Consider the following 72089-nt stretch of genomic DNA (forward strand, 5'->3'; position numbering starts at 1 on the left):
TCAATGCAGAATTTTATTTACCCAATGGGAATTTTCAGAAATTGGTACTTTAAAAGTTTTTCTGAAGAAGAGTTTGAATATATTGTTTCAACATTTTATATATTGTGAAAACCAGAATAAATTGATACACTTTGTTCCTTGGTTTTTTAAAACATTTATTATAGATTATATTTCTATTCTTGAAAGGAATTATAAACTTTCTTCAGGACAGATTCAAAAATCTGTTTATCCTCCTCAACAATCTTTTATAATAGAAAAGAATAATAAAATTTTAAATTTTACTGCTTTTTCAAAATTATTTGAGAATGATATGTTACAAATTACTGTTAAACATATTAATCAGATAATAGAAAAACAGAATTATACAAATTTATATCTCACGATTATAGGAGAAGAAATAAATTCTCTTAAAGATCGTATTGATAAAATTATTTTAGCTATTAATAAAATTAAACCTGATGTTCATATAGAAGAACCAGAAAATAATATTGTTTCTGTTGCTACCTCATCCATTCAATCCCCTCCTGATATTAAGGATTTTAAATTTAAATCTTCTGTTTCTGATATAGAAAAATTATTAGAAGAAAAATTTAGAAATCTTAATTTAAATACTCTTAATGAAGAGTTTGAAGAATTAGATAAGATTAATAATCATTCTGAAAATGAAATTAATAAAATTAAATGGGCTGATAGACCTACTACATCCAAATATTACTATAATAAACCTACTCCCATGGATGTTCTCATTGAAGAAAATGAATATATTTATTCTAATAGTTATAATGGGAAAAATATTTATGAATGGAATATTGATGGTTATAGTGATAGGCAAATTTATAATACTGCTCACAGAATGCTAATGTATAGTACTGTGTGTAAATCATCAGGTAATACTGATAAGAATATTGCTAAAATGATAACAGCAGGATTTACTGGCCAACTTAAAGGATGGTGGGATAATTATCTAAATTATTCTCAAAAAGATGAAATCTTTAATTCCATAAAAATGGAAAATAATATTCAATTAGAAAATGTAGTGTATACATTAATATTGACTATGATTGAACATTTCACTGGAAAATTCACTGATAATAGTGAACAAATTAGAACTTTATTAAGTAATCTAAAATGTAAAACACTTACTGATTTTAGATGGTATAAAGATACTTTCTTATCTCGTATTTATGAGATTCCAGACTGTAATAATAGTCTGTGGAAAGCTAAATTCATAGATGGCTTACCTTTCTTATTTGCTGAAAGGGTTAGAAAAGTTTTAAGAAAGGATGATATAAATATCTTCTATGATAATTATACTTATGGTAATTTAATTAATACTTGTATTCAAGAGGGTTTAGCTCTCTGTAATGAATTAAAATTAAATAATCAAATTAAAAGACAGAATTTACTTGAGAAAAAACAGTTAGGTAAATTTTGTGATCAATTTGGTATGGACTTACCTCATAAAGGTAAGAAGAAAATTAAAGATAAGGATGAAAAGATTTATAAGAAAAGACATTTGTCTGAAAGACAAAAAGAAAGAAAAAAGAAAAGAAAAGAAATTCGTGAATCAGCTAAAGCTGATAGGAAAAAAGATAAATATAAAAATAAATTAATAATTTGTAGAAAATGTAAAAAGCCAGGACATTATGCTAATCAATGTTGGGCTAAAAACAAAATTAATAATTTAGATATAGATGATAATCTAAAAGAAACATTATTTAAAATAATAATGGATTCTAATAATAATTCTTATCTGTGGCTTGGAATCAAAGAGGAATCTGATACGTGGCATTGTTTTACCAAACTTTTCCTTAGTGGCTTTCGCACACATGGAGGTTATTGGTTTCCAGCCTATATACCATTTTCAACTCAAATTGAGCTAAGAAAAGGAGAAATTTAAACTCCAGAATGATAATAAATATAAGATTCTTGTTTGGAATTTTACGAAACATAAAAGGATTTACGAAAGATATACCAGAGAAATTAAACAACAGAGGATTTATCGAGGGCCCAAAGAATCATAAATTCATAAAAAATCACCCATAAACGCCTTAAACGCCATTTCTCGGCTAAGCAGGCTGAAGGGCTACAACATGAATTTATTTTCCCGGATAAACTCGAACCTTGTGTTAATCATTTCCTGGTTCATCTTCTTACCTTATGTTCTAACCAAAGACTCTTATATTACATTAAATTCCAGAAATTTAAATAAATCTTTTATTATATCAATCTGATTCCAAGTTACAAATAAATATAGATCATGTCATAGTAAGGAAAATAATTTAGCACGAATACTTTAGCCTGTCATTCAGGCTAATCACTGAAATATTTAAATTAAAAACAAAAATAAAAACAAAAAATAAAAACAATAAACTTACAAGGTTGTAAGCAGAACTTCAAACTTTTATTGATTTACTTCAGAAGGGTTTTGTACAAGAGAGAGTAGAGAGGGGAGCAAACTCGACCGTGTCCTTCCTAAGAACACAGAAATAGCCTATATATAGATAGAAGAGCCGGACATCAAACCCCGGATTCCATCTCAAAATAAAAATAGTAAATGCTTTATTAAAGCAAAAGTAACATGGTTACAAAATTCAAAAAGTAAATAGTGATATGCCACCCACTTTTTGTCATGATATGCCATGATGATGTGTTATTCCACCAATTCTTGAATAGTGAGATTCCACTTTCAACGATTCTAATCATCTTTGGTATTATCTTTGAGAGATTTCTTCAAACTTTCAAATATATCCTCAATTTGAGATAATTGAGGAATATCCTCATCTGGATCCTGTGCATCATGCATCTTCATTAGATGTATGAATTGATTATTACTGGAATTTGAAGCCATTGATTTGTCTGATTCAATTGATTTGTCTGATTTTGAATCGGAGCATCCCATATTCTTATAAAGATCTTTTTTCATTTCATCAATGTAGATTTCTACCATCTTCTCTTTAGAATAGATATCTGAATATTTTTGAGTCAAAATTTTAAATGGACTCATTGCATCTTTCTCTTTTTGTTGTTGATTCAACAAATCTTTCTGATATGAAGAAATTTTTTCTTCCATTTGAAGTAAGGTGTCATGACCATAAAGTTTTCCAGATACTGGATCTTCTCGTAACATTTTATCCCAAAATTTTGTAGAGCTAGTTCTCCATAGACAAGGGATACCTTCATCTGTATAACCAAATTCTGGCTGCCATTTCCAGATCCATGGAATACCAAATTCCATAAAGAATAGACATAAAGTCTTTCCATCAATCCAATGTTCAGAAAAACTTTTTGTAATAATTGGTGCAACATTCAACCAAGTATCGAATGGTTTTATAAAAACCTCTGGCAAAATCTTTGCTGATGGACCAAAAATTTTCCACCAAATAAAAAACCAATTTGGAATAGGATAATGGAAAACATTTTCACAAATCTTAAGAAACCATGTATGTTTCCTTTTTTCATTTTCATATAATAAAGTTTTATTAAAACTTTCAATATAATCCCAGAAATTGAATTTAAAACTGGTTTTATGATTTTCTGAGTAAAACTCTTTTTCCACCAATGGAGATATACCCCATTCTTCAATAGATATAATCTTTTTGATAATAAACTTAGAGAAGTTATAACTTCCTTTTTGTTGAGTATTACTGAAAAAGTGAGTAATATCAACACTTTTTGTGGATATGAGAAGATTCTCATAATATCCTCTTTGCTTATAAGCACCATATACATATGATGTATTGGTAAAATATCTTTCCATAATAATCCAAGGAGTTTTTTCCCATTGGATATCTTTTTCTTCTATAAGAAGAATTAATTCTTTATGTTTTGACTCTGTATAAAGAGCTGTATCATTATCATCTTCTTTGATGATATTAGCATATGATGCTGAAGACTGAGAATCAGAATTATTTTTCTGCTTTTGTTTCAAGAATTCTTGAAATTCATTGTATAACTCATTCTGCTCAGTATTACTGGCTGATGAACTTGATAAGTTTTGGGCTATTAGCCTCTGTTTTCCATGTTGTGCTATAATATTAGGGGGTTTTCCCCTACCACATCGCCCTCTATAAGAGGACTCTCCTCTGCCTCGAGAGTACATATCTGTAGATGAAAACATTAAGATAAATATTCTCGAGTTAAGAAATCTGGTAGATGATTATCTTCACCTTTTTTATAAATAATGTCAAAATCAAAAGGAGCTAAATGAGCCTGCCATCTAGCAAACATTTGCTTAGAAACATCATGTTTAAAATCTTTATTAAACATAAACTTTGCAGATTTGCAATCAGTTTTTATAATAAACTTTTGATTATATAAATCATCTTGAAATTTTAAAATACATCTAACAATAGCTAAGATTTCTTTTGCTACTGTGGAGTAATTTTTCTGAGCATTATTCCACTTCCCAGAATAAAATCTTATAAGATATTCTTGTTTTGTTTGAGGATCTTTTTGTTTTAAAATTCCTCCAAAACCTATATCCTGAGGCATCAGTTTCTACAATTTTATCCCATAAAGGATTTGCCAACATAAGACAAGGAAGATTTTTAACTTTATCTTTAATAATTTGAACAGCTTTAGTATGCTTATCTGTCCAAGGTAAAGGATTTTTCTTCAGTCTATCATATAAGATAGCAGAATCTTTAGTAAGATTTTGAATATAAGGAGAAATATAATTTAAACTCCCTAAAAATCTTTGTAACTGAGTTTTATCAGTTATTATATCTGGAAATTTTGAACCAAATTCAATACTTCTTTGGATAGGAATTATTTTCCCTTTTTCAATCATATGACCAAGAAAACGAATAAAATCATTTTAGATTTTGAAATAACTAATCCATTTTGAATAACAATATTTTTAAACATTTCTAAATGTTTAAAATGTGTTTCAATATCATTAGAAAATACTAAGATATCATCTATATAAACAATTATAAAATTGCTATAGTTATAAAAAATATCATTCATAATTTGTTGAAATTCTGAAGGGGCATTTTTAAGGCCAAATGGCATTACTGTCCATTCATAATGTCCTATTGGAACATTAAAAGCAGTTTTATATCTATCAGATTCTTGTATTTGAATCTGCCAAAATCCTGATTTTAAATCAAATTTGGAAAATATAATTGCATGAACTAATCTGTCTAATAAATCTTTTTTATTAGGAATAGGATGCCTAATCCATTTCAAAACCTTATTAAGAGGTTTATAATTTATTACTAATCTAGGAACTCCTCTTTCTTGCTCTGAATGTTTATTAACATAAAAAGCAGTACAAGACCAAGGAGATTGAGAAGGTTTTATTAAACCTTTGTCTAACAAAGAATGAATTTCATTCTTACATAATTCTAAATATTCAGAATTCATTTGACAAGGACGAGCCTTGGTTGGAATATTTTTTTCATCAAAATTCTCTTCATATGGAAGAGAGATAATATGCTTCTTACGATTCCAAAAAGCATTTGGTAAATCATTACATATTTCTAAAGAAAATTTATTATAAATAATTTTTATTTTTTCCTGTAATTTAGGATTCTGTAATTTTTCATCAATTGTAAGAAATTTTATTTCTTCTTTTAAAGAGTTTATTTGAAAGGTTTTTCTTTCAATCTGTTCTTGTAGTTCATTTAAGATTCTATGAACAGGTTTGGTTATAAACTGAAAAGTAATAGGATTACCTTGATAAGTTCCTATTATACCTGTTTCATCAACATATGTTAAAGGATAAATTTGATAAATAAAAGGAAGACCAAGTATTAGTTGGCTTGAAATATCTTTCGCTAATAAAAAACTGGTTTGAATACAGTTTTTATCTTTGCAAATATAAGCTTTAGGTAATTTATAATTTATTTCTAATGGTTCTCCTCCTGCATGAGAAAGAGAATGAGTAGTTTTATGAAAATATTTTGTAGGAATTAATCCTTCCTGTATTACATTTAAATCTGCACCACTATCTATCATAGCAATGAAATTCTTTTTATAAGAATTATCAATTAATAAAGTAATATTAGTATACCATTTTTGAGATATTATCATACTCAAAACAGATAAATGTTTCTGATTATTATCAGGAAATGAAATATCTTGAATATTTTCAAAACTTTCAGAAATAGAGTTGTTATGATTCTCAATAACTGAAATACGATAATTTAAACTATTATTATTATCCTGTAAAAATTTTATTTGTTGTTTAAGATTATCAATCTCTTTAACTAAATCCTGTATAGTAACTGGATTTTGTTGACTATATTTTTTCTGTAAAAGATTTTTAACTTCTTTCATAGAATAAGCTTGTTCTTGTTTAACAAGAATGTTATTATCATTATTGCTTGTTGAAGCAGTATTTTCCATTTGATCAATAATTGTAGATTTTAATATTGGATCCTTAATCATTTTAAGGAATTCTAAAATATTATTGTTAGTTAAAACATTAATATTTAAATCTTGAAATTGAGACATAAGTTTATAAAACTCATCATTTTTATTATTATTATCTTCTATAGGATTTATACAAGATTTTCCTTGTATACAATTATTGCATTCTTCTAAATCAGAAATATCTGATTCATTATCCAGAATTTCTTCTGAATTATAGGATTCTGAAGAATTCTCAGTTTCACTATCAGAATTATTATTAGAATCCATTATTATTTTAAATAATGTTTCTTTTAGATTATCATCTATATCTAAATTATTAATTTTGTTTTTAGCCCAACATTGATTAGCATAATGTCCTGGCTTTTTACATTTTCTACAAATTATTAATTTATTTTTATATTTATCTTTTTTCCTATCAGCTTTAGCTGATTCACGAATTTCTTTTCTTTTCTTTTTTCTTTCTTTTTGTCTTTCAGACAAATGTCTTTTCTTATAAATCTTTTCATCCTTATCTTTAATTTTCTTCTTACCTTTATGAGGTAAGTCCATACCAAATTGATCACAAAATTTACCTAACTGTTTTTTCTCAAGTAAATTCTGTCTTTTAATTTGATTATTTAATTTTAATTCATTACAGAGAGCTAAACCCTCTTGAATACAAGTATTAATTAAATTACCATAAGTATAATTATCATAGAAGATATTTATATCATCCTTTCTTAAAACTTTTCTAACCCTTTCAGCAAATAAGAAAGGTAAGCCATCTATGAATTTAGCTTTCCACAGACTATTATTACAGTCTGGAATCTCATAAATACGAGATAAGAAAGTATCTTTATACCATCTAAAATCAGTAAGTGTTTTACATTTTAGATTACTTAATAAAGTTCTAATTTGTTCACTATTATCAGTGAATTTTCCAGTGAAATATTCAATCATAGTCGATATTAATGTATACACTACATTTTCTAATTGAATATTATTTTCCATTTTTATGGAATTAAAGATTTCATCTTTTTGAGAATAATTTAGATAATTATCCCACCATCCTTTAAGTTGGCCAGTAAATCCTGCTGTTATCATTTTAGCAATATTCTTATCAGTATTACCTGATGATTTACACACAGTACTATACATTAGCATTCTGTGAGCAGTATTATAAATTTGCCTATCACTATAACCATCAATATTCCATTCATAAATATTTTTCCCATTATAACTATTAGAATAAATATATTCATTTTCTTCAATGAGAACATCCATGGGAGTAGGTTTATTATAGTAATATTTGGATGTAGTAGGTCTATCAGCCCATTTAATTTTATTAATTTCATTTTCAGAATGATTATTAGTCTTATCTAATTCTTCAAACTCTTCATTAAGAGTATTTAAATTAAGATTTCTAAATTTTTCTTCTAATAATTTTTCTATATCAGAAACAGAAGATTTAAATTTAAAATCCTTAATATCAGGAGGGGATTGAATGGATGAGGTAGCAACAGAAACAATATTATTTTCTGGTTCTTCTATATGAACATCAGGTTTAATTTTATTAATAGCTAAAATAATTTTATCAATACGATCTTTAAGAGAATTTATTTCTTCTCCTATAATCGTGAGATATAAATTTGTATAATTCTGTTTTTCTATTATCTGATTAATATGTTTAACAGTAATTTGTAACATATCATTCTCAAATAATTTTGAAAAAGCAGTAAAATTTAAAATTTTATTATTCTTTTCTATTATAAAAGATTGTTGAGGAGGATAAACAGATTTTTGAATCTGTCCTGAAGAAAGTTTATAATTCCTTTCAAGAATAGAAATATAATCTATAATAAATGTTTTAAAAAACCAAGGAACAAAGTGTATCAATTTATTCTGGTTTTCACAATATTTATAAAATGTTGAAACAATATATTCAAACTCTTCTTCAGAAAAACTTTTAAAGTACCAATTTCTGAAAGATTCCCATTTGGGTAAATAAAATTCTGCATTGATCTTTGCTCTAGCAGAAGATCCTTTAGTAAAATCAATCTTTGATTTACTATCCATTAAATACTAAAATTCATTTCTGAAACTGTATCAGTTTCTCTAACTTTTTGAAAGTTACTTTTATGAACAATATTATTTTGATTTATAATTAAATCATCTACTGTATTAGTAGATTCTAATTCTTCTCTAACTTGAGAAGTAGAAGCTCTAGAAGTTTGTGGTATATCAACCATATAATCTAGAGGAGAAATAAATGAATGACTAGATCTTGATCTAGCATAAACAGAAGAGGGTAATAATCTTCTTTGTTCATTATTAAACTGTATTTGAACAGATCCTTCATTAGTTTGTATGACTTGTTCTAAATCTCTATTTATTATAGGATTTCTAGGAACAGCTTGTTCAATTATCCAGTTTTCTGGAAATTCTATTTCTTCCTATTTTATAGATCTACGAGTTGTAATATTAGATCTATTAAAATTAGTTTCTATAAGAATAGTTTCATTTAATTTTTTATCTATTTTTTTACACATAGGATTCAGTGTAAATAATGGTTTATAATAAATACGATAACAGATACATATTACTTCTGTTCCAGGAGTATAATTATAACCATGAGTTTTAACATTTAATGTTAAAGCATCTAATATATTTGGATCAAACAAAGATAAAGATAAATTTGGATAAACATCAAAATATACTGGACCATGTGCCAGAATCATCTGTGGCTTGGAATCAAAGAGGAATCTGATACGTGGCATTGTTTTACCAAACTTTTCCTTAGTGGCTTTCGCACACATGGAGGTTATTGGTTTCCAGCCTATATACCATTTTCAACTCAAATTGAGCTAAGAAAAGGAGAAATTTAAACTCCAGAATGATAATAAATATAAGATTCTTGTTTGGAATTTTACGAAACATAAAAGGATTTACGAAAGATATACCAGAGAAATTAAACAACAGAGGATTTATCGAGGGCCCAAAGAATCATAAATTCATAAAAAATCACCCATAAACGCCTTAAACGCCATTTCTCGGCTAAGCAGGCTGAAGGGCTACAACATGAATTTAATCTTCCCGGATAAACTCGAACCTTGTGTTAATCATTTCCTGGTTCATCTTCTTACCTTATGTTCTAACCAAAGACTCTTATATTACATTAAATTCCAGAAATTTAAATAAATCTTTTATTATATCAATCTGATTCCAAGTTACAAATAAATATAGATCATGTCATAGTAAGGAAAATAATTTAGCACGAATACTTTAGCCTGTCATTCAGGCTAATTACTGAAATATTTAAATTAAAAACAAAAATAAAAACAAAAAATAAAAACAATAAACTTACAAGGTTGTAAGCAGAACTTCAAACTTTTATTGATTTACTTCAGAAGGGTTTTGTACAAGAGAGAGTAGAGAGGGGAGCAAACTCGACCGTGTCCTTCCAAGAACACAGAAATAGCCTATATATAGATAGAAGAGCCGGACATCAAACCCCGGATTCCATCTCAAAATAAAAATAGTAAATGCTTTATTAAAGCAAAAGTAACATGGTTACAAAATTCAAAAAGTAAATAGTGATATGCCACCCACTTTTTGTCATGATATGCCATGATGATGTGTTATTCCACCAATTCTTGAATAGTGAGATTCCACTTTCAACGATTCTAATCATCTTTGGTATTATCTTTGAGAGATTTCTTCAAACTTTCAAATATATCCTCAATTTGAGATAATTGAGGAATATCCTCATCTGGATCCTGTGCATCATGCATCTTCATTAGATGTATGAATTGATTATTACTGGAATTTGAAGCCATTGATTTGTCTGATTCAATTGATTTGTCTGATTTTGAATCGGAGCATCCCATATTCTTATAAAGATCTTTTTTCATTTCATCAATGTAGATTTCTACCATCTTCTCTTTAGAATAGATATCTGAATATTTTTGAGTCAAAATTTTAAATGGACTCATTGCATCTTTCTCTTTTTGTTGTTGATTCAACAAATCTTTCTGATATGAAGAAATTTTTTCTTCCATTTGAAGTAAGGTGTCATGACCATAAAGTTTTCCAGATACTGGATCTTCTCGTAACATTTTATCCCAAAATTTTGTAGAGCTAGTTCTCCATAGACAAGGGATACCTTCATCTGTATAACCAAATTCTGGCTGCCATTTCCAGATCCATGGAATACCAAATTCCATAAAGAATAGACATAAAGTCTTTCCATCAATCCAATGTTCAGAAAAACTTTTTGTAATAATTGGTGCAACATTCAACCAAGTATCGAATGGTTTTATAAAAACCTCTGGCAAAATCTTTGCTGATGGACCAAAAATTTTCCACCAAATAAAAAATCAATTTGGAATAGGATAATGGAAAACATTTTCACAAATCTTAAGAAACCATGTATGTTTCCTTTTTTCATTTTCATATAATAAAGTTTTATTAAAACTTTCAATATAATCCCAGAAATTGAATTTAAAACTGGTTTTATGATTTTCTGAGTAAAACTCTTTTTCCACCAATGGAGATATACCCCATTCTTCAATAGATATAATCTTTTTGATAATAAACTTAGAGAAGTTATAACTTCCTTTTTGTTGAGTATTACTGAAAAAGTGAGTAATATCAACACTTTTTGTGGATATGAGAAGATTCTCATAATATCCTCTTTGCTTATAAGCACCATATACATATGATGTATTGGTAAAATATCTTTCCATAATAATCCAAGAAGTTTTTTCCCATTGGATATCTTTTTCTTCTATAAGAAGAATTAATTCTTTATGTTTTGACTCTGTATAAAGAGCTGTATCATTATCATCTTCTTTGATGATATTAGCATATGATGCTGAAGACTGAGAATCAGAATTATTTTTCTGCTTTTGTTTCAAGAATTCTTGAAATTCATTGTATAACTCATTCTGCTCAGTATTACTGGCTGATGAACTTGATAAGTTTTGGGCTATTAGCCTCTGTTTTCCATGTTGTGCTATAATATTAGGGGGTTTTCCCCTACCACCTCGCCCTCTATAAGAGGACTCTCCTCTGCCTCGAGAGTACATATCTGTAGATGAAAACATTAAGATAAATATTCTCGAGTTAAGAAATCTGGTAGATGATTATCTTCACCTTTTTTATAAATAATGTCAAAATCAAAAGGAGCTAAATGAGCCTGCCATCTAGCAAACATTTGCTTAGAAACATCATGTTTAAAATCTTTATTAAACATAAACTTTGCAGATTTGCAATCAGTTTTTATAATAAACTTTTGATTATATAAATCATCTTGAAATTTTAAAATACATCTAACAATAGCTAAGATTTCTTTTGCTACTGTGGAGTAATTTTTCTGAGCATTATTCCACTTCCCAGAATAAAATCTTATAAGATATTCTTGTTTTGTTTGAGGATCTTTTTGTTTTAAAATTCCTCCAAAACCTATATCCGAGGCATCAGTTTCTACAATTTTATCCCATAAAGGATTTGCCAACATAAGACAAGGAAGATTTTTAACTTTATCTTTAATAATTTGAACAGCTTTAGTATGCTTATCTGTCCAAGGTAAAGGATTTTTCTTCAGTCTATCATATAAGATAGCAGAATCTTTAGTAAGATTTTGAATATAAGGAGAAATATAATTTAAACTCCCTAAAAATCTTTGTAACTGAGTTTTATCAGTTATTATATCTGGAAATTTTGAACCAAATTCAATACTTCTTTGGATAGGAATTATTTTCCCTTTTTCAATCATATGACCAAGAAAACGAATAAAATCATTTTAGATTTTGAAATAACTAATCCATTTTGAATAACAATATTTTTAAACATTTCTAAATGTTTAAAATGTGTTTCAATATCATTAGAAAATACTAAGATATCATCTATATAAACAATTATAAAATTGCTATAGTTATAAAAAATATCATTCATAATTTGTTGAAATTCTGAAGGGGCATTTTTAAGGCCAAATGGCATTACTGTCCATTCATAATGTCCTATTGGAACATTAAAAGCAGTTTTATATCTATCAGATTCTTGTATTTGAATCTGCCAAAATCCTGATTTTAAATCAAATTTGGAAAATATAATTGCATGAACTAATCTGTCTAATAAATCTTTTTTATTAGGAATAGGATGCCTAATCCATTTCAAAACCTTATTAAGAGGTTTATAATTTATTACTAATCTAGGAACTCCTCTTTCTTGCTCTGAATGTTTATTAACATAAAAAGCAGTACAAGACCAAGGAGATTGAGAAGGTTTTATTAAACCTTTGTCTAACAAAGAATGAATTTCATTCTTACATAATTCTAAATATTCAGAATTCATTTGACAAGGACGAGCCTTGGTTGGAATATTTTTTTCATCAAAATTCTCTTCATATGGAAGAGAGATAATATGCTTCTTACGATTCCAAAAAGCATTTGGTAAATCATTACATATTTCTAAAGAAAATTTATTATAAATAATTTTTATTTTTTCCTGTAATTTAGGATTCTGTAATTTTTCATCAATTGTAAGAAATTTTATTTCTTCTTTTAAAGAGTTTATTTGAAAGGTTTTTCTTTCAATCTGTTCTTGTAGTTCATTTAAGATTCTATGAACAGGTTTGGTTATAAACTGAAAAGTAATAGGATTACCTTGATAAGTTCCTATTATACCTGTTTCATCAACATATGTTAAAGGATAAATTTGATAAATAAAAGGAAGACCAAGTATTAGTTGGCTTGAAATATCTTTCGCTAATAAAAAACTGGTTTGAATACAGTTTTTATCTTTGCAAATATAAGCTTTAGGTAATTTATAATTTATTTCTAATGGTTCTCCTCCTGCATGAGAAAGAGAATGAGTAGTTTTATGAAAATATTTTGTAGGAATTAATCCTTCCTGTATTACATTTAAATCTGCACCACTATCTATCATAGCAATGAAATTCTTTTTATAAGAATTATCAATTAATAAAGTAATATTAGTATACCATTTTTGAGATATTATCATACTCAAAACAGATAAATGTTTCTGATTATTATCAGGAAATGAAATATCTTGAATATTTTCAAAACTTTCAGAAATAGAGTTGTTATGATTCTCAATAACTGAAATACGATAATTTAAACTATTATTATTATCCTGTAAAAATTTTATTTGTTGTTTAAGATTATCAATCTCTTTAACTAAATCCTGTATAGTAACTGGATTTTGTTGACTATATTTTTTCTGTAAAAGATTTTTAACTTCTTTCATAGAATAAGCTTGTTCTTGTTTAACAAGAATGTTATTATCATTATTGCTTGTTGAAGCAGTATTTTCCATTTGATCAATAATTGTAGATTTTAATATTGGATCCTTAATCATTTTAAGGAATTCTAAAATATTATTGTTAGTTAAAACATTAATATTTAAATCTTGAAATTGAGACATAAGTTTATAAAACTCATCATTTTTATTATTATCCTCTATAGGACTCATACAAGATTTTCCTTGTATACAATTATTGCATTCTTCTAAATCAGAAATATCTGATTCATTATCCAGAATTTCTTCTGAATTATAGGATTCTGAAGAATTCTCAGTTTCACTATCAGAATTATTATTAGAATCCATTATTATTTTAAATAATGTTTCTTTTAGATTATCATCTATATCTAAATTATTAATTTTGTTTTTAGCCCAACATTGATTAGCATAATGTCCTGGCTTTTTACATTTTCTACAAATTATTAATTTATTTTTATATTTATCTTTTTTCCTATCAGCTTTAGCTGATTCACGAATTTCTTTTCTTTTCTTTTTTCTTTCTTTTTGTCTTTCAGACAAATGTCTTTTCTTATAAATCTTTTCATCCTTATCTTTAATTTTCTTCTTACCTTTATGAGGTAAGTCCATACCAAATTGATCACAAAATTTACCTAACTGTTTTTTCTCAAGTAAATTCTGTCTTTTAATTTGATTATTTAATTTTAATTCATTACAGAGAGCTAAACCCTCTTGAATACAAGTATTAATTAAATTACCATAAGTATAATTATCATAGAAGATATTTATATCATCCTTTCTTAAAACTTTTCTAACCCTTTCAGCAAATAAGAAAGGTAAGCCATCTATGAATTTAGCTTTCCACAGACTATTATTACAGTCTGGAATCTCATAAATACGAGATAAGAAAGTATCTTTATACCATCTAAAATCAGTAAGTGTTTTACATTTTAGATTACTTAATAAAGTTCTAATTTGTTCACTATTATCAATGAATTTTCCAGTGAAATGTTCAATCATAGTCGATATTAATGTATACACTACATTTTCTAATTGAATATTATTTTCCATTTTTATGGAATTAAAGATTTCATCTTTTTGAGAATAATTTAGATAATTATCCCACCATCCTTTAAGTTGGCCAGTAAATCCTGCTGTTATCATTTTAGCAATATTCTTATCAGTATTACCTGATGATTTACACACAGTACTATACATTAGCATTCTGTGAGCAGTATTATAAATTTGCCTATCACTATAACCATCAATATTCCATTCATAAATATTTTTCCCATTATAACTATTAGAATAAATATATTCATTTTCTTCAATGAGAACATCCATGGGAGTAGGTTTATTATAGTAATATTTGGATGTAGTAGGTCTATCAGCCCATTTAATTTTATTAATTTCATTTTCAGAATGATTATTAGTCTTATCTAATTCTTCAAACTCTTCATTAAGAGTATTTAAATTAAGATTTCTAAATTTTTCTTCTAATAATTTTTCTATATCAGAAACAGAAGATTTAAATTTAAAATCCTTAATATCAGGAGGGGATTGAATGGATGAGGTAGCAACAGAAACAATATTATTTTCTGGTTCTTCTATATGAACATCAGGTTTAATTTTATTAATAGCTAAAATAATTTTATCAATACGATCTTTAAGAGAATTTATTTCTTCTCCTATAATCGTGAGATATAAATTTGTATAATTCTGTTTTTCTATTATCTGATTAATATGTTTAACAGTAATTTGTAACATATCATTCTCAAATAATTTTGAAAAAGCAGTAAAATTTAAAATTTTATTATTCTTTTCTATTATAAAAGATTGTTGAGGAGGATAAACAGATTTTTGAATCTGTCCTGAAGAAAGTTTATAATTCCTTTCAAGAATAGAAATATAATCTATAATAAATGTTTTAAAAAACCAAGGAACAAAGTGTATCAATTTATTCTGGTTTTCACAATATTTATAAAATGTTGAAACAATATATTCAAACTCTTCTTCAGAAAAACTTTTAAAGTACCAATTTCTGAAAGATTCCCATTTGGGTAAATAAAATTCTGCATTGATCTTTGCTCTAGCAGAAGATCCTTTAGTAAAATCAATCTTTGATTTACTATCCATTAAATACTAAAATTCATTTCTGAAACTGTATCAGTTTCTCTAACTTTTTGAAAGTTACTTTTATGAACAATATTATTTTGATTTATAATTAAATCATCTACTGTATTAGTAGATTCTAATTCTTCTCTAACTTGAGAAGTAGAAGCTCTAGAAGTTTGTGGTATATCAACCATATAATCTAGAGGAGAAATAAATAAATGACTAGATCTTGATCTAGCATAAACAGAAGAGGGTAATAATCTTCTTTGTTCATTATTAAACTGTATTTGAACAGATCCTTCATTAGTTTGTATGACTTGTTCTAAATCTCTATTTATTATAGGATTTCTAGGAACAGCTTGTTCAATTATCCAGTTTTCTGGAAATTCTATTTCTTCCCATTTTATAGATCTACGAGTTGTAATATTAGATCTATTAAAATTAGTTTCTATAAGAATAGTTTCATTTAATTTTTTATCTATTTTTTTACACATAGGATTCAGTGTAAATAATGGTTTATAATAAATACGATAACAGATACATATTACTTCTGTTCCAGGAGTATAATTATAACCATGAGTTTTAACATTTAATGTTAAAGCATCTAATATATTTGGATCAAACAAAGATAAAGATAAATTTGGATAAACATCAAAATATACTGGACCATGTGCCAGACTAGATTGAATTATTCCCATAAGGGATTGTTTCCAATTCAAATTTCTTCCATCTCTTAAAGCTGCTATGAAGCTTTCTGGTAAACCTTCTAATGTTAAAGGTCTAAAAGCAATTTGAATTAATCCTATATGAATAAATTTATAATTTTTCATATAAGGCATAATATCTTTATTGTTTAACAATCTTATCACCATTTCATTATTATGAAGAGGTACAGATGATTCTGTAGTTTTAACTACTTGTTTAAAACCAATTCTTTCAAAGGTTCCTAACTTATAGATCATTTTAGAATCTATCTTAGGAATAGTCCATTTATTCAATAAATCTAAATTTTCAGGTAAATCATATTCTTCATTTAAACTGTTATGAACAGTTTCTTTCATACTGAAAATATTCATTTGAATAAAAAGTGCTAAATTATTAACCAGACTATTTTCATGGCTCTGATACCATCTGTAGCTTGGAATCAAAGAGGAATCTGATACGTGGCATTGTTTTACCAAACTTTTCCTTAGTGGCTTTCGCACACATGGAGGTTATTGGTTTCCAGCCTATATTATTTATTAGAAATATATTTGAAAATATTACAGTAATCATTAAACACAATAAATTGAAATTTAATAAAAATTTATTTTAATAAGAGATAAGAGGATAAAAATGTAATTTGTGGTGTGTTGATAACTTATCCCACTTAATTTGTTAGATTAATAATCAAATAATTAATCATAAAATTAGGTCTTAAACCGGGTCAAAATGATTATTAATATATATTAAAATTTTAACCAAACATTAGATAACTATGAGATATTCATCTATCCTTATTTAATCACATCAATCAAACACACTCTTCATGTATAAGTTTGTTGTAATTAATTAACCCAAACATATGAAAAATTAAATTAAGAGTTCCAAATAGTCTCTAAGTTAGTAATGCAACAATTAATTTTAAGTTGTGCATAGAATTTGATCAGGAAGAAATTTGAACGATAGAAATTTTGCATCTATATATAGAATATCACTAGATAAATCTAAAATCCACGTAACACAAATTTATCCAAACAAGCAAATAGATTTAAAATTCATAACTTCAAATATTTTCATCAAAACATAGCCATAGAAATTTGCTAAGCAAATATGCTTAAAAATCTCAATTTTTTAAAACCACATTAGTCAAGGATAATTTGGACAAAAAAATGAGTAAAAAATGCTTTTTAGATTTAAAATGCTGAAAAAAAAAATAAACATAAAACCCACGAGAATGAGACAAATGTGTCTGATTTTTTTAAAACACGAGGTTGAAATATATATTTAATTTTATGTACTTTTGATATTTAGTTACAGCGCCCCTTTTATTTGTGATGATTTTACAGATATGGAATTTTATAAAAGAAAAAATTTTTGTGAGACGGTCTTACATGTCATATTTTATGAGACATATATTTTATTTAGGTTATCTATGAAAAAATATTACTTTTTATGCTAAGAATATAATTTTTATTGTAAATATAGATAAGGTTGACCCGTCTTATATATAAAAATTCGTGAGACCGTCTTACAAGAAATCTATTCTTTTATAAAATAGGCGTACACAATGGAATTAGAAAATAATAAATTCTCTTGCAACGCCGGAATCTATTTTGTTTTTGGTCCAATAGTGGAATACCCAAGATTGGCCTAACTGTCCAAGCCCAATTATTATGACCCCTCTTTCCACAAGGCCATGTAGATGACCCGGCCCGCATGAATAAACAATCTGAAAGATGGCGCTAGGGTTTATACGCCGAGCAAAACCCTAATGCACGAGTTTAAGACAGGGAAGAATCGGAAAATGATTACAGGAGGAAAGAGCTTCGTTTCCTCAGCGCCGGCATTCTCAAACGATGCCAGGAGAATTCTCGTTTGCACTGGAAACATTGTATCGATTTTCAGCACCTCGACTGGCTTACAGGTCCTTCCTGATTCTGGAACCGTTTTTAGTTTTAAAACTTGAATTTACCACCAATTTTGTAAAAAAAGTTATCTTTTTTTTCCACCTTTTGAAGACAAGTGAATTAGTTGGCCACGGTTCACTGGTGACATCGGTGATAGTTGTTCCAGCTTCCACTCCAGGGAGTACAGTCTTATGCTTTTGCTGGACGTCTTCGTTAGATGGCACAATCAAGTACTGGGATTTTGCGGCGCCTGAATTGATGAGGACTGTAGACATTCGTTTCCCCATTCACTCAATGGTGATTTAAGTTTTTCCATAAATGTTATATTTAGCCGTTTATTGTTCGTTCTGACTGCGGTGAACTTGAATTCAGTATTGATTTATGTTCCCTTCACTTAGTGAGATATACAATAATATGTAATAGCTGACAGGTGAATCGTTCAATTGTATTTATGTGTGAAGAGATTAAGAAGATTTTCTCTTGGTGAGTTTGGCAAGAACTTCTCATTCCAGGATCTTGAGAAAACTTGGAATATAAACAAGTACATCTTAATCCTTGTTCTGGACCAGGAACTAATCTAATATTTTGAAATCTTAACCATAGTACATTGCATTTGTGATATTGACCTTTTGTTCATTTGTAGGGTTGTTTTTATAAGTTATGGGCCATACCGAAGAATATGCCTACACTTTTCTTTAAATGGCCTTCTACAATAATCATTGTCACATATTTACTATTTTATGATAACAAATTATAATTTGGATCTAGGTATCTGATATATGTCATCGTGAATTCAGGTGATTCCAAGTTTATTTAGCCAGGAAACTGAGAGTAACGAAAAGATCCCTGATCTTTTTGCTTATGTCTATACTGAAGATGTGAAGCAAAAGGGAAAACTACCTAGTTTTTCATGTGGGCAGATTCGAAAATGTAATTTGACAAAGTCTCGCTTAGTTGGTGGAGTTACTTTGGCTGAGGTACTCTATTTTTAATGTTTTACTTGTTATTGTGATTGTTTTGCAGCGATATGTTGGTGGTGATTATGAAATTTTGGTCATGATTATGTATTTATGTAATTATGTTAGATTAGATAGATCCTAGAACATATTACTTATTAACTTGTCATCTGTACTGTGGTTCTTTTTATTCGCTTATCTATATTTTTTTTGAGTATTCTCTTTTACATATTTTCTTGATGGCCATGTATTACTGTTTTGCAGACAACAAAACCAGGTTCCTTAATAATTAGTCCCTCCGGGAAATACATTGGAATATATGAAAAGCGCAAGCTTCGAATATGGGAAATTCCGGGGAAAGATTCTGAAAGTGTTGCTTATAAGAAAGTCAGATTGCATCATACAAAATCATTTACCGCTGTGGCATTTCATCCAACTGAAAGGGTGATAGCAGCAGGTGATGCTACAGGAAGAATCCTATTATGGAGAGGTGTTGGGCATGGAACATTCTCTAATGGTGATAAACTAATCAATGGAGGAATAGACAAAGATGTAGAAGATAGGCCTGGGGTGAGGGGTGACGATGATGCAGATTCTTGCACCACATGGCATTGGCATTCTTCACAAGTGAATGTTCTCTTCTTTTCTTCGGACGGTGCTTATTTGTACTCAGGTATCATGAATTTCTAGTAATATAATGATTAAAGTGAAAGAAACGCTCATTATACTGGGTAACATTATATGGTACCATTCCCCGCCGCCCTTTTCCAATTTATTCTCTTTGATTATATTTTATTTTGAGATGAAACTTCATGTTGTTTCACAAAAAAATATTTAACTTTCTAGGTGGGAAAGAGGGAGTTTTGGTGGTATGGCAGTTAGACACTGGAAAGAAAAAATTTCTTCCACGAATTGGATCTCCACTTCTACATTTCATAAATTCTTCCGATCCTTCTTTAGCTTGTGTAAGAATTATATCAATTTCAGTAATTGTCGTGTTATTCACAAATTCCATGTGTTTCATTTTAGTTTGTTTTTAATAGTGAATTCTGTCAGATATCCTGTGCAGATAATCGTATTCATCTACTCAGAATGCCTTCGATGGAAATTTCGAGATCTATTTCAGGAATTAAGGTTTGTTCCGACTTCCAATCTATTATGGACCTTTACAAACTGATTGGGATCGGAGAACCTAGGAAATGTACTTTGTCTACAAAGTAGGATGTGTCATGAACAGGGCTGTAAACGAATCGAATCGAATTTTAAGAAATTTTCAGTATTCGAGCTCGAGCTCGAATCCGAATAAAATATTCGAAGCTCGATTCGAAACTCGAATTTTTATTATTTTCGATTCGAACTCGATTCGAACTGAGGCTCGAGTTCGAATTCTATTCGACTTAATAATATTATATTATATATATTTATATATATATATGTACTAATATTATATATATATATATATGTACTTAATAATATTTTATTTATTTTTGAAATATAATGCTAAGGTTCGCGAGCAATCGAACAATATAATTTTAGCTCGAATTCGATTCGAAAAATATTCGAACATGTTCGAGTTCGGCTCGAATTCGATAATTTCGAATTCGAACAAAATATTATTCGAACCGGCTTGAAAAGTTCGTGAACGTGTTCGGTTCGTTTACACTCCTAGTCATGAAGGCTGTTTTTTATACAAGTAAAACTCACAAGGATTAGGGATTCGAAATAGTTGACTCTAGAACCCTTCGCTCTAATGTTAAATGAACATCTCTGCTTGTGCTTAGAATCTATTTTTTTTCCCTAATTTCAGCTTCCAAGTTCCTTTTTGGGAATTTGCAAGGGATTTGGCTCGGGTCTTGTCATCAATTACACTGCCGGGGTGATTGTAGTACCCGCGGAGAACTACTGTGTTCAATTTTATTGTTTATTTGATGATCGTGAGATTTCAGAGGTGAGCATGGACAGTATTGTTAATTAAATTCATGTTTTACTCAGTTCATTTTATGATTCCAAAAGTTTCAGTTGTCTTCTTTGTTACATGTGCATTTGTGTATCTCCTCATGCGTGCGAGGAAGACTAATGGCTCGTTAGGTTTTGTTTGATAGTTTTGGCGGAAGAGTTTTGGAAAAATATTTTCAGGACATACAATGTGCTCGGTTTTCTTTTGAGAAAATAAAATTGGTACTATAGATGTTGAAACATGTCAGTGATTGTTGGATAATTTTTTTATTATAAATATAAAGGTATTAGTTTTTTAGTTTTTATGTAACATACTAATAGGGCATTTTTTGTGAGTGATGAAAAATTTAGTTATAAGTAATTATCATGTCGGGAGATTAAAGATTTAAAAATAAGAGAAAAGTAGGTACAACTCAGCTTGCTGCAAAGCCTTTCGAAAAGAATGAAAATAGATTCTTGTGTTTGTTTTTGTTTCGTGGATAAAATTTTTTTCTTGACGACAGAGGACGTAATTTTTTTGGCTTGATTCTTTTTACCTTCTGTTGTGGTGGGGGAATCGAGTGATTTTTGTTCACTGGTTTTACTATGTTGTTAACATGGTATCTGTGATCTATCTGTGGCTAAGACTGGAGATGAATCATGATTGGAGTTTTAGTTCCTGAGATCATACGCAATTTGGATACTTTTAATTTTTATGAAGCGGCCTTTTGTTTTTTAATGTCAGGTTTCTCATGAAGTGTTTGGGTTTGATAACAATTATTTCTTATATTAAGTTTTGTTACCCAGAAAAACTTTGTTAAGCAAAGGTTGCCCATTATTCCTGGCGCACTCCAATCTCTCTTTTTCTCACTATATGTGAAAATGATATCTTGTTTGCATGAATCAGGTACAAATATGTCAAAGGAACCATCATCCAGGTGATGAAATCACGGTATTGGACCTCTCATCTTTATTCTTATCAATAGAAAGCGTAATAAATCCGGATAAATGGATTTCTCCTTTTGTAACACTTGGATTCCATAGTTTCCACAAGGATGGCGTGTATTTTCTTTTTGACTTGCATTCCTTGTTCTTTTTTGTATATGTTAGTGGTCAACAAATTTCTAAATCTACTTTTGTATAAGTGGTTTAAAAATCTGTTTTGGTGTTTGGATTTTTCTTTTTATTTATTTTAAGCTTTTTTCTCATGATAAATGATAAGGATTTCTGCTTGTAAATATACTTTCCATTGGTGCAGTTTCTTGAAAGGTGAATACTCTGATTTATTTATCAAAAGTCATTTATTAATTCTTTTGTTGTCAGCCTAAAGCAACCTGAAAAAGTTTGCAGGTAAAAGTGGATTTAGTGGCCATTTCCTCTGATTGTTCTACAATGATCACTGTTGAAACCAGACTTGCTGAGGAAGGAATTGGCAGCCTTGTGAGTCTTAAATTCTGGTCATGTTACTCTCAGAACAAAGACTTTTCCTTATCTACCATCATATATGAACCTCACAGGTTTATTCCTTTTTAAATCCTTTACAACTTTTTATGTAGATGTAATTTCATGTTTCATATGTTTTCACAAGATCAAATCATTTAAATTGTCAGTCTGATAAATTTGAGATTGGGTATTCTTTAGGATTCAAATTAACTAATGGAGTTTCATGCTTCGGGCTAAATACCATGCAGGGAGGCTGAGATATCTTCCATAGCTTTTCATCCAACTGGTAACATGGCCATCAGTTCTTCATATGGTGGCGACTTTAAGGTAGGTGGTCTCATTTATAATTTTATCTAGTTGATAGGTGGGTAACATTTATAATTTTTTCTAGTTATTGATTATTGATATTTAGTTAACAATTTCAAATGGCAGACTTGGGTTCGTAAATACAAGACCACCATGCAGGATCATACGCATCAGAGTACTGGCTGGGCATGCCATGCTGTTGGATCGTACAAGTATGCTCTATGCAGAAGATTATCTCAGATTTACGATTTGATCTGATAAACCTGTTTGATAAACTGATATGTAACTTATGTAACCGTGTTTTGAAATTCATCAAGTTTGAAGTTATATGATTTATCTAGCCATGTTGTGAAATTCATCAAGTTTGGTGAAGTTATATGATTATATCTATGGTTTTGTTATGGTCAATTTTACTTTTGAATTCATTTACCGCATGAATATTTGTGAAAAGAATAGCTAATCTATCATCGAAGGATGCATTAACGAAGGTTACCTTTGGCAGGAAGAAGCCTATGACCGCTGCTGCATTTTCAAGTGATGGCACTGTTTTGGCTGTTGCTGCAGATAAAGTTATTACCTTGTGGGATCCAGATAGAAATATTTTGGTGGCTGTGGTTGGAGATACTCTTGAGGTGTTTTTCCGACATCTGTATTTTCATTATTATTTGGAATGTGAATTGGGACGGTCTTATTCATGGAAAAGTGGCTTTTTCTCTTGATAATGTTCTTGTTTTAGTATTCTTCTACCGGGGCTGGACATCTCTTTTATTGCTGAATGATAATAATGTAACTATAATTACTCGATGATTACATGAACAAGAGTTTTAGACCGCCATTGGTATAGATTTTGACTATAATGTTCATAGTCAAAATCAAATCGGCATATGCCAAATATTTTACTCGAGACAATTTTTTATTGGTTTTTTGTTATCTGTTTCCATTGATAATATTTACGTATTGTGCAGCCAATTACAACCCTTTCATTTGTCGGGAAGTCTGAGTATCTTGTATCTGCTTCACAAGGTTCCAACCCTCAGCTGACTATATGGAGTATGTCAAAGCTCTCGACATGTTGGTCCTACCGGCTTCATGCAGAAGGTGATATGCTGTTTCCTCCATGGGATCTGTTCTAACTAACAGTGTTTCTGTTCATTGATGTGTTAATTGTTTGATATCTACAATAAGTATCTGGAAAAGACTTATAGGTGTGTTTATATTATCTAACTGGGTGACCTGTAGTGCATTTCTTGTTGATTACTGGTGTGTTAATGTTTGCAGCTATTACTTGTTCGACGAACAACTCTTCCTTTGCTGTTCTTGCCCGCTTCAAATCACCGACAACCATGGAGTCTGATCATGCTGCATCACCAGGTCCGGATGGGGTTATATTGTTTTTCGATGTAGAAAATCCTGTGCCATTGGCAACCTGGTTTGTCAGCAAGGTAACTTTCTCCTTCCTATGCTTTTCTATTTGATTGTTTCTTCACGATTTGATTCTGAGGTAATTTTACATTTGGTAGTGGCGTTCATGTTAGGTATATGATTTATCTTAGGTGTGGTACATGTATATATGATGTATTGATGTGAGAACTATTGTCGCTTCTGCTACCTGACCAGATTTTTTTTTGGTTCAACAAAATGTGATTAATCTTGCCTTTTAAATACTCCGACATCTACCTGTTCAATAGGAAACCGTCATCTTGGCCACTGATTGCCGATTGGAAAAACCAACGCTCTGACAGTGTTAGAAATATGGTTGAGAATATGTGAGGAACAACTGTGTACTGAATACCTACTAGAATGCTGATGAAAATAAAAAAGTTTTGCCACAAAAACGATTCTGTTAGAATTGAAACTTTCATATTAATCTGAAGTTGCAGACCACCACATATTGGCATTTAAAACATTCTCGTTTTCCAGGCTGAGGGTGGAGGGCTTTCTTTTGTCGAGTCAAGTCAAAAAGTAGACGAGGATGCTGCAGATTCAAAAACGACTGACATGCTTGCTTACATAGATGGTGCTCATGAGTATGTTCTATTTGATCCATATGATGAGCAATCTGACAAGCTTAGCATTTCTGGCCCAAGGAATTTCGGCAATCCTGAGGAAACAGGTTAGGTTTGATTTATACTGCATGATTCTTCTATTTGCAGCCAACGGCTCCTGCTTGAAAACATATGTCCCACTTAATGTATATTGCACTAAGCCATCTCTCTCAGATATCTCACATGATTTTTTGAATTTTCTTATGATGAATTCCATTCATTTCTTGCTTTTGTACCACTTTTCTGCTATATCACTAACCGAATCCGGTGTATTATATGATATGCATTTCAATTAGCAGAAAGATTTGGCTATGCATCCATCTACGGTGAGTTGCCAGCATTCAGCTTGACAATAGATCAGACGTCACTCCCATCAATCCCGTCGGAGAAAATGTGGAAGAGTATATTCAGTGGAGCATCTCACAGCCTCCCTCCTCTTCCAAAGCTGTGTTCAGAGTTTTTGGAATCATTACTGGAGAGGAGGTCTATGGTTGTTGAATGAACTGATTAAATTTCTCTAGCTACCCTTTTGCTTGGTATCTGTGATGAGAGACGCAAGAGAACATTTGCACTGCGTGTTGCTTATAGCAGACTGAAAAGGATCCAAGGCAATCCAATGCCATATTCTTAGAGGGGAATGCGGTTAATTTATAGAGATTAGTGGGATATCATGGTGCAAAGTTGAAGCAAGGTTGTGGAGATATAGATCTATTGATTGTTTTGTGATATACTAAAAGGAGGGTATTGTTGTATAACGAGATTCAAGTGGAGCTATTGTTGAGTATTTCATGTGGATTTTGAAGATTTGTTAATGCCACATGCATAATATATGTGAGGTTTTTCGGAAAGCAGCGTGTAAGATTTTTTTGAAGTTCATTTCTAAGCTGTTGAAAAATTTTCCTGCTCGAGAATTTTTAAAAGAAAATTGATGATTTGTAACGCTAATGAAAATGCTTCTAATGTTCTTTTTCTAAAAAATATTGAATTAATATTTTTCTAAAAAATAAACTCATGTTTTAAAAATTAATATGAAATTTGAGGATTTTTTTTATCTCGAGAAATATCTTGCAGGATTTTGAGGAATGATAGTGTTAGAGCAGGTGTCCGGCAATCCAACTTGTGGCTTGGGTTTTATTGACTCTAATGTAAAACAATCTTTATTTTAATAATATTTTACGATTTTATTCGATTATGGCATTATACTTTATCCGTATACTCATGCAAACTGCATAAATAAAGCTCTTGAATATACAATAGGTACCATGATATCTGTGTCGCAACGTAAGATCATGAAACTTATTAGGAAGTGTACCGTATATTCTAAACAGTTTCCTAGTCGAATCAGTCGCCTGAAACAAGGATAAAGATCGTTCGAGCTTGAGACTAGCATCTGTGGTGTAAATGTCATGTTTCATGGGCAAGGACATTGAGATGTCAATTCACACAGATGAGTGATCATATGATGATGTACTGAACAACCCTCCCTCGGACTATCCAAGTGATTCTCACTTATCGAGTGGAGTAGTCCGCAGTTATGGTTGTACACCATTAGTCCTTTGACCCGAGACAATGTAGGGGCTATACGTACTAGCATGCACTTTGATCCGTTTACCGACTCCATTGAGGGTCATCAGGTGGCGAGGTTATGTGTAGTTTCGAAATACGTAGGAGCCAATACATTGTAGTCGTGGATTCACCGTTTGCCTACGGGTGAAGATATCCTATGTGATCTGATGAGTTAATAGTGCAAGGAGTCTCTGGCCAGAGCAAAAAATGTGCTTTACGGAAAGATATTTTCCTAGTTGCACATACCATGTCACTATTAGTAGTCAAAGATAAATTGCATCGTTATCGAATTTATATGCAACTCTCGATATACCAATGGTTGCAGATTCGATCGGGATATATGTGTTGAAGGGACCATACTGTACGCTAACCATGACTGAATGTTCTTGCAGGCACTATTAGTGATACCTATGGGATCATGGGACGATGCTGCTAGACGCTCTTAACATAATCCGATGAGTGCAATCAGAAATGAGTTATGACATTCTTGATCAAAGAGTTGATGAAAAGAATGTGGCTAACTAGGGTAAACCCAGATAAGAATAAATATTATTCTAAATCACATGGAGATGTGAACCCACGGCTAGATGTATCCCTGAACCATTGAGGGTCACACAAGTATCAGATTCTATGTTCCCGTTGAGATAGTCAAATTTCAAAGAGTTGAAATTTAGTGACTGTAGTTTGATGAGATCAAACAGGAAGCTTATAAAGGAGTTTATGAGCTGGTTTCATAGGATGGAAGAGGTGGAAGTTAGCATGATTGCTAAATAAGGAAGGAGAGTGAAACTGTCTGTTTTATGAAGGAGTTCACTAAAACTGGCAGCTGCCAAATATGGTAACTGCCATACATGGTAAGTTCTAAATTTGTCAAATGATAATTTTGATCTTCGAAATTTTCGATTTTCATTATATGAACAAGATTTGTATCCTTGACATATAGAAGCTCTTGGATCGTCGATCGGGGTTATAATTAGTTCGAAATCATTTATTTAGTAAATTGAGAATTTATTAATTAAATAATTGTGCTAGTAGTGGTGAATACTAATATGCACAAACTTCCATGAATATTCTAGAGGAGTATAGAATTAAATTAACCATAGAGTTAGTTTATAAATTAAATAATGTTGATTTAATTTGATATTCATATATATTTATATATTTTATATAGTGATATAAAAAATGTGTATATGATATTATTATATCATGTATTATTCAATGTTAATAAATACATTATATATTAATTATATGAGAGTTTAAATATAATGAAATTAATAGAGTTATTGTGGGAGAGATACTCCTAATTAAATTAGGAGTCTCACTCTATAAATACACCATTAGGCCCAGTTTGGTAGGCAGGACTAAAGTTGGATACACTATTAATAATTCGTTTGCTTTGGTTTTGGAACTTGTGACTGACTATTAGTTGGACAACATTCACTGTTCCAGTGGGAGTATAAATCAAGTCATATAATCTGGATTAAAACTATCCCACAATCCCTGAAATGCGAAATGACCGAAATACCCTTGACTTCAAAAATCAGATTTGGAAATGTGTCTGCTTCACGTCAGTCTCCTCATTTGTTCTATCTCGACTCCTCCCACTCACTGCGGCTGAAGAACAACGAATATCACAATGGAGTAAGAAATCCACATTTGTACTTACAGATCTGAAGAACTTGGAAGTTTAATCGAAGGTAAAAGTCGATAAATTAGCGTCGAACATATGTGTGATTACTGAGTGCGGATCTGTTAATTTACGCCTTCGAGAGTATATTTGTGAGCGATTTATGTTCTTTTGTTGTACATTATTTTTATGAATCTGTGGGAGACAAGAATAATTTTTTGTTCTCGTTTGTTTGTTCTGTTAATGTAATGTCTTTTTTAATTGTTTAACAAATCGGATGAAACTTGGCTCCTCCTACAAGATAGTGCTTCTTCGTAGTCATTTTAGGCTTCGCTTAACATGTATTCTGTTTTTGTGTTTGTGTAATGCTGCTGTAGAGAAATTTTAATTTCTTTATCAATATTTGTAAGATTTTTTAATTTATGGGTTGGTTTGATCTAACGTTTTGTTACACTGGCTAAGAAATTTTTGTTTGCTCTGTGCATTATCGGAGGACACGATGTGGATCTCGGGAGGAAATCAATTTGTACTTTCAAATTCCAATATTAAATTGAAGGGTATTTTGGTCAATATTGTATTAATCATGCTTTTATCCACCTCACTTTTTTCACACCACACATGATATTATGTATCTCTATCATTATTAATCCTACCATATCAAGCATTTATCAATCAAATTATTAATCATTCAATTATCACATCAATCATTCAATTATCACATCATCATTGTTGGATTATGAAATTTTTTCATACAAAACACATGAAAAATTCCTTCTTTTCTCCCTTCAAACCCACGGCCAACCTCATGAAATTTGGTGGAAGAAATTTTGGCAATAAAGCAAATTAGATTTGCTTAATTATGGATTAAGGTCTATAATATTTCTTAATGATTGATTAAGATTAAATAGCCAAAAACTCATGATTTTGAATCAAGGGAACTCTCGGCCATCTCTTGAAAATTGAAGGAATATATTCAGTTTTTTGTTTCTTCCACCACTTCGTCGTTTTGTCTCCGGATTTTGGAAATTCGGAGGCTACAGTCTCAACGCACAATCGAGGAACAAAGTTTCTGATCGTGGACATAATTAGGCGATCAAAAAGAAGAGCCGTTCGTAGGGATTTACAAGAAGAGCTATATCCGCCTAAACATTGGAATAGTTTGGAGTCCACCGTTAAGAACGCAAATGTATAATCCTAAACGCTCTATGAATGTTTTTAAACACACCACGTCCAAGAACAAAAATTTTAAACTTTCGCTGTGTCTTAGATACGAGAATACGATGTCCCAACATATAGTTATATTAATTTTTTTTTTTATTAAAGTTGATGATACTTTTGTTAAAACTTTACTAGTTTGACTTCATGCTTAGTTTCGATTTACATAGAGCATGTTTGGATTTGAACAGTCGTTTAAAAAGCTTTTATATTTAATTGAGCAAAATGTTTTTGAAGTTCGAATTTACTTTTAGATCTAATTGATAATTTATATATTTTTAAAAGTAATTGTTGCACTCAAATGGTCAAATTTAATGCAAGCCCAATTGGATTTTATGGCCAATAGAGTAAGACACTATTTGGTTCGTTTGATAAGATAAATAAATGATATATAATAAGAGTGATTATAGAATAAAAAATAAGGATAAACAACACATTATGATAAATTATATGATGTTTTACATGATTTTAACTTGCTTGATTATTTTTGTTAATTATTTACTACAATGCCCTCATCATATATTAATTAATGATATATTCTTAAAATGATTGAATAAATTAATAAAATTTTTAGAATTTATTGATTTAAAAAATTATAAATAAAATTAAAATATTATATTAATTATTAAATATTTATTAATTCCAATTTCCCAAAAAAACTAAAAAATCATTAATATTATAAAAAATAATTAAATTTTGATAATAATATAAATATGCATTTATTGTGATATATTAATGCAAATTTGAATATTAAATAATGGTTAATAACAATTATAATATTACTGTTAAAAATAACATAATAAAAAAATATGATCAATAATAATTAAATTATTTATAATATTAGTCAAATTAAAAATTATATATAAATATTATTAAATTTTTTGAATTTATAATTATTTAAAACTTTATGATATTAAAGGAAAATTTAAATTAATCAAACCTCATCACTTCTCCTCCAAATGATTATATAATCACCAACAAGAGGATAATAATACATATAATACGGGCCGAGTGTGGGCAAAACGGACCTATCACAATCTTAAATAATGCACACCAAATACATGATAAGTGAATGATTAAAAATTAATCATCCATTATCATGCACACCAAACAATATATAAGCAGATGAATATCAGAAGAGTGAGAGAACCTGGGATTACACACAAATATATTCGTGACCAGCGGAGCTTCTCTCTCAAGTTCAGTCAAAACTCAAGCTCAAATTTAGTTCGAGTGAGTTTGAGTAACTCAAGATCAAATATATTATATATCTGTTCAAGTAGTTCTTAGTTATTCGATTACACATATATAATTGTATATTTAATTACATATATTTATACATATTAATTATTTATTTAAAATTAAAATTAAATCGAAATCAAGTTTTTGATCTCAAGCTCGAGTAACTCGATACATATGAGTCGAGCTCGACCTTGAAAATTAATATTCAAGTCGATTCGAGCTCGAATTCGAGTATTTATTTTTTTTACCTGAATAGTATGATTGTAAAACCCGATAAATCAGACTACGTATTAACCATGCATAATTGCTATTATTTAAATTAAAAATGATTTCTTTTATATTTATGGAGTGTTTAAGGCATTTTTAAAATTTTTTAAATCATGATCATTTATTTTAAAACGCAGAAGTTTAGTTTTATCTTTTCGGTTAAATACGCGAGCCAAGACTGGAGTTGGAGTATTGAGATAAAATTTAATAATAAGAAAATATTCCTAAATTTAATTTAAGCCAAAGAATAATTTATTTTAATGTAAAAGAATGTTTATAGATTTATTTAATTAATTGGAGTTAAGTAGTAAATAAGTTCTTTTATGTCCAATATTAAATTAAAAGCCTAAATTAAATTGTGTAACCAATTGAGATAATTAATCTAGGCCTATTTTATTTAAGAAATTGTAACTTAACATGTTAGTAATTTATTTTAAAACTTAGCCATGCATGCAAGAAAATTAATATCCTAAATTAATTTATTATTTCACTAAAATACATAATTTTAAAACTTTAAGGAGTTAAAATACAATAATTATGCAATATTTTACCTCCATTTGTTAAGCAATTTTCGGCCCCCTTAGAATCAATCCTTGCATGTTTGCCAACTCTCCATTATTGACACCTTTCCTTATCCTTTCTTTGTATGATAATTCCTTCATTTTAAATCACCAACAATTAATAATTAAGCATCATCATGCACCTAATCAAACCACTAATCTAGCCTACAAATCCCACAATTTTCGAGCAACAAGAAGGAAGGAATCAATCCTTGTGCCATTCAAATCCCTCACTTATAGCTCCTACCTTAATGCATTCCTTGACTCATTATTCATCTTGGTAACCTTCCCCTTCACCACTTAACATTTCCTCCACCCCATACCTTCGAAATTTCAGAGCAAAAGAGCAGCTAGAATCGAGAATTAGCAACAAGAAGAAACAAGAGAGAAAAGAAAAAGAAAACTCTGTCTCCGTCGCGCCATGTTCGTCGTAGTGTTTGTTTTCTTCTTAAACAAATTTCAGGCATGTATATGTTATTATTTTCTCTTCAATCAAGTCTTATACATATTTTTAAACCATTTTGTGTCCATAAATCATGAAGCAAACACGAAAATATGACAGCAACTTTCGAAAAATCTGTGCAGTATTTTCGGCTCTCACTTGTGCCTTCACGTTTTGAGTTGTGTCGGTGATTTGAGGGATTGGATCGGTTCCAGGCGCTCAAGGCTGCATCTAGACATGATATAGAGTGTGTTAGGAAGGCGTTGGTCCATTGGTTTAAGTCCATTCACCCCAGCAAAAGGAATTTGACAGCAACTCTCCATAGTTGCAAATTTTGAGTCTCTATTTTCATGGTTGGTTTCTAAGTTGAATGTTCGAATCTTGGTTGGTCTAAGGCCTGTAACCATGGTTAGAACCCTTCCTTAGCATGTCTAGGACGTGACCAAGATGGCCTTTCAAGGCTTGGTTCAAGGTCCCATCGAAATTTTAAACAAACGACACAAATGCCCTTTCGGTTTTCATTTCTGATTTTTGTGTGAGTGGTTTCGGCTTTTGAGGTTTGGGTGGATCTTGGTTGGCTTTTAGCCCCTAGCCATGGTTCACACAATACCTCATAATATCTAAATCATGCCATGGTCGATCATATGGCCACCGGAATGAAAATGACTGCAAAATAAAACAACACACCCACGCCGCAGCTTGGTTCTCGGGTGGGAGTTTTGTTTTGTCTCAGGTGTTTGCTTGGATCTTGTTTGGCTTTTAGCCCTTAGCCATGGTTTAGGACACACATTAGGATGTTGAGAAGAGGCTCTGGTTAGTGGTTCAAGCCCCAATGGCCATTAGCCTTGTAAACGAAGCGAAGCAAGCGCAGCTGCTGTCACTGAAATTTGACAGCAGCATGGTTGCGGTTCAGGAGGCTTGTGCGAGTTCTTGGTTGGCTTTTAGATTATGGCCTTAGACTGGACGGTAGCTCAATGAGTTAGGAAGGCCATGTTTTTGGGCGTTTGTGATTTGGTTAAGTTGAGAAGTCGTAAGAGAATTTACGATGCAATGTGCCAAAGTGACTCTCGAAAGAGCGTTTTACAATTTTGGCCTCCATTCACTATTTTCGTGTATTAAATTCCTTATGAAAAATATTTCATCATGTTAGGTGTATTTTAATCATAACTAAACGATGGTTCGATGTTGGTTCGGGTTGGTATGGAGTCATGGTTTGAATATTAGTTTGTTGGTCGCGTTTGTCTCGTTTTTGGTTCGGATGTTAAGTTTTTGTCAAGTCAAGATTATTTACATGTTCTCATGTTAGGATTAGGTTGCAGCGAGCCTGGGAACGATCCAAATCATTTGATAAAACAAGGTTATAATTATATTACGTGCATAAAATATAAAATGTTTATTTTTGAGATATATGATATATGACTTGTGGTCACCTTACGCTTATGGGATTGCTCCACCCGGTGACTTACGACCGGTTTACGATTATGTATGAGTACAGATATCCAGTCCAAGGGCAGTGATGATCTCTACCGCCCAGTATAATGTGGTTTAGTCTGATCAGACGTGAATGTTATGTTATGGGCCACTTGCGTAGAAACATTATCTCTACCAAAAATTACGATATGATACATTATGATAGAGCTCTATCGAGCAAAACTTTTACGTATGATTTTCAGATATGCACGTATTTACAATTATTCATGACACGATTTTCACCTTACGCTTTATGATATGATATTTTTATGTTACACGAAATTTTATGATATATTTACTTGTTATTCACGATATATGCATGCTGAGTCTTTAGACTCACTAAACTTGATTGTTGTAGGTACTGATGAGGTCGAGACTGAGGGCGGAGACCAGTGAGCTAGCTTGGGTCAGCAGTAGTAGGAACCCGAGGACCTCACTTTTCATCATTTACTATTTATGCTCAAACTCAATTTTTACTTTGATGAATTATTTTTAAGTTGTGGTTTTGAAACAATATTACTTCTGCTGTTATTTTGAACATTAAATCTTTTTATCAGTTTATTTTATGAATGATGCATGTTATTTATTTAAAGAGAAAATTTTAAATAATTCCGTAAATTTACAAATACGAAATATGTGCCTTTACAATTATAGTCGACTTGATTACACTCCTATCTGTAACATTATTTCTTGAAATGATAATGAATTTTTCTAAACTCCTAGCGATGAGTAACTTATAAAGGTTTAAACAATGAAAAATAAAATTACAAACTAGGACAAAAGTGCGTAAACAAATATTTTTTACTCTATCTTTTATTCATACTAGGGCATCGATGCACACATTATACAATATTAATCAATGAATTACAAAAATAAATATACAAACACATAATGTGTGCATCGATGCCCTAGTATGAATAAAAGATAGAGTAAAAAATATTTGTTTACGCACTTTTGTCCTAGTTTGTAATTTTATTTTTCATTTTTTAAACCTTTATAAGTTACTCATCGCTAGGAGTTTAGAAAAATCATTATCATTTCAAGAAATAGTGTTACAGATAGGTGTGTAATCAAGTCGACTATAATTGTAAAGGCACGTATTTCGTATTTGTAAATTTACGGAATTATTTAAAATTTTCTCTTTAAATAAATAACATGCATCGTTCATAAAATAAACTGTATTTGATTTTTAGTTTTGTGAAATATATATATTTATATATATATATATATAAACAAAGATTTCACAAAACTAAAAATCAAATACATTTTTGGTTCACAGTTTTGCTTAGATATAATTGATGGACCAAAACTTTTGAACTGCAAATCAATTTGGATTTAAAATGAAGTCGAATTTTCCAAAATTTTCCAGTTTTATATTTTCATTTATTGTACACACTATCTCTGGCTAAACGAACAAGCTGACAATTTGCAGTTGAAAGGCTGGAGCGCAATTTAATAATGGGGAAATTTGAAATCACTCCCCACTTCCAAACTCAACTTACTCCTCACTTCTCATTCACTTATTTCTTTGTTTAAACTCCCCAATTTTCTAATATTTTCAAAAACATCTTTAAATCTTTGATTTGGTACGTGGCATTGTTATACTTATCGAGCCTGTTTTTAAAAACATATAGCTTCAAGACATGCAGCTACGCAAGGTTTCCTGCCTATATACCATTTTCAAATAATCGATTTTTATTTTTAAAGCCCCATCATGCTTCCGTATGAAAATTTAAATCTTTTACTTCTTTGACCGGAGTGCCACCGGGTTATATCCACCTGTTTTACAGACTGCTCCTCATAGCCTAACCATGTAGTCGCGACAGATGGTTACTGACGCAGATTCCTTCATCAGCACTTGGCACAAACCTAATTCGTTTCATACCTTAGGATGTACAATAAAAGATAAAATTTTGAAAATAATACATGAGAGGGGCTGGAGCAAAGGTTTTCTTTATTCAAACACAAACATTTATTATTACATAGTAACCTCCTGTAGAGGAGGAGAAACTTGTTTAGCTATGATAGTAGCTGAACTTACAAAACACATAAATTTTGAAAGAAAATATTACAACTTATTTTTGAAAAAATTGAGGAAATGTTCGATGATCTCAACTTCCTTCTGCTTACTTATTTATAGAAGGCTTCTTCGAATTTGAAATTCGGATTCCAAATCTTGATAAACCTTTACAGCTTGCATCTGGACCATGTAGTGGTTGAGTGGTCACTCTTCTTGTCTTCTTCTAGATTGTTAATCTAGCAATCACTTGTTCTTCTCCTTTAATATGCTGGCATACCTAGTAGATATGAGTTTGTAACAGATCCGCTGAAATCTCATTTCCTCATTCTTTGAAATGTTGACATAACCATCTAAGAGGTTCCAACTTATTTCTGTATTTCTTGATTCTTCTTTTCAAAATTTTTAAATATGTAAAATACATTTTTAAGTTTCGTTCTGGTGTAATTTACTTGTTCCCTTTGTTCTTATTTATAGATGTGATTGGTTCCAGTTTTCTTGTTTTTTATTGGATTTTCTTTATCTTTAAAAATAGGGAATCCAATGGTCCTTTGTCCTTTACCACCGATTATTTGTGGTCCTTTTTTTTGCTAGTGGGATGGTCACATGTCCACTTTAGCTTTGTCGGAGAATCTTTGACTTTCTGTGTCCCCGAGGAAAACATGCTTGTGTTCCTTCCCCGCTTGTACTGGTGTCGGTAAAGTGTTTCCGATCAGATCTCGGTTTGAATCCTTTACCAAACTCTGGCTCTTTCTGATTCTGGCATTCTGGGCAGATGTTTTCCGACCATCTTCCCACATGTGCCATATTACAGAATTTCTGGAGGATTTCTTTACTTTCCGGCAGCTTGCTATTCCACAGAATATTTCTTTTCTTTTCGAATAGATCTTCTGCAAAACTTGTTGTTTTTCCTGTCAGTGTATTCAACAGGAAAGATCCATTTACAGAATTTTGATAAAACTTAAATGGATACTTGACTTTGTCCATCTCTGTTTGACAGACCGAAACTCCCCATGCCCTCCTGGTGGATATATCATCTTCATTGAATGAAGAAACTAGGGGTGTTTTGTTTGTAGAAGGATCCTTGATGAATTTATGGATATTCATGTCTGGCCTCCTTAGCTTGATAAAATGAAAGGCTTCGTGTGAGCCTTTCCCTGCTGGTTCAGGTGTTGTACTAAAAAATACAGCTCCAGAATATCTCCCCTGGACAAATGATCATTGTTTGTCCAAGTTTCATGCACCGCTTCCTGTATCCACTTTGGTAATGCTAAAATCTCCAGGAAGCTGGGTGAAGTAGTATAAATTGAGGCAAGAGCCCCAAATTCATACCAAGCTTTGACCTCATTTGGATATGAATTCTGTTTCATCCATACCCTAGGATATTTTCTTGCAACATCAACTCGAACCATAGATGGGTTGATGCCAATTCTTGTATTTAATTTCTCCTAAGTTTGTTGGTAAACCTGGAATGGAGAAATTGCAGCTTCATTAGTAACAACCTTAGATTTGCCCTTGTCAGTATTAGGTCTAAGGTTGATATCTCCCTCTTCGATCCCTGAGGTGAAGGGTTGACTTGAAGACTCGAGATTAGAATCTAGAGTTTCAATTTTTGTTTTGGCCGACTTATCAGAAGATGTACCCGGCTTAACACTTGTGCTAGGGGTATTTGAATCCCCTGCTCCAGGTATAGAGTCCTGTACTCGAAAACTTTCCATTCAGGAACCAATGGCTTCTCGATGCCTTGGAGGATAGGCCTTTGTGTTACAGACCATAACTGAGTGTATGCTGGTAAACATCCTGTGATTCGATCAGAGACAATTATCTTTTCCGCTTGTTGAAGCATTCCCGCAATTTATGCGTTCAGTGCTAACTTGTTAAACTCAGTTTGAAGCATTTCAAGGTGTTCCCTCAAATTCCTCTGCATCTTGATGATGTCATCGATATATATCAACGCTGTCCATCTCTTGTTAAAAAATCTGCAAAAATGTTTTCATGATATTTAATTATCACAATGTCAAAAATGTAATTCTGACATACTGCTTGACATCTTAATAATCTGGCCTTCTCAGGTTTAGACTCAATTATATTCTTTAAGAAAGCTTTTACCTGTGTATTATCAACTTTCAAAGTGAATTTCTTTGCCAGTAAAAATAATGGCCATTTTTCAAAAGCCATTTTTACTGCGTAAAATTCCTTCTCGTTGATATGTCATTTTATGACTTCTGCGTCTGACCACTAAAATATCTGCATGATTGTTTTCCATCAGGTGTGAGCTTAGTAATAACTGCTGACCACCAATGATCATTGGCATTTGTGTACAATACCAGATCATCTTCATCTTGCGGAATAGTCATTTTCGGAAGATTTTTACAAATCTCTTTTAGCTGGATAATTCTTTCTGTGTGTTCTTTTGTCCATATAAATCTTGCATCTTTCTTTAATAATGGACTAAACACTTTCCTGTTTTTGCTAGTTTTTTTATAAACATCCCAACAAAATTAACAACACCCAAAAAACTTTGAAGTTGTTTATTTTCTTTTAACTTGTTTGGAAAATTTTGCACATTTTCTACAATATGATCTTGCAAAATTTTTCGAGACTCATCGATTTCTATTCCTGGAAATTCAATTTTTCTTGTAGCAATGACTCATTTCTCTTCAGATAAAACCAGTCCTTCCTTTTTACAAACATCAGAGAAAATTTCTAAATGCTTGATATGTTCTTCCATATTTTTAGATGCTATTAACACATCATCAATATAGACAAACATAAATTTGAAATATCTATAAATAGATTATCCATCTTTCTTTGAAATATCTGAGGGAATTAGCCAATCCCATTGTAGTACCTCTCAAATGTAATGTCCTTGCGATGTGGAGAAAGTTGTGAATGTATTGCTTCTTTCCTCCATCCGAATCTGATAAAATCCGGATTTGCAGTCAAACTTAGAGAATATCTTGGCGTTGCGTATGCAACTAATTAGATGTTCTCTACTAGGTATAAAATACCCATCAAACTCCAGAATCTTATTAATTTCTTGATAAATAATAACTAATCTGGTTTTTTCTCGTTTTATCTCACCATGATTTCTTACCAGAAAAACTTGGACTGCTATATGGTGAAATTCATGCTTTGATCAAACCAAGGTTCAAATGTTCCTTGATTATAATCTGCATATCCCTTTGATCAATGATATTCATTGGGATAGGCTTACAATGGACAAATTCATACTCTTTGCCTTCCTTAATTTTAAAGCAAGCTTTAGGTTGATTTTTGTTCCACATACCAAGGGATCTTCATTGTAATTTTCTTTGATCCTTTTCTTGACATATTTCAATGTTACATTAGATTCAAACTCTACTTCATTCTTATGTAGAGCTATCTGCATTCTATTTCTTCTAGTTGGAGTTCTTTATCTGCTCTTAATTGGAGCATTGTTTCTCCAAACCGTCTAGAATCCTTCAGTTTTGGGTTCAGAAGTTTTTCTTCGTCACCACGCTTGCTGCGAAATTGAATTGATAATTTTCTGTAAAATGCTTCTCTTAATCGTTGTACTATGATTTTATGATAACAGGGTGTTTTGAACACTAATCGTCTAGTCTCAATTTCTTGAGTATATGACTTGAACATTTGTAGGAAATTATTTTCTAGCAAAATGTCATCTCATGTATCATGAAAATAAATTGGTGTTGTTTTTACCTTGTACCAAGGTGTTTGTCCAGCACCGCCAATCATGATCTCTATCATCTTAATCCCCTGACATAAGATTAAGATTCTTCTGGAAAGATTGCTTCCAACAATATTTGGTAATTCTTCTTCCAAATTATTTGGAAAAACTCCTCTTTTTGCTGTACAGATTCCAGCACCCGAATCAATATAAGCATCAAAATATTATGTCTTATATTGTTCGTACAACATTCCTACTGGAATGTATATTGAGAATGTGCTTGTGGTCATTGGATTTTCCACATCCTATCATTTGCCATAAACTCCATTCCATACTCTAGATGTTTCCAAGGTTTATGTTCTTCGAGAAAATCTAGTCCAAGAATTAGTCGATCTAATTCTTTTCCTGGAATTCGTTTGATATGAACTTCTAATTCTCCGATATTGATCATTTTTTGGTAAGTTCCTATCATAAGTTGCTACAAATAGTATATGGTATGGCAAGAAAATTGATTCATTTGTTTCGTAATATAAAATACTACTTCTACTTCCTTCCACCCTTCTGGGCATCTAAGCTTTCCTATGGTGGAAAAGCTTTTCGGCTCCTGTTGGGTTTCTTGGACATGTGTTTTTCCCCACCTGTAACTTGTAATTCTATCTCATTGAAAAGGTAGTCTCCTTGATTCCAATCTAAGACTTAGTTTCTTTTGTAGAATCGGTTTGTCTTGTATTTGGATATATGTTTCCTGTATTAAAGGAAACTCAATTCTTTCTGGATAAATTGACTGGGCAACTTTTCCAAATATCTCGGGTATTTCAATAAACTCATTTCTAATAAACAATTCTGAATGATGTGTATTAGATAGAGCATATGAAACTTGAAAGATAATAGAATATGGTCTATTACCTTCTTTCATCAGCTTTTATTCCTTGAAATTTTGGTGCAATGTCAAGGCTCGGCTGAAATCTGGATCAGCCAGGTTGTAGGCAATTCTCGGATAAATCATTCCTACAATCTTTCATGCGTAGAGATTTCCTGAGATAGTTCTCAGTACTGAATCTTGAAGGTTCCCCATTCTTTATAGGTGAATCTATTCCTTCTTTGAAAGTAGCTTTTATCATAATCTAGATTGCTCCGATATGAATCCAGGGCATAGTCCTTACTAATTCTATCTTGAGTTTTTGTAATTCTACCTTAATTTCTTCAGAAAAAATTAATTGCATCTCCATTTTATTTCCTGTAATTGTCATTGGATTGCCATTTTCCTTCTAGAAACTTTATAGATTAGATGATGGTATCTATTTCTTAGGCCAATACTTCCTAAGAACTTTTCTACCTGTCCTGCAGAGAATCCTTGATATCTCTGTAGACTAAGATTTTCTCTCATGATTCTTTGGACCATGTTATGAGATATTGTTGTCTGGCTGAAAAATCCAGACAAATCTTCATGTGTTTCATGTCGAAACACCTCGTTCTCAGTCAAATTCCGATTCGGTTCCATCAGATTCTCTCTGACTCAAAATTTCTTCTTCTTCATATATACTTTCATCTGAGGCAATGTCCTCAAATCGGTATACCTGAATAAGATCTTGGTAATAAACTACTTCTTCAATATCCGGGGTTGGATCAAAGCGTTTATTACCATTTGTTTTTCATTTTCTGGACAGTTGGTCGAAATATGATCTCTTGCTCCACATGTCCAGCAATTACAGTCTTTGAAACTTTTCATTGGCTTGAGTATGAGCTCTTTTGAAAGTTTTTTCCTAGGTGTTCTTCCTGTGCTTCGAGATATACTCGATGTTTGGGATGATATCCTACTTCTTGATGGTTCGCTTCTTTGTCCATATTTGTAGGATCTGGCTTTCTGTTTAGACCATAATATTCTCGGTTTAAAAGAACTTCTTCCACTTCGAGCATAAGGATGAGTCCTAAAACTTTTCTTCTTATTTTTTTGTGATTTACTTCCAATAATTGTTGGAAGATCATTTTCCTTACAACACAAATGAGTTCTTTTATTGATACCTCTTAAGATTTTGTAATTCTTTTGTAATGCTGCCAAATGACATCATTCTGCCAATTTTTCTTTAAGTAAAGATGCTCTTCTTGCCAATGTATCTGGATTTCCAGGTACATATTTCCTTATGAGCATTTCTCTCCAGGGACTTGGCATCTTGGCGAAGAATAGCTGCATTGCTATATCTTCTTCGACCCCTGAATTCTATCTATATTTAGTGAATTTGCACTAGAAAACTAAGATGATTTTTCAATAAGAATTATTTGCACTAGAAAACTAAGATGATTTGCACTAAGACCAACTAGGTAGATCCCCTCTTAATTTGCACTAGAAAACTAAGATGATTTTTCAATGAGAATTATTTTCTTTCCTCAACACTTGAAGAAGAAAAATTGAGAGAAAAATGAGGGAGAGATTCAATGGAAATTTCGGCCATGCTTGTTCAAAAATAGGGGAAGGGAGACTTTTCTTGGACTTGCAAAAAGCAAAAAGCAAAAACACCTTTTTGCATGCCATGCCTCGATAACCCAAAAAGTAGTCTCCAACCCTTCACCTCCCATGCATACATATATTATATGGTTTTTAACAAATTAAAAACCCATGGACTTAATTTAATTATCTCAAACATTTTTGAGATTAATTAAACATCACTTGAATTTACTCAAGTCCACTAGTTAAATAATTTATTTAAATTGAGCTCTACAAGACTCAATATGATTTAATTAATTCAACACTTGAATTAATTTAATTATTTGGACTCTACTAGGTCCACTAGTGTTTAATTAATTCAACACTTGAATTAATTTAATTTAATCCATAATAATGTTTTTGAAAATCACAATTTTCAAATACATTATTCACTTGGCCAACTTTTAATTTAGGAACACATTCATAAATTAAAATCATATTTCTCTCATAGAAGTCACACTTGTATTTTTCCCTACGCTTATAAACTCATTTATAAGCCGTTCAACACTTTGAACTATTTTAACTTCTCAACGGGATCTAGAAAGCTAGCATTTGTGTGGCCCTCAATGGTTCATTGATACAACTAGCCGTGGGTTCACATCTCCATGTGATTCGGACTAAACATGTCCTTATACGAGCATACCCCAATTGCTCCATTCTTACTTATCAACTATTTGATAACAAGAACGTCAGAACTCAAGTCTGATAGTACCCAACCAATAATGTTAAACGCCTAGCAGCATCGCTTACATGATTCCCTGGGTATCAAATGATAGTGCCTGCAAGAACCATTCAATTATGGTTAGCGTACAGTACGGTCCCTTCAACTCATATATCCCGATCGATTCGACAACCATTGGTTTATCGAGAGTTGTCAATGAATCGATACTATGTGTCATGTCGTAGTTGCATCGATGGTGTAATCTGTAAAACCCCTTTCATAATTACCACCATACTCTGATCAGAGATTTCAACCTACATACACATGATAACACATAGGATATCCATACCCGAAGGTAAGCGATGAATCCCCGATTACAATGCGATCTCGCTGAGAGATTCTCCCACTAGGTAGTTTCTAATGAAGTCATGTCCCAAGCAATTTTAAATGATCCCATAAGACTCATTTCTAACAGTTTAATGAATCATTTTCTGTTGAGATCAAGTATTCCTGCTGCGATTCTCATTGCAGATGTCCAGTCATCTATGAGATCTTCTCTGTTTTTGAACTCTAATACATTAAGGTTAAGCATAACCTCATAAGGATGTATATGATCTAAAACATTTTTATCATAGGGTGTTTGGTGCAAGGGAATTTGATTTCAACTTGTCCTTGTTCCCGCTGGGTGTGATTTTCCACCAGTATGGAAATCAGATTGAGATTCTCTCATATTAACATTCTGAGATCCCATTCCCTTGGTAGTCCTGAGAAGATGACCAGATTATAGCAGGTGGTTCACCTCTTGCTGTGTTCATCGTTAGATCTACAACTTTGAGGTTTTCAAAAGATTCTGCAAGCTCTTGTAGATCTTCCAGACCAATCCTTTCTAAAGTTGTCATCAGATTAATTTCTTCTCTGAGACAGATTTGATTAGATTGATCATCTTTTCTTCTTCAGTCAACGGTTTTGACACCACTTTAGCCTTTCCTTGTTGATGCAATAAAGGTTCAGTACTAAATGATGGTGGTAACCATCCTCTTGAAGTTCTTCTACTAGAACTTGGTTGTTGTTCTAGTTTTTGAATTCTTGTTTGAATATCCTTTAATATTCCAAGAATTTTTTCAACTCGTTGAGGTACAAAGTATATCATATTGCCATAATTTTGTATTGTTTTCTGGATTTCTCTAAGATCTGAAGATAGCTTAGAGGAATCTGGTAATATCTCCAGAAACTTGTTTGTTTGAATCATAAGTTTACCCGAGGGTGTTGAGGCGTCCCTTCCTGCTCCTGATATCTAATCAAGGTTAGATGCTCTTGTGTATATTCCAAAATTTTGGAATAGTTCTTGTAAATTATTTTTTTTGAACCTGAGTTCGGATTCATAATTTTTCGAAATTCTCATCCTCAAACTTTTAGTTAGTTGATAGTAATAAATTGTGTTTGAAAATAATTTTACCTACAGCTCTGATACCATTTTTTCTAGGAAAATCGATCATTATAAATTACACGTGTGTTTTTGTCAAATTTAAACTATTTAGGGAGTTTGGACAAAGTTTATGAAGGATAGAGAGTTAGGATTGATTTAAGTTTGGATTTGAGATTTAAAACCAATTTTCTCTTTAATAATTCCAGTGGTATATGAGATTTAAAACACATATTTTCTTTAATAATTACAGTGGTATATTATAAAATAAAAGATACCGTGTTCTATGTTTAACCGGAGAGGGACAGCACTTGTCCAAGTGTTGAAATGCCTAGTTTTCTTTTATTTTTCATTTTTTTTTATATATATTTATATATAAAATTTAAGAAACTAGTTTTGGCAACTCTGAAGATAAAATTCAATTAAGTAATCCACAATGGAATGAGAGGCTGAAACAAGTTCACTGAAAGAGGGAGAGACAGCAGGTGAAGATTAGAGTACTCGACTAATTTATATTCCCCTTGGCTTTAATTTATACTGCGGCTGAATCGCTCGAATTTTTCAGTTGACACGCCCGGTTGCTTGATTCTTCTCATGAGAGAAAGAAATTACTATCAAATTCAAGACTTTTTGAATTAAGTATTTTCTTGATTTCATGGCTATTCTCTTGCATTCATCGTCTCCTATAGCCAAACCATCTTCAGAACATGGAGGAAAATCTTCTGGGTTTCGAGCCCAGGCTCCCAAATTTCAATCTTTCCCACTTAGTAATGGCTTTTCTAAAGTTTTGTCTTCGACCCAGATAGCCATTGTTCCGAAAGATAGTGTTTTTACTCTGCCCAATTGGAGGTCTGGTAGGAATGACATAAAAACCAGAGAACTTAGGCTGAACGACGCTTTCCTGTATTTGGAGTATATGGTAGGGAAAGGCCACAAGCCCGACGTTGCTAATGCCACTCAGCTTTTGTATGATCTTTGTAAGTTCAATAAGTTAAGAAAAGCTACTAGAGTGATGGAGATGATGGTTAGGTCCGGTAGTATTCCGGATGCGCCTACGTATTCATTCTTGGTTGATCATTTGTGTAAGAGGGGGAGCGTTGGACATGCTATGCAGCTAGTTGAAAAAATGGAGGAATATGGGTACCCTACTAATATAGTTACTTGTAATTCTCTTGTTAGAGGACTTTGTATGCGCGGGAATTTGCATCAAAGTTTGCAGTTTGTGGGAAGATTGATGCAAAAGGGGTTGGTCCCTAATGCATTTACTTATTCAATCTTGCTTGAGGCTGCATACAAAGAGAGCGGAGTTGATGAAGCTAGGAGATTGTTGGATGATATTATTTTGAAGGGTGGGAATCTGAATCTGGTGAGTTATAATGTTATATTGACTGGTTTGTGCAAAGAAGGTAAAATTGAGGAGGCAATGCAACTTTTTCGTGATTTGCCCGAAAAGGGATATAACCCTAACGTTGTGAGCTATAACATCTTGTTGAGAAGCTTGTGCCACGAGGGACGTTGGCAAGAGGCAAATGAGCTTCTTGCAGAGATGGTGGGGGATGATCGTTCACCATCTATAGTGACATATAATATACTGATTGGTTCACTTTCACTTCATGGTCGAACCGATCAGGCTCTCGAAGTTTTGGACGAGTTGTTTAGAGATGGCCGGTTCCAACCCAACGCTGCAAGTTACAACCCTGTTATTGCTTCGCTTTGCGAGGAAAAGAAGTTAGATTCTGTTGTCAAGTGTCTAGGCCAAATGGCATATAGAAACTGTAGACCGAATGAGGGTACATACAATGCTATAGCCAGGCTTTGTAAGGAAGGAATGGTTCAAGAAGCATTCTCAATCATACAGAGTTTGAGAAATAAACAAGACTCCACAATTCACGACTTTTACAGAGCGGTGATCACGAGTTTATGTAGGAAAGGAAACACTTATCCGGCATTTCAGTTACTTTATGAAATGACTTTGTGTGGTTTCAACCCTGATTCTTACACGTATTCTTCGCTTATTAGAGGACTGTGTATTGAGAGAATGCTTTGTGCTGCCATGGATGTGATTAGAGTCATGGAAGAGTACGGCCATCGCCCCGGTATTGACAATTTCAATACACTTGTTCTTGGATTATGCAAATGTGGAAGAACAGATATATCTATTGAGGTGGTTGAAATGATGATCGAAAAGGGATACCTTCCTAGTGAGACTACCTATACCATTTTGATTGAAGGGATTATTCATGAAGACGAAAAGGTGCTGGCCGGAGCGGTTTTGAAGGAGCTGAATGTCAAGCGAGTTGTGAGTCAGAATACGGTGGATAGGCTCACCATGCAATATGATCTTGGATTGGTTATGCATATGGGTTGAAAGCGAGATGATAAACAATAAATAGCGATTTTATGATGCTCTAGCGGGATCAAGGGGTTGAAGTACTTACGGTGGATTCGGAGTTGTGTACATTTATTGGTTCTTTGTATTACTAAAGCATAGAAGGGTGATGAGAGGTTTGATTGACCATTCATTCGATGACAACCTCTTCGTTTACGTTCTGATGGGAGCGGCATATCATCAAATGATCAAGTGTTTCGATTTGAATTTCCTTGAAATGTTGACGTTTCTAACATTTGAATTTTTGACATCACATTTAAGTTGCCCCCTCGTCAAGATGACAAGACGGAGGGCTTGTTTTCCATAGATGTATGATGTGCCATAATTGTTGATAATTTTCTCAAATTCATGATTATGAAGGCCAAATAATTAGAGGAGCAAGAAATCTCTAAATGAAGAAACCAGCATCATCGTTGACTGAAACAAGTGATTGAGCTAAACAAAAAGATTCAAAGGGTAGAGTACAAATTTATTGTTTCTTAAAAGGTCAATGTAGAACTTGTGGCAAAAGAACTAAAGAGTACATGCTTCACAAATTATGCCATTAGTCGTTCGACCAAAGTTCATTTAATCTCAAGGTGAAAAAATTGAAGCTTTTTACTGCACAAGACACTTCACTACTTGGTTAATGAAAATTCTAAAATGTCTTGTGAGTATAAAGTCACCAAATCTAACTAAAAAAAAAAAAATTTTAATCCCCACATTTTACAAATAAAAGAATATTTTCATCGGCGATAAGTTAGATCATTTCTAGATGAACACAAGAAAATCATGGCCCTTAGACAAGAACAGTTGAAAGCCATGTATAAACGCAGTATCTTAAGTCACCATATAACAAATCCCTTTAAAAACTTCACAAATCCGTGAAGCTCTGACAACCAAAGATACCAAATAAATACTTAACAAAAAGAAAACGTATGTAACCGAGTAGATTAAACATAATCCTCTGCAACCTGCGTTGACCATTGATAAAACACTTCCAACGAGCTAACTCGTCGAAACAGAGTTCAAAATCCACAAAACTTGAACACTTAAAACTTGAAATTTTCCCGAAAAATGTCAAAAACTACAGACATCTGATCCGTGAATAGGAAGAAATAAGTAGCAGGAAACTCCTTCCACAAAACTTCCTCCAAAGCATCATAGTTGCCAGGCAGCAGATGAAAAATGAGCTTGCTTATTCCAAAAGGTGCACCTCCAATCCCACGTTTATCCTCTACTTGGATCTCTGTCTCATCTTTCTGCGCTTCCTCTTCAACCTCCTCATCCGCTTCTTCTTCCACTATAGAAAGTTAGAAACATTAAATATTTAAATTGAACTTCAAATTCAAAAATAAAAGGGATACACAAATTTAACAAAATCCAAACAAGCTTTTCCACGTTTTATGCTTTATTGAACAACCTTCTTCATTATCTCGACAAAGTTAATATTCAAGCAAAAAAGTAAACAACAGACTCAAAATTTAAATTCGATCAAAAAATTAAATATGCCATCACAAACAGAGCTCCCAAGTCCTAATTCCCACTAGTACGCAACAAATCCCACAATCCACAACCAATAAAAACTAACAATAATTTTAAAGGGATTAGGGATCATATAAACTGTTGTACAGCGTATTTCATTTTGTCCAGTGACACAAAGAAATCAGTAATTCACAAGCTCTTCCTTTTTTTTTTTTATATCAAGTTCCAAGAAGAATGAACCCTTCCATAATCATTATTCAAATCGAACATCATGAATATTGCTTAAAAAGCTATAACCATTATATGCAGGACAGAGCATAACCAAACACCAAAAACCAAGACATAATTTTTTTATATAAAAAAAATTGCAATAAAAAATTCACATACATACTCATCCAGTATGCGTCAAAGTAAACAATCGGTGTGACAGATTGATAAAAATAAACGAAACAAGAAAAGAAGAAGCATTAACTAGAAAAACAAAATAAAGGATTTACTTGAAGGAAACTACGCTAATTGACCACGAATCATAGCCAAACAAAGAGGATGAGCTCATGGTTCGTCGGAACGGTTGCGGTGCTTGGAACGACAACTACCGTTCCAGTTCCAATGTTATGTTGCGGAACGGTTGTATAAAAAAATTAATAAATTCAAAAAATTGATAAAAAAATGTAAATATAAATTACATCATACTAAAAATAAAATATATGAAGTTATTACAAATTAATATATCAATACAAAACTATTTTACAATAATAACACAATAAGAAATACACACTAAAAATTATAACATACCGGTTCCGTTCTCCCGTTATGCGGTGGGGAAAAAGAAAGGGTTGTGAGTAAAAGTTTTGATTCATCTGATTTAAGATGATCCACATTAAATGTAGTGTAAATGCTCTTAGTTGTAACAAACAATGTCTTGATAAAATTGTAAAGACCATCCCCAAGAATAAGGGAGATAGATATGAAAACCTGCAGATGAACATGACACAATTATTTAAATTTTAATCAGAAGTGAGTGAAACCTGATAAATCAAATGAGTGCTTTACTTTGTAACTATTGAGACTCTTCATACTGCTTTCCTTGAGATTTCGAGGGAACCAATCTTCCTTCTTTTCACTGATCAACGGCCACATGACTCCCCAATAAAGAACAGCTCCGAATAGCAAGGACAAATTTATTGTGTGGGAACAAATCATTCCTGCTCCTACGTAAATCATGCTGAAATCAAAGTAAAATCTGCAGAGTTCAACATCTCAAATCAGTTGTGCTGGAAAATTTTCTTAAACTTTCAAAGGATAAAAGTAGAGTACACACGTTTCTTTCCAAGCTTCCAATCCTAATGTAGGGAAATTGATAAATCCACATTGTTCCCACACCAACCCGTTCCGCGCCACCGTTCCAGTTCCGTTCTCCCGTTATGCGGCCGATAAAACGTCGCAGAACGCCGCTACAAAACAATAAACGATTTGGCCTGGAACTTTGGAACGGTGGCCACTGTTCCCGTTCCGTTCCGCCCGTTCCGGCCGCATAACGGCCGTTCCGGCGAACCATGGATGAGCTTACCTTAGCCCTCATATGGACAAAACTTTCAGAAGCTCGATTCGCAATCTCTCAATATTCTGATTCAGGTGGTTTTAACTCAAACCGACGAAACCCTAGATTTGGAAGGAGTACATCTACACCGGTTGGCCATATACGTGGACTGGGGAAATGAGGAAAACGGTAGTCACCAAAGAGTTTATTAAGAAAGGAAATGAATGTAATTTATTTCTTTATCTTTTGTCTAAAATTTGTTTAAAAACTAATTTTTTCATTTGTATATTTTAAATTTTATATATAATAAAATTTATAATTTGATTACATAAAAAAATTTACTCCACTCAATTTTTTCATTTTTCTCGACTCAAGCCTAGATCTCATTTCATTCTTTATTTTCATAAAAAAATCTTTTTATTCTCAACCTTCCATCCTCTCATTTTTTGACTAACAATTAACCATGAGCCTACAAGTTATTCATATACAACAAATCCAACAGGAAAATCACGTATTGATAAAAAATTATTTTGAGATATGAAATTTATTGGGTCTCGTCAGTGTTCACAATCCAGGGTGAAGAGCTTCAGCCTGGGTCGTGAAGCACGGCTTTCACGACCCACGGCTTCACGACCCATGGGTCCTGAAGACTTGTGCTTCACGACCCAAGCAACACAAGTGCTTCACGACCCAAGACCCAGGGTCATGACTTCACGACCCACCCGGGGTTGTGATGTGAAGATTTCACGACCCCTTCACGACCCATTAATTTTAAATTTTTACAATTAATAACCTTTGTTTTGTTTTAAATTTATACAACTAATAAAATTTTTTTTTTTTTTACAGGTTTACTTTCCCGCTAAAATTGGAAGGAATCAATTTTTTGAATGCAAGTTAACTTTAAGATCAAGATACGTTGAAATCTGTAAGAAGATTGTATCATTTTTAAATGAGAAAGAGATAGAATATTTGGTGCAGTACACTCAATTTGATAATTTAATTGTATATGCTAAGGATTATAACAATTCCAATCAAAACAGAGTCGAGAGTTATGACTCGTCACAAAATTGGGTCGAGATTATACTCGACCCACGCGACCCAATTTTGGTGGGTCACGTGAGTCGAGATGCATAATTTTGGCTTCTCGACCCATAAAGCTAGCTATATATATTTTAATATATTGTAAAATCTATATAGATTTTAATATATTGTAATAGATGGGTCGAGAAGCATATTATTATAAAATTAATAATGAAATTTGTTTTGAATTTTTTTTAGTTCTATTATTATAAAATTTGTTAAGACTTTTAGTACAATTATAAAATTTATTAATGTTTATATACAATAAACATTAATTTCATATGCTTCGATATACATTCATTAAAGTGAATATGTAATGAAATTTGTTATGAATTTTTTTAATTTTATTATTATAAAATTTGTTATGAATTTTAGTGGAATTATAAAATTTGTTAAGATTTTTAGTCAAGTATAAATTCAACCCACATTGTTAGAATAAGAGATACATTCTTCTACTTGTTATGAATTTTTTAACTAACATACTTAAATTATAACATATAACTAATGGTTACAAATATAAATTTTTCATATATATTTACATTCGAATCATATATAAAGTGAATTATATATTATAAAATGATCAAAACTCAAAAATATCAAAAATTTCCTACCCACTCTACCCATCTCGACCCAAACCCTAAACCCTAAACAAAACCCTAAAACAAACCTCTACCATTATCACTCGACCCACTCGTCCTAAAATTGAAACAATTTACCACCCACGCGACCCAAATTTAAAAATATACTACACACATTACAATCTTGCCCACTCGACCCACACCAAAATAAAAAATTCACCACAAACACATTACATATTAATAAAATCAAATCGATTGTCTTTAAATTCAAACAAATTACATATCATTCAATCTTATCTTCTACAAATGGAAATATGTTTTTTTTTTCCTTCCACGTCTTCTCTTGATCACATGTGGCATAATCTACAAAATATAGATAAGATTATTATATTATAGACAATAGTATGAATTTAAAAAAATATGTTATATTATAAATATGCTATTATATAGACGTATTATGTGGGTCGAGGTTCATGTGTGCACCTCGACCCACTGTGGGTCGAGGTGTGCACATGCACACCTCGACTCACAGGTTGGTGTGCATGCTGTGGGTCGAGGTGTGCACATGCACACCTTGGCCACAGCTGCACCTCGACCCACTCGAGACAATAGCCAGAACTATCACGTTCTACTTACACTCCACTATCCAGACCTAGCACATACGATCATACTCGAATCACGCTTCATCCACCTTCTCGACCCACACAATAAACATGTTCTTCGACTGTAAATACTCACACTAACTTCACTTACAAAAATTCTAAAAAAAAAACAATCAGAACTAAACTGAAACAAATCTAGCATTACATAGCATTCGAGTATGTACTTACTTATCTACAAATCTTCAAATTTTCAAATGATTTTTGATTATTTTGTCGTGAAGAGCACAAAAATAACGGGAATAAATGAAAAATCAAATCGAGGAGGGATATATCAATTAAAAAAATATTTAAAAAAATAAAATCTAACTAACTAACTAATGATCTAATAAATGAACTCACCTAATTAACAGTCAACTCCATTTTTTCGATTTAAAAAAGTCAAAATCTCTTTTTTTTAATTAAATTTAAAATGAGTCGTATATTTTTTATTGTCCCTACGTGGACTCGTGTGATAATTTAATTTAATTTAACTAACAAAATATTCCAGCTTCGGCTTAGTATAAAACTAAATATATGAAAATAATTATACATTTTGATAACTAAAGTCCATTTAGTTGGAGAAATGAAAGGATTAAAAATATTTTTCTTAATTTTTTTTATTATAGCGTTTGTTTAAAAAAAACAAACTTTTGAAATTTTGCATATAGTCATATTTTAAACGTTAAAATCCCTTCTGCTTATTTTAATATTTATTTTTTTTAAAAAAAACTAGACTTATTTAAATGTGTTTTTAAATTACAATTTCTATATCAAATGGACTATCATCTATCAATAGATTTAAGTGTAATAAGAGACTTGGATAATACCAAAAGAAAATGGACAAATATAAGTGGGTAAGTTGATACTTACAAAATAAAAACAAATAAAAAAGTTTTTTTTTAATTATAAATTATATCTTCTATACTAAGGGATACAAATGTTGAGCCATTGAGGTTTGGTGGTCCCATTTTTGACAACATTAATGTTCACCAAAATTTCCAATCAACCTAAAGAAGAAATATTTTTTTCATTTTTAAAAAAAATCGACCCTACTCTAGAGCCCTAGCAGACGAACCTTTTTTTTTGGCTGTCTTGTGCTTCACGTAACTTTGGAAGACGGGAAAAAGGGATCTTTTATTTTATTTTGGCAGATGAATAAGTTGCTAAATATGGGTTTAAAAGTGCTAAAAGTTTAATAAATGTGCTAATTTAACTTTTAAAATTCCTACTAAACTTTTACAACCCACCACTCTATCAAATAGATGTAAAAAAATGTATTTTTAACGATGATCTTGAAGAAGAAGTGTACGGATATTTGTTAGAATCGAAGATAATAGTTTAGAGGGAGATATATGAACTGTTATACAAATTATGTCAAATAATGCTAAGCTTAAGCTGTTTTAACAGCTCAAGCTAACATTTCAACCGGATCGAGTAATTTGAGATACTAAAAACAAGTTCTAATGGAAAAAATGCTCAAATTACTTAGTGAATATTATATAAAATAACAGCTCAATTTTCATCAGTCGACTTATCAACACATATAATAATCTTTATAGCACATGTAAGTAATATTAAATAAAAAGACAAGAATTTATTTATGGAAGTTCGAAGGCTAAGCTTATATGTCTCTTCTTCTTCTGTTTCCAGAGGATTTTACTAGAAGATTTGATTGGTACAACAGCTTGCACAAATCCACTTCAGCTCGGTTTCACAACCTTAATGAGTTGAAATTCCTAATACTCTTTACTTCAACTTGATATGTTCTGAAACATGCTTTTGACAGTTACAATTGATTATCACAATACAACAACACACGTGTGTAATCGATAAGTGAGAACAAATAGCACAAAATATTGATCCTTAATCGATTTGATGAGAAACTTAGTGTATTCAAGAACAACTTAAAGATGAAACTTTTGAGGGATGCTGTGCTATTTGAATGTTGGAAGAAGATTGATAAAGCAGTGGTTGTTCCGAGATATCAATATTCTTGATGTTCCTTATTTATAGTGTTGGTCCCCAACGTCAATAAACATATACAGTACTCATAGATGTACTGGGTAGCCGGCATTTATGAGGATATTGCCATGTGTTCTTGTTGTTTTATCAAATATAGTATCGGCCAATTCAAATTCCTTGGACATTAATTGAAAAAAGTAACGAACATATCTTCTTTATTTTATTCTTGTTGAAAACTTTATTAAAAACTCATAGATAGACTGTTTAACTTCATAGAATGTTGACATACTGGTATTTAAGTTGATCTGTTTTGTTCGAGCAGTTTGGTTCAAGTCATGCTGATGAAGAAACTCTATCATATCCTTTCTTGAACAGGTGATGATAGGTGTGGCTTGGTTTGTATGTACTAATTGAGTTGCTGTGATGATGACCACGACCACTACTACCAGAACTTCCACCATGCGGCTTCTTGTGTTGAGATGACAATGAGGAAAGTTTAGAGTTGTCTTGTACTTTCAGCTTTTCCTACTTTTGGACATCGCCCATTCCTCCTTGTAAGAATGTAACTGTGACGCACTGTACTTTTAAACATACTTAAAATTTACGAAAAAATAAGTTTTTCTAAAATAAGTAATCATCTTTCAAAATGCAATAAAAATAAAATGTTTTACAAAATATTTGGAATGTAACGAGCTTGCAAAAGTACTTGCTTTAAGCAACATGAAATAATTTCGTTAGATCGGAAAATCCTCTAAAAACGTGATGAGCTGCAATAGCTCATGTTCTAAGAATGTTTACACCGATGAATTGGATCGAGTTTGCTATAAAACCAAGCGAAAAATACTCGAAGTAATCATTCGTTAAGAAAACTAATCGGTTAAAGCTTTTAATCTTGTGTAACTAATTAACTGAAGATAAGGGGAATCCGTTCTCGCATGTATCAGTTCAATTCTCACCTCCGTTCTCGTATGTATCAGTTCAGTTATGGTGAGAACTGAACTGATAGATATTCGAACTGATCATGTCAGTTCAAAGCTAGGGTTAATAGTTAGAGTACACAAGATATGTTTATGGATGTTCGGAGACTTCAACTGCTCCTACGTCACCCCTTCTACCACCTCGGGTAGAATCCACTAGAAGAATTTGATTTATACAACTACTTGTACAAACCCACCTAGCTTAGGACTTACCCACTGCCTAACTGAACTCCTAGTCTAGACTGAAGGCATCACCTTCCATCCAACACTTGTTTAACGTCTATGTGAGAAAGACTACATCCACAAGTTTTACGTCATTTGGCAAGACATAATTTGAGTTGTGGTGAGTGTGTGTGTGAGAGAATTGAACAAAGAAAGCACCACAAAGGTGTTCTCACACACTGAGGGAAACATGCTTCTAAAACTAAGCTGATAACACATTGAAGTGTTTCCTCTTGGCTGATTGCTTCTTCAAAGCTGATAAGCATTGTGTGTGCCCTATTTGTATTTTATCTTTTCACTCGTAAACTCTCATTATCGTCTTCATTGAGCTTCAGCTTCTATTTATAGGCGTTTGGCTGAAAGTATAGTGAGACTCAGTGAAAGAATCCGTTTCAGTTTGAATTTGTTCCCCCAAATAGATATATGGAACAATTGACTTTAAGCGCTGCTGCAACGTCTCTTATTGCACCTTGATCGTACAATAGCTTTTGTACCTTTGTGCACAACCGGATTAAGCTTGTCGTATATGCAAACTGGTTCGCTCCTAATTGATGTTCTGAACTGGTCATATGAATTGGTCTTGAACTGGTGAGCTGAAATCAGTTGACTCGTTAGCTGAACTGATTTCACCGATTCAGTTGAAATGGTCAGTTGGGATCTTCATCACTCGAACACTTCATCAGCTAGTTGCGCTTATGAAGATCTTCTGCTGAACCACCTATCAACTAGACAATCATTTGAACTGCTCTTGATACTTCAGTTGTATTGGTTCAGTTCGATCAATCAGTTGGCACTTCAGTTTGCATCTCGATAGCTTCAGTTTAAGCTTGGTAACTGATCAGTTCGAAGCCTGATCAGTTTCTGTTTCTGTGCACTTAGGTACACTCATTAGAAACAAACAAACAAGTTTGTTAACATCAAAATCAAGATTTCGAACATGAAATATTCCAACAATCTTCTCCTTTTTGATGATCACAAAACTTGAACAGTTAAAGCGATTCAAAATAAATGTAAACAGTTAATAATTCTCCCCCTTTGTGAGAATCGAAATTTTTTTAAAAACAATAAAATGAAAAAATAACTTTCAGTTCGAGAGATAGCAGAAAGAAAAGCTCCCTCTCAACAACTGAATAAAACGATTTGAAAATAATTTTTCAGTTCGACGGATAACAAATTTAAAATCAGTTTTAAAGAATATCTCCCCCTTAAGAACTGATAAAAAACTCCCCCTCAAAAATATAATCGTTGTCCGATTTTTTGAAATGAATTTTAAGCAATAAACACTCAAGCAGTTAAGGCAAAGTATAAACTGGCAAAATTAGTTCAGTTAAATGCAAACTAACTTGATACACATGATGTTAATTTAATCCATTACGCATCTCTTGTATTAATATAAAGCACACCATCTTATGTAAGAGAATTGCTACTACACTTGCAAATATCAAATAACATCAAGTATCAGTTAGTTTATATAAAATAGAAATGAGTGCACCAACAATTAGTCGCCTAGAATGCTTGGAATGCTGCATCGATTTTGAGTTTCTTTTGCCATAAGAATAGCTAATTGCCTTGGACATGATCTCTGTGCTGGCTAACTGGTCTAATTGATGCAAGCTGGACTCAACTGATGCTGAACCGCAATGATCAACAACTAGGATCTAATATGGTAATGAAGCGGCGTCACTTCTGATGATTAAGCTCCACTTAACTCACCAGTTTCAGATGGTAGTTGAGTTTCGTCTGTTGATCAGTTGAACTGGTAAGCTGGCAACTGAAATCTTATCCGTTGATCAGTTAAGCTATTCTGTTGTCAGTGTAACTCAAAAATCCTGCAAACAGCTAAACAACAAAATATCACAGCAAACGTATAAATATTATCAGATGGTTTTGAAAACCATTTTAAAAAAATGATGAGCTGCAATAGCTCGTGTTCTAAGAATATTTACACCGATGAATTAGATCGAATTTGCTATAGAACCAAGCGAAAAATACTCGAAGTAATCATTCGTTAAGAAAACTAATCGGTTAAAGCTTTTAATCTTGTGTAACTAATTAACTGAAGAAAAATGGGATCCGTTCTCGCATGTATCAGTTCAGTTATGGTGAGAACTGAACTAATAGATACTCGAACTGATCAAGTCAGTTAAAAGCTAGGGGTTAACAGTTAGAGTACACAAGATATGTTTATGGATGTTCGGAGACTTCAACTGCTCCTACGTCAGCCCTTATACCACCTCGGGTAGGATCCACTGGAAGACTTTGATTTATACAACTAGTTGTACAAACCCACCCAGCTTAAGACTTACCCACTGCCTAAGTGAACTCCTAGTCTAGACTGAATGCATCACTTTTCATCCAACACTTATTTAACGTCTATGTGAGAAAGACTACATACAAAAGTTTTACATCATTGTGCAAGACATAATTTGACTGGTGGTGAGTGTGCGTATGCGTGTGTGAGAACTGAACAAAGAAAGCACCGTGAAGTTGTTCTCACACACTGAGAGAAATATGCTTCTAAAACTAAGCTGATAACACGTTGAAGTGTTCCCTCTTGGCTGATTGCTTCTTCAAAGCTGACAAGCATTGTATGTGCCCTCTCTGTATTTTATCTTTTCACTCGTCAACTTTCATCATCGTCTTCACTGAGCTTGGGCTTCTATTTATAGGCGTTTGGCTGAAAGTACAGTGAGACTCAGTGAAAGAATTCGTTGCAGTTTGAATTTGTTCCCCCAAATAGATATCTGGAACAATTGGCTTTAAGCGCTGCTGCAACATCTCGTATTGTACCTTGATCGTGTCTGCAAACTGGTTTGCTCCTAACTAATGTTCTGAACTGGTCTTGAACTAGTGAGTTGAAATCAGTTGACTCATCAGCTGAACTGATTTCACTGATTTATTGAACTGGTAAGTTGGGCTCTTCATCAGTTGAACAGTTCATCAGCTATTGGGCTTATGAAGGTCTTCTGCGGAACCACCTATCAACTGGACAACCAGTTGAACTGCTCTTGATAATTCAGTTGTACTGGTTTATTTCGATTAATCAGTTGGCACTTTCAATTTATGTCTCGATAGCTTCAGTTTAAGCTTGGTAACTGATTAGTTCGAATCCTGATCAGTTTCAGTTTCTGCGCACTTAGGTAAACCCATTAGAAACAAACAAACAAGTTTTGTTAACATCAAAATCAAGATTGCAAATATGAAATGTTCCAACAAATTTCCTTAAAAATATGAGTAAATGAAATAACATGCATAAAAATCCTTGAAAACTAAGCGGTCCTCTGGTTATTCCACAGCACAGTCCGAGCCAGCTCACTGATCTCCGCCTCTCGTCTCCTCAAACTTGTCCTCACCTGCATCGATCAAGTCTAGTGAGTCTAAAAACTCAACATGTATAAACTGGGAATAGCAAGTGACGTATAATAAAACCACAAGCATTTTAATGTAGCATATACGTATCTTAACTTTGAACATACTTACATAAACATAGACGTGCCATCGATTCATAAATATTTTCATAAACATACTTGCATCATACATATTTAAACATGCATATCATCATCATTTTGCGTAGAGATATGTTTCAAAGCAACTGACCCATACATAATGCGTATTATCAGACTAAACCACAGTACTGGGCTGACAGAGATGTCCACTACCACATACATAAGATCTTCGGTCATATTTTACCACTTTCCAATCCTGATCAAAACCTGTTCATACTGTACCGGGGTGGAGAGGTCCCCGGACACGTTCTCGGGCTTCCAAACCCGTTCATAGTTGGTCACAAGACATTTAGCATACCTAAAAAATAAAACATTTTCTTTTTGCACGTCGAACACACTTAAAAACGTCAAGGGCTTCGTTGGAACGCTCTCGACATGCTGCCATAACCACAACAGTAAAGATTTAGGAAATCCCAACGAAGCCTGCAACCAAAATTGAGAAAATGTGAAGAACATGCACAAATTTTTACAGCTTGAGCGGTTTTACGATACAAATCATATCTCTCTCATTTCTTATTAGAAAATTATGAATGTACTATCGAATCAAAGATAACACAGAGTACTACAAATATTATTTTGAAAACATTTCCTGAAAACCAACCTATAAGTCGGAGAATTCAAACTAACAGAGAGTGACAGGTTTTTTGACACAGAAATTTCACAGCATGTGCGATTTTTATGATAAAAATCATATCTCCCTCGTTTCTTATTAGAAAATTACAAATTTGCTATAAAATAAAAGATAACATAGAGTAATATAAATCATATGTTGAAAACATTTCCAGAAAACAAATCTATAAGTCGTATAATTCAAAATAACAGAGGGTGACGGGTTTTGTGACACAGAAATTTCGCAGCTTTTCGATTTTACGATAAAAATCATATCTCCGTCGTTTCTTATCAGAAAATTACAAATTTGATATACAATCAAAGATAACACAGAGTACTACAAATCATATGTTGAAAAGATTTCCAGAAAACCAACCTATATGTTTCATAATTCAAAATAACAGAGGGTAATGGGTTTTGTGACACAGAAATTTCACAACTTGAGCAGTCCCACCAAAATGATCATAACGCACTCGCTTCTTGTCCAAAAATTACGAATATACTGTTAAATAGAAGGTATAAAAAAGCAATATATTTTATATGTTGAAAGTTTTCCCAGAAAGTCGACTGAAAATTCACAATAATAAAAATGACAGCAAACTCGGTTTTTGAGATCTAAAAATCGTTTCAAAATCAATATAACCATTTTTGCTCAAACTTTGCATATCACACATAAATTTTGCACAAAATAAACATCAAAATAAAACAAGATCGATGCAAAAACGAAAGCATATACATGCTTTTGCTTTGAAACACTCGAAGATAACGAATACTGACGCGGTGGAATGCGGGAGATGACCGGGGAACGCTTGCTACATGATTTTTGCTCAAAAAACCAACGTAAATCTTCAGGAATTTGCAAAGGGAAAGGTGGTTGCTGCTAGAGCTCAAGAACCCCTAGGTTTTTCTAAGAAATATAACGTGATTGTGTGTGTCTTGTGTGTGTGCGTGAGTGTGTAAGTTTAGGGGGTATAGTTTTTGCTTAATTAATTAATTAGGGATTAAAGAATTGTTTAATTAAATAATTAGGTATAAAATAATATTAATCTAATTATTTAACCCTAAAAAAGTTTCAATAAAAATCATTTTCAAGACTTAAAATTCCTTATTACTAAACTTAGAAATTTTGAAAAGCTAAAATTATTAAAATCACATCATAAATTAAATTTAGGCTCTAGAATGTTTAAAATTTCGTAAATCAATAAAATACAAAAAATCGCCTAAATCGTCACCAGTCTCTTTTCCCGATCCCGCATGCCCGTATCGAATATTCGTCTGAAACATTAACTCAAGAAACATTTTAACGTGCATCACAATAACATGTAATAATTTAAAATCATGAAAATAATTTATCATGCATGGTTAAAAATCATTTAAAAATTCAATAAATAATTTTAACCATTTAATAAATGAAGGGTTTACGTGTACTGATTTTGGTCTCTACAATTGCTCTCAAACTTAAATAAATTTCGTCCTCAAAATTAGATCTTACCAAACAACTCTGGGTAGCGGCTTCTCATGTGTGCTTCGCCCTCCCAAATGCCCTCCTCAACTGATTGATTCAGCCACTGGACTTTGACCAACTTGGTCACCTTGTTCCGAAGTCTCCGCTCCTATCTGTCTAGAATTCAGACAGGTCTTTCCTTATACGACAGATCCAGAGCAAGCTATAATGTCTCATAGCTCAAAACATGAGAAAGATTTGCCATATACTTCCTCAGCATCGAGATGTGGAACACATTTTGTGATCCGGCCAGATTCGGCGGTAGAGCTACACGATAAGCAAGTGTCCCAACCATGTCAAGAATTTCAAATGGCCCAATAAATCTCGGATTCAGGTTGCCTCTCTTTCCAAACCTCAAACACCTTTCATAGGTGCTATCTTCACAAATACTTTATCTCCTACGGCAAACTCAAGATCCTTTCTTCTCTTGTCAGCTTAACTCTTTTGGCGACTCTGGGTGGTCTTCATCCTGTCTCGGATCTTGATCACCACATCTGTTGTCTGCTAAAAAATCTCTGTGCCAAGCTCCGATCTCTCACCGACTTCATCCAATGAATCGACGATCTGCACTTCTTTCCATATAGTGCTTCGTAGGGAGCCATACCTATAGATGATTGGAAACTGTTGTTGTAGGTAAACTCCACTAGAGGTAGCTTCGATTCCCAATTCCTATGGAAATCGATCACAAAAGCTCGCAACAAATCTTCCAATATCTGAATCACTCTCTTAGACTGGCCATCTGTCTGAGGGTGAAATGCCGCATTGAATAGCAACTTTGTCCCCATAGCTGAATGCAAACTTTTCCAAAAGGATGATGTGAATCTCGGGTCCCTGTCAAACACAATAGAAACTGAGATCCCGTGCAATCGGAATATCTCCCGGATATAGAGCTCTGCATACTGAGTCATGGAGAATGTCGTCTTCACGGGCAAGAATTGTGCCGATTTAGTAAGTTGATCCACTATAACCCAAATGGCATTAGATCCTCTGACTGACCTCGGCAATCCAACAACGAAATCCATGCTGATATTCTCCAATTTCCACTCGGGAATAAGGAGTGGCTTAAGCATACCTACAGGCCTCTGATTCTCTGCTTTTCACTTGCTGACAAGTGAGACACTCAGATACAATTCGATGAATGTCCCGCTTCATCCCTGGCCACCATACAATATCTGTAAGTCCTTGTACATTTTGGTACCTCCTGGGCGGATAGAATCCGGAGATGTATGTGCCTCTGTCAAAATATCCTCTGTGATCGAATCAACACTAGGCACCCACATCCTTCCTCTGTACCTCAGAATACCATCCGACACTGCGTAGAGTACATTGCCATTGGCTTCATCTTTCAGTCTCTATTTTTGTAGCTGATCATCTGAGGCTAACCTCTAATGATTCGGTCTAACAAAGAAGACTGGACCGTCAGATTAGACAACTTGAGAGCTAAGCCCTTAGGATAAACTTCTAGGCCAAACCTCTGAATATTTGACTGAAGAGATCTCTGCACACTGCTACTTTTCTGCTCAAAGCATCTGCCACAACATTAGATTTCCCTTGATGGTAGCTAATTTCACAATCATAGTCTTTTATGAACTCCAACCACCGTCTTTGTCTCATATTCAGCTCTTTCTGCATGAAGAAATACTTGAGACTCTTGTGATCGGTGAATATCTGGCATTTCTCGACGTACAAATAATGTCTCCATATCTTAAATGCAAAGACATGGGCAGTTAACTCGAGATCATGAGTCAGGTAGTTCTTCTCATGCACCTTCAACTGTCTGGAGGTATATGTTATAACTCGACTATGCTGCATCAAAACTGCGCCTAACCCGAGCTTAGAATCATCGGCGTACAACACAAAATTGTCTTGCCTTGATGACATGGCTAAAACTGGCACTGTAATAAGAGCTTGCTTTAAAGTATCGGAGCTCTTATGACATTCCCAACTCTATAAGAATTTAGCATTTTTCTTGGTCAAGGGGAACTGAAATCGAAGAAAACCCTTGAATAAATTTCTTGCAGTAGCCTGCCAAGCCTAGGAAACTACGGATATCTGATGCGTTCACCGGCTCAACCCATTCTCTCACTACTGCCATTTTAGCTGGGTCCACCTCAATACTACTGCTAGATATGATATGTCCCAAAAATGCTACTTTTTCCAACTAGTCATGTCAAAACGGGTTGGTGGGGTGGGCCAGCCAGCCATTTTGGCGGGCCTCTAAATGGTCAACCCAGCCCAACCCACTTTGGGTCGCATGTTAGGCGGGACGACCCTTATTTTTTTAAGAATAAAATGCTAAATAATATCGCAGTAAACGTAGAAGAAAAATATATTTCAGTAAAATAGTTTAATAAAATACTTAAAAACATTGAACTAAGAAATTAAGAAAGCATACAACATAATCCATAAAAAGTAAAGTGCTTAATCAAAACATGAAGATTGAGACATGTAAGAGAACATAAAGTCAAGGAAAGAGACGGTTGTAAATTTTAAAAAATATTATGTCTTCAACAATACACATAATTAAAAAACCTCCGCTAGGTCCACAAAATTTTTTCCCTTTTGTTTTCTTTGTGTATATCAGTAAATTTCTCTCTTTTTATTTTCTTTTTGTATATTTGTTTTAAGAGTAAATTATCAATAAATTTGTTCTAAGAGTAAATTATCAATATATTTGTTCTAAGACATGGAATGAAACTTATTCCAATTTTTATGTAAAACTTAAAAAACTTAAAAATATAAAATTCTACCATAATTTGGCGGGCCAGCCAGACCCATTTAGGCCAGACTCGTCTTGGCCCATAAACCAAACGGGCTCAGCCCATTTGACCCACCTCCAAACGGGCTGTTATTTTATCATCCCAACCAGCTCAATTTTTATAGCGGGGCGGTCAGGCCCGACCCGACGGGTCTGACCCAATTTAACAAATCTATCTCCAACCAAAATGCACACTTGCCCAATTTCGCAAACAAGTTGCGGCTCTACAAGACTTGCAAAGCTGTACCGAAATGCTGACTGTGTTCTTCATTGCTCTTCGAGTAGATAAGAATGTTGTCAATGAATACTATGACGAACTGATCTCGGTAGTACTAAAATACTCGATTCATAAGGTCCATAAAAATCGCTGGAGTATTCGTCGGTCTGAATGGCATCATTAAGAACTCGTAATGCTCATATCTAGTTCTGAAGGCTGTCTTACGAACATCAGCATCTTTTACATTCAGTTGATGATGCCCAGAACGTAGATCTATCTTAGAGAACACTGTAGCTCCCTGCAACTGATCAAATAAGTCCTCGATCCTTGGTAGTGGGTGTTTGTTCTTAATCGTTACCTTGTTCAATTCTCAATAATCGATACACAACCTCATGCTCCCATCTTTCTTCTTTACGAAGAGCACTGGTGCGCCCCATGGTGATAAATTAGGGCGGATGAATTCTTTGTCTAGGAGCTCATGGATTTGCTGATTGAGATGTAACATCTCTGCTGGGGCCAAATGGTACGATGCCTTAGATATTGACATAGGGCCTGACATAAGGTCAATGACGAACTCCACCTCTCTCTCTGGTGGAAGGCCTGTGACGTCGTCTGGAAAGACGTCAGGAAAATCTCTGACAATCGGTACATCAGATATCGACGAGGTGAGCATGTCAGTTGCTGAAATAATACTGGCCAAGAATGCCTGACACTCCTTATGCATAAGTCTTCGTGCCTGCATGCAAGAGATCATGCGAGAGAAACCTCTCCACCTGTTCGGCTCAAAAAGAAATTGCTCCATGCCCAACGGTCTTATTAACACTGATCTTTTCTGAAAGTCAATTAGAACTCTGTTATTCATAAGCTAGTCTATCCCCAAGATGATATCAAACTCTGGCATTGACAACACAATCAGATCACCGTAAATTAGGTGGCCCTGTAGTTCAAGATCGATATTCTGACCACGCTAGTAGTTGATAACTCCTCCCCTGATGGGACTGTCATGGAGTAGCTCACGTCGAGTCCAATGGGCTTGACAACCAAAGGATTAGCATACGACTATGAGATAAAAGAGTGAGTTGCCTCGGAATCTAAGAAGGCCTTCGTGACTACTCTCTTTATGAAGATATTTCCTGAAGGACGTTAGCACAACACAAAAAATTATATTCCAAAATATTGTGCTGAATTAAATAGGTTACCAGTCAGTAGAGTCGTGTCTGGGTTCGCCTCCTCGGCATGCATGGTGAACAATCTCCCTTGAGTTGGTTGCCTCCACTACGGGCAGTCCTTCAGCATGTGATCACTGGCTCCACACTTGAAGCATTTGCTCGAGCCCCATAAACACTGCCCCATATGTTGGCAGTTTCATTTCGAGCACAATGGATACTCACCAGACTTCTGAGGAGCCTTCCCTTGCAGTATAGGACCTTTGCCTTTCAGCGGTCCTTGAAAGGCCTCTCTCCCGGCTGTCCCTGGAAAGGCCTTTTGAATTGCTGCTGCTGCTGGGGCGCCTGATAGGGCCTCTTGCCCTGTCTGTCATTCTCGATGTCTTTCTGGTCCTGCTCTGCCGCCAAGGCTCTCGACACGACAACAATATAAGTAGTAGGACCAGCCACTCGAACATCATGACGCAAGATCGGACGTAAACCATCAACGAAATGCCTCAGCTTCTCCCGGGCATCATTCGCAATTAGGGGCATGAAGTGACACCCCCTCTCAAACTTCCTTACAAGCTCTGTCACGCTGCTATCTCCTTGTCTCAAAGTCATAAACTCCTTGGTCAGTCGGGAGCATACTTTCTCAGTGAAGTACTTGGAGTAGAACACTTCCTTGAAACCCTCCCAAGTAAGGGTCTGCAAATTCACTGCCACATACGCGCTTTCCCACAACAATCTAGCGTCTCCTGTCAATAAAAAAGTGGTGCACCTGACTCTGTTTGCATCCTGCAGTTCCATAAATGTGAATATCACCTCGATGGACGTAATCCATCCCTCAGCTATCATTGGGTTAGTAGTCCCCGAGAATTCCTTCGGATCCATCCTCTTGAATCTCTCATACACTGCCTCTGGCCTGGGCGGCCTCGCTCCAGTATCTACTCCAGCATTGTTTCCCGCAAACTGTGCGAAGAACTAAGTCATTCCTGCAAGCATTTGCGCCTGCATATTTGGCGGTGGACGAGGAGGAGTAGCCCTCTCCTCATCCCGAGCCTCTCTATCCTCTTCACCTACTCCCCATGCAATCATACGTCTAGGAGGCATAATGCTCCACAATTTACCCAACACGTAAATCAGCATGCATGAACATAACATCCATATCATCATAAGATGAATGTACATCGAACTTAAACGTGTACATGTTGAAATAATGACTTTGATGCTGAAGGATCAAGTGTGCTAGTGCTTTCGAAGGCATTTCAAACACTTCATTCTCCAATAAGCTGCAATAGCTCGTGTTCTAAGAATACTAACACCAATGAATTAAATCAAGTTTGGTTTAAAACCAAACGGAAGAAACTCGAAGTAATCCTTCGTGAAGAATACTGATATATTATAAAATATTTTAACTTATGTAAACTGACTAACCGAAAGAAAACAGATTAGTTTTTGCATTCTTCAGTTCAGTTATGGTGAAAACTGAACTTACTAATACTCCAACTGATCGAAACTGTTTGAAAGCAATAGTTAATCAGTTAAGTACACAAGATATGTTTATGGATGTTCAGAGACTTCAACTGATCCTACGTCACCCCTTCTACCTCCACGGGTAGGTTTCACTAGAAGACTTTGATTTATACAAACACTTGTACAAACCCATTCAGCTAGCTACAACTGAATGCAGCACCTTCCAGCCAACACTTCTTTAATGTCTATGTGTCAAAGAATACATACACAAGTTTAACGTCTTTGTGCAAGAAGGTATTTGAGTGGTTTTGAGAGTGAGTGTGTGTGTGAGAACTGAACAAGAATATTCTCACACATTGAGGGAAAGTGGCTTCTAAACTAAGCTGATACAACAATGAAGAGTTCTCTCTGGGATCTTAAGTGTTCTGAAAGCTGATATGCAACTGAGCGCGCCCTTTATGTTTTTCTTCTCAATTTTTTTCACTCTCGTATTTTTCATTTATTTGAGTTTTCATTGTTATTCTCTTTATATAGGCTGGAAAAGCTGATCGTAAAGTGAGACTCATTTAATGTATCTGTTACATTTGAATCGGCTCTTTGGAATTTGTGTCTCGTCTTTTTGACTGCCATTTTGAAGCGCTTTGTCGTTAATGCTCTGATGTCACGACCATTATTGTCAATGGCTTTGTATCTTCACGTACAGCTGGAATCCATTTATTGTAAGCTTGTCTTGATCTGTAACTGAAGGATTCTGACTGATGCTTAGAACTTGTCAGCTCGACTGATTTTCAGTTGGCTAGTGAAATCAGTTGACTCGTCAGTTGAACTGATTTCACTCCTTCAGTTGAACTGGTTAGCTAGGTTCTTCGTTAGTTGGACACATCATCGGCTGGCCAGGCTTTTGAGATCTTCCTGCTGAATCACCTATCAGTTTAGACAATCAACTGAACTGTTTGTTTGAAGAACCAGTTAGACTGATTTAGTCTCGGAAATCAGTTGGTTCAATCAGTTGGCATCTTCGTTAGCTTCAATTGTGGTTTCGTAAGCTGTTTAATTCAGTTATAGCTGTCTGCGCACTAAGGTAGATTATTAGAAGCAAAATAATGAGTTTTGTTAACATCAAAATCAAGATTGCGAACTTGTCAAGTTCCAACAGATGCTTACTACATGACAAAATTTTTACAACTTTGAAACTTACAGACTTGAGGCGTAACTTCGTGAGCTTCTCGCAACTGGCAGTAGGCATAATCCTTTACAAGAATACTGCTTTGATACCAACTGTAACATAACTTATTTTGAACTACTTAAAATTCGCGGAAAAATAAAAATTTTCTTAAATAAGTAATCATCTTTCAAAATACAATACAAATAAAATGTTTGACAAAATATTTGGAATGTAACGAGTTTGTAAAAAGTACTTGCTTTAAGCAACATGAAATAATTTCCTTAAAATCAGAGTAAATGAAATACATGCATAAAAATCCTTGAAAACTAAGCGGTTCTCGGGTTAGTCCACTGTACAGTCCAAGCCAGTTCACTGATCTCCGCCTCTCATTTCCTCAAACTCGTTCTCACCTGCATCGATCAAGTCTAGTGAGTCTAAAGACTCAACATGTATAAACTGAGAATAACAAGTAACGTATAATAAAAACACATGCATTTTAAAATAGAACATGCGTATCTTAATTTTGAACATAGTTACATAAACATAGACGTGCCATCGATACATAAACATTTTCATAAATGTACTTGCATCATACATATTTAAACATGCATATCATAATCATTTTGCGTAGAGATATGTTTCAAAGCAATTGACCCATACATAATGCACCTGATCATACTAAACCATAGTACTGGGCCGACAGATATGTCAACTACCACATACATAAGATCCCCAGTCATACTTTATCGGGTGGATTGGTCCATGGTAACACTTCACCGCTTTCCAATCTTGATCAAGAACCGATCATACTTTACCGGGGTGGAGAGGTCCCCGGACACGTTCTCCGGCTTCCAAACCCGTTCATAATTAGTCACAAGACAATTCGCATACCTCAAAAATATAAAACATTTTATTTTTGCACATCGAGCATATTTAAAAACGTCGAGAACTTAATTGGAACGCTCTGGACATGCTGCCGTAACCACATCAGCAAAGATTCAGGAGATCCCAACGAAGCCTACAACCAAAACTTGAGAAAATGTGAAGAACATGCACAAATTTTCACAATTTGAGCGGTTTTACGATAAAAACCATATCTCTCTCATTGCTTATCAGAAAATATGAATTTACTATTAAATCGAAGATAATATAGAGTACTACAAATCATATGTTGAAAACATTTCTACAAAACCAATATATAAGTTGCATAATTCGAAATAACAGAGGATGACAGGTTTTGTGGCACAGAAATTTCACAGCTTGTGTAATTTTATGATAAAAATCATATCTCCGTCGTTTCTTATCAGAAAATTACAAATTTACTATCAATTCAAAGATAACACGGAGTACTACAAATCATATGTTGAAAATATTTCCAGAAAACCAACTTATAAGTCGCAGAATTCAAAATAACAAAGGGTGATGGGGTTTGTGACACAAAAATTTCACAGCTTTTGCGATTTTACGATAAAAATCATATCTCCCTCGTTTCTTATCATAAAATTACGAATTTGCTATCAAATTAAAGATACAGCAGAGTACTACAAATCATATGTTGAAAACATTTTTAGAAAATCAACCTATAAGTCGAAAAATTCAAAACAATAGAGGGTGACGAGTTTTATGACACAGAAAATTCACAGCTTGAGCAGTCCCACAAAAATGATCATAACTCACTTGTTTCTTGTCCGAATATTACGAGTTTACTGTCAAATCTAATGTATCAAAAGGTACGGCGTTATTAATGTGGAAAGGTTTTGCAGAAAGTTGACCAAAAATTCTCAGTAATCAAAATGACAGCAAACTCGGTTTTTGAGATCTAAAAATCGTTTCAAAATCAATTCAACCATTTTTTGCTCAAACTTTATATATGAGAATTTTTGCACACAATAAACATCAAAACAAATACTATGACAAAATCGATGCAAAAACGAAGGAATATACATGCCTTTGCTTTGAAACGCTCGAAGATAACAAATACCGACGCGGTGGATTGCGGGAGATGATCTACACTATTTTTGCTCAAAAATCCAACGTAAATCTTCGTGAATTTCAAGGGGAAAGGGGGCTGCTGCTATTCACTGCTCTCTTTTCCCGATCACGCATCGAATATTCGCTTGAAACATAAAACTCAAGAAACATTTAACGTGCATCACAAAAACACGTAATAATTTAAAATCATGAAAATCATAAATCATGAATGGTTAAAAATCATTTTAAAAATTAAACAAATAATTTTAACAATTTAATAAATGCAAGGGTTTAGGTGTATTGATTTTGGGCTCTACAGTAACCATCTCGGATATCTGAGTCCCAGTGGTTTCAATATGTCTTGTAAGATCAACAATATGCTTGTTTTGAGTATGTTTAAGTTCAGATATCTGACTTGAGTACATATTCATAATTTTGAGCAGTTCAGTAATCCGTTCAGAAAGATTTTTCTTGAAAAGATCAAGATCCAGAGAAGATATCATCTAATCTCCTATTGTCTGGTGATATCATTATGCATATTCATCAGTGATTCATGAATGAAATTAATCCCATCAAATTGTGGAAATTATGGATCATATTCTTGATCTTGATCCAAGAAGTTTGAAGGTGAGATTGGTGGAGAAGTGTGTCTTAGTTCAAATGCAGGTGGTTCTTGTTATGTGTGAATGGATGTAGGTATTTGTGGTTCTGGGTCATCAACGATCTATTTCGTTGGTATCTCATCTTCTTCTTATTGAGCATGTAGCTTTTGTAGAGTAATGACGGAAGGAATTTGAAACATGTTTTGAAGTGGCTCATCAATTGATAGGAGCTGAGTTGAAGATGTTACATTCGTCTGATTTGTCATATCGATCTTGATAGGATCGATTTGGGAGAAAATCGTTGAGCTACAATAGCTCGGTTCTTGAAATATTGAACATCGATGAATTAAATCGAGTTTGGTTTCCAAACAAAGCAAAAGACACTCGAAATAATCTTTCACAGAATCCGATTAAACATTTTGTAAAGTATTTAAAATATATGCAAGTTGAATGAGTAAGAATATTTTGTTTGAAGCTTTGACTCATCAAGTTTCATCGTCATTTATCAGCATCTTAAACTTTGATTCTGACTTTGACTTCTGAAGATGATTTGTAGATCATCGTCTTATCTTTTCAATTCATACTGAACTCTTCATTCCAATAAACGAGCTGAGAGACATGACTAAAATACCGCAACTGTTCATACCCAACTAGTTGTTGTTTTCGTGCAATCAGTTTGGTCATTCAGCGATCAGTTTGACCTAGATAACATCCGATTTTGCCCATTGACGTGCAATAAAACTTGTTCCAAATTGAATTTTCTAATCAGTTAAGTTAGCGGATTGTCATTTGAATCATCCAACTGAGAGATATCATCAAAACACTGAAGCTCGCCAGAAATTCAGTTTGGCTAAATTCAATTTCAGTTTCCTTCTTGTGTTTCAACTTCACACGTGAGTAAATATGTTATAAATACAATAAAAAGTTTTGTTAACTTCAAAATCAAGATTGCGAACATGAAATATTCCAACAGATCTCCTGAGGAGGTGAGACACATGTCTGTTATGTTGGGGATGCAATGTCAGACTTGGGATCCATTATTGCTACTTGTTGTCGTGGTATGGCCATTGTGATTAGTGAATTAGTCTCTGAAGCAGATGTTGAAGTTATTTCAGGAATAATTGTTCTGTCCATGGTCTACAACATCTCTGTTGTTGTAAGTAGCAAAATTTCAGGAAGAGCTTCTGCTTCTTCTTTAAGATGTTCACCTTGTTGCTAGTGCAAAACATCTTACGAATCTGATCGATGGAAGGATCAGATGTTGGTCCTTGGTCAGCGTCATCATTTCTGCTTCTCTATCGAACTGTTTGATTTGTTCTTCATATCCATTTGATTTGAAGGAATTTCTTCATGACTTTCTTCTATGGGCAGAGGAATTTGTAACTTTATTCTCATCAGATTAAAACTCATGGAAAGCCCATGTGCGTCCATCTCCAACTAACTGATGACTTCAGAGTCATCATGTGCTGTTGGGTCTCGAGGATTGAAATTTTGTCTTTTGTTGCTTATCAAGAGCCTTAAGCCACTATCCTTTATCATCATGGCTAGAAATTCTCTTATCATCAGAGCTTCAGGAATGATCTGAATCTCAATCCATTTCAAAATTTGATTTTCTTGAGTTGTCATCTGTTCGAGTTTCTTTAGAGTCTTGATCTCCAAATAATGCCCAAACATTCTGTTGTTTGCTCGTAATCTGAACTCTGTTTTCCACTTCTTGTGCGGACATATTAATACATGTTTGAACAACTGACAAAGACTTGGGTGGTTCAATAAGAATGGCCTTCTTTTAGCTTTGGAGTCAATTTGAGGTAAGCCAGATTCATGAGAAACAATGTTTGTTTCAACTATTTTGATGTCAGGTAAAACCTTTCTAATCAAAACAGTTCGGATGACAATTGGTCTGATAGGTTCATTAAAGTGCTTTATCAGTTTGGTTTTCTTGGTTCTTTTCTTCTTCTGAAGAGCCAGTGCGAAGACTCGAGTGAAAGGTAACTTCTCTTGATTAGAATCAGTGTCTTCTGAGTCACACTTCAACTCTTAGTTTTCTTTTGACTAATGCCTTCTTGAGTGATTTATTCTTCTTAATTTCTTCAACAACTTCTTTCTTGTTCTTCAATAGGTCATCTGTAGTGATGAGGTTATTTCTATAACATCGATAGACTTTTAGTTTAGTACATTGTGAACATGCAAATTGGTTGACGGGCCAAACTGTGCTTGAGTCTTTTCCATCAGTTGGCAGAATGGAATAACAAATCCTTGGTGTTGTTTTTCTGGATGAGAATCCATTGCCACCAATATGTCGTATAAAACAACACATACTAGTTGATTTTGACTCATGTGGTGATAACATTCATCATTTTCAATCTTTCTACTATGAAGTCATTGAAGAAGCTTGCCTTTACTATCAAGAGTTTTGCTATTGTATCATTCAACAGTCTAAATTCAATCTTCATATCTTTCTTGTTCCAAAATGATTTGAGAGGAACACCCGATGGTGAAAAATTGATTTTCATTTTTCAATGGTTGCATATAACAATTTGTTGAACTATGTGATTCTTTCTGTCGGCGGACCGAAGGTGTCAGTGAACTGC

At 33.1% G+C, this 72089-nt stretch overlaps 2 protein-coding genes and 1 long non-coding RNA gene across 3 annotated transcripts; 2 read left to right on the forward strand and 1 right to left on the reverse strand.

Annotated features, from left to right (window-relative positions):
* The first annotated feature begins 18173 nt into the window (after window positions 1–18173).
* LOC140838880 (uncharacterized) lies at window positions 18174–25854 on the forward strand. Its single transcript, XM_073205490.1, has 16 exons — window positions 18174–18382; window positions 18477–18662; window positions 19163–19342; window positions 19586–19994; window positions 20168–20286; window positions 20378–20455; window positions 21129–21269; window positions 22164–22208; window positions 22607–22773; window positions 22948–23026; window positions 23132–23217; window positions 23508–23637; window positions 23971–24103; window positions 24284–24447; window positions 24926–25118; window positions 25350–25854. Exons 1-16 carry the CDS (start codon window positions 18230–18232, stop codon window positions 25550–25552), a joined length of 2466 nt encoding a protein of 821 aa, XP_073061591.1. The 5' UTR covers window positions 18174–18229; the 3' UTR covers window positions 25553–25854.
* Window positions 25855–44098: 18244 nt separating this feature from the next.
* On the forward strand, window positions 44099–46433 carry LOC140838881 (uncharacterized). The gene has a single exon (XM_073205491.1). It carries the CDS (start codon window positions 44348–44350, stop codon window positions 46058–46060), a length of 1713 nt encoding a protein of 570 aa, XP_073061592.1. The 5' UTR covers window positions 44099–44347; the 3' UTR covers window positions 46061–46433.
* A 580-nt stretch (window positions 46434–47013) lies between these two features.
* LOC140837797 (uncharacterized) lies at window positions 47014–49269 on the reverse strand. The gene is made up of 2 exons (XR_012119461.1): window positions 49116–49269; window positions 47014–47363 (listed from the first exon to the last, which is right to left on the reverse strand). It is a non-coding gene; the product is annotated as an uncharacterized lncRNA (long non-coding RNA).
* Between the last annotated feature and the right edge of the window lie 22820 nt (window positions 49270–72089).

The sequence above is a fragment of the Primulina eburnea genome, chromosome 8, assembly GCF_022965805.1.
Source record: "Primulina eburnea isolate SZY01 chromosome 8, ASM2296580v1, whole genome shotgun sequence".
NCBI lineage: Eukaryota > Viridiplantae > Streptophyta > Magnoliopsida > Lamiales > Gesneriaceae > Primulina > Primulina eburnea.

Bases quoted from the DNA above. Each gene is read 5' to 3' on its own strand.
- LOC140838880 (XM_073205490.1), top strand. From the start codon at position 18,230: ATGCACGAGTTTAAGACAGGGAAGAATCGGAAAATGATTACAGGAGGA. The intron at 22,209-22,606 runs GTATTGGACCTC...AAAAGTTTGCAG, and splicing joins ATCCAGGTGATGAAATCACG to GTAAAAGTGGATTTAGTGGC. The intron at 23,218-23,507 runs GTATGCTCTATG...TACCTTTGGCAG, and splicing joins CATGCTGTTGGATCGTACAA to GAAGAAGCCTATGACCGCTG.
- LOC140838881 (XM_073205491.1), top strand. From the start codon at position 44,348: ATGGCTATTCTCTTGCATTCATCGTCTCCTATAGCCAAACCATCTTCA.